The sequence below is a fragment of the Amphiura filiformis genome, chromosome 19 (assembly GCF_039555335.1).
Source record: "Amphiura filiformis chromosome 19, Afil_fr2py, whole genome shotgun sequence".
NCBI lineage: Eukaryota > Metazoa > Echinodermata > Ophiuroidea > Amphilepidida > Amphiuridae > Amphiura > Amphiura filiformis.
Genome location: NC_092646.1, coordinates 21,906,416 through 21,978,504, shown reverse-complemented (window position 1 = coordinate 21,978,504; position 72,089 = coordinate 21,906,416). Strand labels below are relative to the sequence as shown.

Here is a 72,089-nt window from a genome sequence, read left to right as displayed (position 1 = left end):
CCTCGCACCATGTTATGGTTTTCTTACTGCAGCACATATCAGTTTACCTCAACCTTCTTCCCGCGCTCAAGCCGAGACTGGAACAAACTAGAAAAGGATTCTATTGACCTCAGATATCTTGATGCTTTTAAGTTGCATTAAAGCCATAATGTATGTTTGTATAATATGAAATTGGTTGATTTTTTTAAAACCTGATTTTATGGCATATTTGTTATGTTTACACATGTCTAAACTTGTGATTGAATGGAATCTGTCAAATTTATTGTGTTTGTAGGTTAACAGAGTTAAGTTCGACATAAAGTCATAATTTATGAATTATGATTTTATGTCCTCCTATAGAAATTGCATGTTTAAATAACCAGCAGGGTTTCTTTCACTTCACTTTACCCTGTTATTTCAACTAAATATGGATAGAAACCCTTTCCGACAATTATTACTAGTATTATTTCAGCATTTTGAGTAGAAAATAAAAAATTAGAAATTTGAAGGAAATCATACATTATGGTTTTAAGGGACATCGCCAAGTATCCAACATTCTATAACTTGTTATTGCTCATCACTGTGTACGCTCTGAATACAGCATTGACGTGGTCACGTAATTATCTTGGTTACGGATCACGCTGTGTGGTGATTGTTTCGATTACTCAAGTGCGTGATCATTTTGACATAGTAACATTACGTAACTTTGATACTAAATTGCACCCAACGCACTGCAGGGTCTATTGTTCTATAGTGTCCGATTTGAGCGCTGACATATTGGAAAATGTTGCCAATCAATATTCATGGGAGTGTACATTCAACGTCCAATTTACGAAATTGGGTGACTGGTGCTTGGCAGGTATGAAGTACATCTGACTGGGCGTTTTAATTACGTAACACATAAAGGCATTGACATCATCGAATGGCTGTTAGTGTTAGGCTTATGTGGGGGGGGGCTGTGTTTAGTTTCTATAATAATTATTATTAGGCCTACATTTACTCATCATTCCTTTCTTTTCATTTATATGTATTTATTCTTTCCTTTCTAAAGTATCACTCCCTCTTCTTATCTCCCTTCCATTCTCCATCTCCTCTTACTTTTTGTCCCTTCTCATTCCTGTCATTTTCCTTATCTTTCTATTTATTTACTTCTATTTATTTATTTCTCTTCATTTCTTCCTCTTTCTCTCTTCCTCCAGTCCCCATCTCATTCTCCATATCCACTCCTCCACCTCTTCCTTCCTCATCCCCTCCCAAGACCTCTCACAGACGAGCTGCCCCCCTTGGGTACGCCACTGTTTATACCAATCTCCTTCTTATAATTTTATATAGGGCTATATCGGTACTTATTATATATCATATGTTACATGCATACGTAGCGGAAGCCCTTTGTCCCGAACAAAAGGTACCTCTCGATGAATAGCTTGTCGGTAAATCAAAATCTATTGCCCCTCTATGTTCATTAAAAGCTCTTTGATGGCACCTGATTGTGTACACTTTTATTAATCGCGTTAACAATAATCAGTAACCTGAAGTTGGTACTAATAAGGACAGAGAAGAAGCCGTGAAATTAATTTACTAATATTTGGCAGTAGTACGTGTGGCCGACTCTAAATTATGCTGACCTATTCACCAACTATAAATAAAATGTTTATTTTCCATTACTTAAGTACACAATTTTGTACACAATCTTTTAATTGGTTGCTGGAAACCATGGTGACTAACAGTGTAGTAAAAATGAGACATATTTAAACGCAAACCCGTATATAGTTCTGTGAGGATATTTGAATTTTTGCTTTGATTTGACTCGAGTTGCAGACTTAGGAAGGGCGCTGATCATTTTATAATGACACTTTGTATGAAGTAGTTGTTGTACTTCAACTCTTATTAGCATCGTTTCAAGAAGTGGACGATACAACAGGTACAATTTTACATGATTTTATATGTTAGCATTTTGTCTAATCCAATTTGTACTAACAAAGCCATATATATTTTACATAATGCTAAAATAATGAGTGGTCTCTCTTTAAGCTTGAGCGTATAAAGTAAATTATACTGAGTTTTAAGCGCATCGTTTACGACAGTTCTTATATACATATATACCACAATGAGTGTTTTTTATAGTGAAATAAATTTACCGCACCTCATATGGTGAATGATAATTTTCCTAATATTTTGTCTATTTTAGGTTTTGAAGTGCACACAAACAAACAACTGTTAAGGTGGAAGAGGAAAGTGTTTATAACTTCACTGATACTATGTTAATAAGGGACGTGACATGGACGTCGAATTCATCAGATTCGGCAAAATCAGACGAATCATTACTAGATTCAGAAATGCCGATTTTATACACGTACATAGCACTGATGATATGTATGTCTTTGGTTGGTACTGCGGGAAACATTGTTGTTATTTTAGCCGTTGTAACCTCAAAGAAACTTCGCGTCTTGCAAAATGTCTTCATAGTCAATCTAGCCGTGGCGGATCTTTTGGTCACTGCACTGGTGAATCCCTTCGCCGTTGTGGGTGCTTTAGATATGGGGAAGCTTTTCTACCGTCTGCCAGCATTATGCGAATTTATTGCAACACTGGTTGTAATCAGCTGCGGTTGTTCCATCTGGAGTATAAGTGCAGTTGCCCTAAATCGGTATTTCTACATATGCCATCGACCTATTTATACAAAGATATACAACCGACCTACCCTTCCCTTTATGGTAATTGGGTTGTGGCTCATTGCCTTTCTTCTAGATTTACCAAACTACCTAGGATGGGGTGATCATATATTTGATACTCGTAATTTTATTTGTAACTATGATTACTCATACAATTTCTCGTACACTCGTTATTATTTAATCGCTTTAGGAGTCATGGTGCCAGTTTGCATTCTTTGCTATTCGTATTTTAGTATTTTTATGAAATTTCGCGCTTCAAGCCGCCGAATGCGACAACACGCCACGAACCCATCGTCAAGTCAAAATCAAGATAAATCTCAAGCAGCTGACAGACGTGTACTAAAAACTGTCGCCATAATTTGTATTGTGTTCTTGGTAATGTGGGCACCGTACACTATAAATGTCGTTTTTGATTTACACTATCAATTTTGGTGGTTTCTGCTAGCTACCTTCATGGCATTCACCAATAGTTCTGTTAATTTTCTGATATACGCAGTAGACAGGAACTTCCGACAAGCCTATTCGGAGGTATGGAAGCGAGTTCTATCCAAATGCGATTGTTTGGTAACGAAAAATGAACCAATTATAACAACTGGATCGAAGAAAACAGGACCTGATACAAATATTGAGCTAACTGAATCGTCAGGAAAAAACAATATAGCATTTGAGTCATCAGTGACCTCAAATGTCACATCAAATTACTTATAAAACGCTTTTCAGGAATTCACTAGCCACTGTAACCCTTGACACACCATAAACCATTATAAACACCCATAGACTTGCAGAAGAAGCGCACACCTAATACAATATACAAAGTGTGCTCTGATCATGGCTGCGATGGTTTATCGTGATTTGGTTATCGAGTTCTCGTACGGTTAACTGAGACTATTAGCATTTAGCATTAGCATGTCCAGGGGATGTCAAGCTTGCTCAACTACAATCCACGAAAAAATGGTTGGCACACTTTGCCTGTCTTTTGGTATATCTCTGCCCCGCTCCCCCAATTCAATGTTGGACCAAGCCATGTTGTCAACAGGTCCGTGAGACCCTCCAACATTGAAAGATGGGGAGTGGGGAAGGGTGAGATATAGGGGGGAGTCTGTACTTCACATATATCGCATGTATGTTTCCCTCGCCTCCCCAATTTTAATAGGACACGCATTTCCATTGTTTAGTGCAAGTGTGCCAACTATTAATTTCGCGGATTGTAGCTGTGAGAACAGAAATATGACACTTCGGGATCTCAAACTCGTATCATTACGCGTCAAGCACCATGCACCCCGAATAGAACTCGCCCATCTGTATTGAATTTCTAATGGATTAGTATGGATTATTGTTAGTTAATGTATATTATATATAGTTTAAAATATATTAATTTCACATGTAATCATACTGGATTATAATCATGTTATGTAGAACATTATATGTTTGCTGATATTATATAACATGTGTTGTATCATTGTGCTCATCACAATTTTGTATTTAATAAAAATGTGATTCGACAATTTATGTTATATTATACGTACTATTATTATGTTATATTGTGTATGTGTTCATTCTTGCATGGTAAACATAAAAGGTGTCCAAAGGAGTGGGTTCATGAGCTGGTCATCCCTATTAATAACACCACTAATACCATGGTAGCAGGGGAAGTGACATCGATTTTTTGGTCTACGCCATAGACAGGAACTTCCGACAAGCCTATTCGGAGATATGGAAGCGAATTGTCCTGGGGGGGGCACTCCCTATCTGAAATGGCAGGGATGTGCCTCGGCCATGTTAAAAGTAGGGGGCATTCAGGTCAAATGTACAATTACAAAAATATGGGGTCATTCAGTACACAACCTGAATACAAATGGGGTCATTCGGTATGAAACTTTGGAAAAAGGATGGGTAACAAAAAGTAAAATGGGAGTCATTGAGTACAGGAATAGTGCCAAACTGCGTAAAAACAACTTGGCCACCTTGGAAATGTGAAAAATCTCATTATTTCTGGAGGAGAACACAAATACCACCTAAATTTGGGAATTAAAAGGGGGGTCATTGGGTATAGCAAGAAATAGAAAAAGGGGGTCATTGAGTACATGGATTTTTTTAAAGGGGGTCATTTGGTAATAGGTAGGACCATAACACAAAAAAGGGGGTCATTGGGTACAAGCCGGTTTGAAAAAGGGGGTCATTCCCGAGGCACATGATGCGTATCCACTATGGAAGTGCCCCCCCGGGCGAATTGTATCCAGATGCTGTTGTTTGGTGACGAACAGTGAAACAATTATGACAACTGGGAGGAAGAAGACGGAGCCTGATATAACTGTTAAAATGACTGAATCGTCGGGAAAAATCAATGTAGCATTCGAGTCATCGGTGACCTTCAATGTCATCTGAAATTACTGACCACAGTATACATGCCACAATACACCATCGTAGCCAGGATCAGATACCCGAGTTCTCTTGCGGGTAAACGAGACTACTTTTAGAAGTTCACTCCTTGTCCAGAAGAATTTCTAATTAGCTCAATGATACCAAGGAATAGAAATATGATACTTCGAGGGCTCGACCCGAATCGTGCAAGAACCATCAGAGCTGTCGCTTAACATCCGCCAGCACGTCAGTGGTGGGGAATATTTCTATTGGACTAGAAGAACAGGCCCGGCCGGCGGTGACTATTCAAGCTCAAACACAAGCATCAAGTGCCAGCCCGCCTGGCTCAACTCAGTGTGGACTATCGCTTGACAAGCAGAGCTATTCCGATCACATCAGAATAAAATGAAATGAAACAGAAATAGCCTCATAATAATAATCATAATAATAATAAAAACATATTTTTGAGCGCCTGACAGTAAAAGCAAGTTCACCAAGCACTTTACAAAGCAGAAATACATGAAAGCAAGAACACACAATTTATTTTAAAAGTACAAGTCTTACAAGGTTACAATACCTTAAAATAAGTACAACAATTAAAATACAACTTAAACGGCAATTCGAAAAGGAGAGTCTTTAAGTATGTTTTAAAGTTCTGCAGAGAAGTGATACTGACTGCGAATGTCTGCCGACAGAGTATTCCAGATGGTAGGTGCAGCTACACTGAACAATTTGCTGCCATATGTGACGGTTCTGTGAATTTCCAGGCGCTTAAGGAGATGTGCAGATGAAGAGCGAAGTGTGCGAGAAGGATAATGGCGAAAAACGAGTTCAGTGATATAACCAGGAGACATTCTATGGAGACGCTTGAAAGTTTTGAGTCTCTTAAAAGTTGTGAATTCTTGATTGGTTGCGCCCTTGTTGGCAGCACTGAATTTTTTTCGCTCAGCAAAAATTGACTGTAAATTCATCATTTTTCTGGTTTCAAACTTAGTTTGTGACATGTTTGATTTATTAAAGACTGTAAGTTATGATGCTATGGATTGTATTATTAGACTCAACGTAATGTTTTTAAACAGTTTTTATGACATTGAGGTTTTGAGGTTTCATATAGGAATTATTAGTACAGAGAGCATAATGAATGCCTATTTACATTTTTATTGAAATTATACAAACTAAAGACTCTGCGAACACAAGGGGCTGATAAATAAATCCGCAAAGGCTCCGTATTTGACATGGATTTTCGACAATTTGGTGGAACGTTATAGATTTCTTTCGTACATGTATTATTTTAATGCACAAATAGTAAATTTGTAAGTTTCCTCGACCAAAAACTATAATTATACCTTTTCATGACTACTTACTGAAGATTTGAAACATTGCAGCAACAATGCAACGGTGCCGAATTTGGAACGAAACATCAGGCCAGTGTTGTTTGACTCGTATAGCACTCCTAGGTGGAAGAATGTACACAATGTAAATAGCATTAACTGCAAGCCTAAAAGGATACATTTATTTTGAAAATCCAGAAAAGTATATTTGCAAGTAAAATATTAACAACATTTTTTCGTGATTGTTTTTCTGCGACAGCGCTGTTCGAATTAATATCGGTAAATCTTTTGAAAATCAACCTATAATTTTCCCAAGACTTATCATTTTCATATCCAATGCACTGATTTAATGATCAATATTTGTGGTTTGAGGCACATGTTACCCGAAACACAAATCTAAAAAAGAAAGAATAAAGAAACAAATAGAAACTCATTTCGCATTTTGGACTTCAGACCATCTACAGGAAACAATACATATGATTGGCAAAAACGAAATGATAAGCAAATTAAGGCTATTAAATAAAGATATTACAAATTGCTTTTGTCCGGTTCGTTGAAAAAAAAACCAGGAAATGAAGCGGTTATTTTCACACATTCGTGATTGATAAGATTGTGTCAGTTGCTCTGACCCTTTCTAAAATCGCTATCAATTAGTATTTATGCATTTAAAGGGAAAGTACTGTTTATAAACGAGCTTCAATTTTTGAAGCGCACCGATTATTCATACAATTTATCTACCTATGGGGTGACCATATATTTGACACTCGTAATTTTATTTGTAACTATGATTATTCATACAATTTCTCGTACACTCGCACAAGATATCGGTGAAGGCTTTGAACAGAAAATTTAATAATTTTTGTATATAGTTTTACATTCGACAATATAAAATACCTAGCTCAGATTATCAGAGGCCGATTTAAGGGAAAGGGCCCTGGCAGCAAACTAGCATATGGCTCTTCCAGAGAGGCAGATCCAGGGTTTCAAACAATTATCGGGGAAATGTAAAGTTGTAGGTTGTAATACTCCGACCTTTTCCCAGAAGTTTGTTAAGGAGAATACACAAGAAACGGTTGATTCATGACTATTAATCTACGAGGTTCTAGCCGAGTGGATTAATGTCAAGAATCTACAGTTTTAACTGTCCAGACTTAGAAAGTGTTTCATTTAATTTTCCAATCGTTACCCGTCTGGACTTGGTTCATTTTCATTGATTATGTCGTTCAATATGGTATGCAACCTATCATCACTATCACTTTTCTATGTTCAGACTTTTAATTCAATGCTTTATGGTATTTTGTGAGTATTATATTATAAACAATATCCCAGATAACATGCATATATTGGCCCAACGTTGGTTTTCGAACGCCAATCTTGGCATGGCATTATTTTGCTGCCCACATTGGGTCAATCTTGGCTTACCATCGGTAATCTTCATATTGGCATCACAGTGGCAGCCTCAATTATTCCAATATAGGCCCAATCTTGGGCCCATGAGCAAATGATATTGGGCCATTATTGGGCCACCATCGGACCAATATCGTTATGTTATCTGGGATTATGTCATATTGTGAGTATTATATTATAAACAATTTTATGTCATATTATGTGATACGATTATGTAAACTGAGCTCAAAAAGAAACTTATAATTTTTCACAAGGTCATATCTTGAAATCCTGTCCATCAAATTGAACCAAAATTACACACAGGTTTACTTCAATACTCTACTCTTAACACATGTCAGTAACCAAGCAGTTATCCAACTGACACAACAGCAAAATGCTATGACATGGAACAGCTTCCTGGACCACATTCACAGCCCAGCCCTGTTTCAAGAAAAAAGTGTATGAAAAGCAGAAAGCAGCACCGTTTTATCATCTGTGCAAGGATCTTGTGTGCATTCTCACAGATTTTTTGTCCTGGGTGCCAAATGTTGGGCTGTGAAAGCGAAGGAAGCTGTCCCATGACAGTGCATTTTGCTGTTGTGTCAGTTGGACAACTGCTTGGTTACTGACATGTGTTTTGAGTAGAGTATTAAGGTAATCATGTGTGTAATTTTGGTTCATTTTGATTGACAGTATTTTAAGATATGACCTTGTGATTCACAAGTTGTAAAAAATTATAAGTTTCTTTTTGAGCTCAGTTTATGTAATTTGTGAACATGGATGCCCAAATTCTTTATTAAGTAACAGAGGACAAACTTTTTCAGCAAAGTGGTACTTGAAGTATGTCGCATTATGCCAGTTCATATCACCCACAATGCATTCACGAAAGGTATAATGCAGTGATATTAGATACTATTTCACGTTATATCAATTTCATAATGTTTGAGATAGATACTTATCAGCGATACAATTTGCATATCGCACTTCAGTCCCTTCTACCTATTTTGTAGCAGTGAAGCAAGACCTGCTATTGAAGTCACTTTACTGAAAGAATGTCAATATCCTGACAAGACATAAAGATATCATACATGTTCGCATTAGCCTATTGGGGTATTCAGAGCAGTTTCCAAATCTCATGCCGAAGAGCATCAAGAAAATATGAAAGATTGGTATGATGAACGTTCACAAGAAGTTAAATATCAGATAGGGGATACTGTTTGGATATATATCCCAGCTTTGCAAAAAAGTCTATCCCACACATTGAAGAAATTTTGGTCTGGTCCTTACTTGTTAGTTGAGAAAACGGGTCTCGTTAATTTTCGAGTAAGAAACTTGGAAAACAACAAGTTAATCAGTACAGATGCGATATCGCCATTTTTGACGTCGCCATTGGATTAACACATAATCATGAAATCTTCACAAACAATTCAAAATTTGTTATGTGGTGTCAAAGAAAAATTATGTTATTCTAAAACCGTTGGGGTTCGACAAAGTACCCCACTCTAAGTATATTGTTTTTCAATTGGTAACTGCTAACCGTCTATTTTGAATGGGGCTGTCAGCCTTGTATCTACGTCAGCCTCGTACGTCACGTGTCGGGTGACCTATGCCGCCTGAATCAGTTCGCCGATTTACGTGAATCGAATGAAATATGCGTACGATAGGTATGTTAGGCCAAGCATCAAAAATATTCCCTTAGACTAAAATCAAAGAGATGAAATACCAGGTCCTGAGGATTCATTTGAACCGCTCTTAGCAACTCATGAAGCACAGAAGACAGTCATTCCCATTATTCCAGGTCTTGAAGTTGAGCAAACTGTGAGAGGACGTTACAGAAATAAACGTCTAGAACAAGTTGAAGTGGTGGTTGAAGTGCTGTGTTAGTTCAACAATTTGAATTGAAAAATGTAAATTGACTTCACATAAAGTCAATCAAAATTATTATGTTTAACATGTCTGTTAAATTGTTATTGATATTGTAATATAGTCATAAAATGTATAATACTGGAACTAAATGTATTTTCTAGCAGTATCGTGGTTAAACAGAATAGTTCATGTATCTCTTTAAATTGCCAACATGTATGTAATCTCGTAACTTATAAAAAATATTCCATATTGCCAATTGTCACAAAATATTGAATATAATAATAATTCAACACGTGTAATTTATGTAAATGAGAGCTCTTGAACATAATTTTTAGAAGTGGCTCTATACCTCACAAAATAGACTTTTCTGATATTTTGTGCAATGATGCATGTTAGGGTATTGACTATACTAATTGAGAATTCTGGCAACACTGATTTGGAGTTTAAGTGTTTAAATATTTACAAAGACGAAAAAGAGTGTTGTTTGTATGCATCTTGAAGGAAACTATTTGTCAAAATGCACAAAATTGTGACAAAAAAGCGTAATTTGACAAAATGTCCAATTGCAGAAATAGCGGTTTTTCTGGCAACACTGTATTTAGAATTAATGTAAAGTACCTACAATCTTGGAAATAAGTCTTGGAACGCTTGCGTGTAAATAAGGGAAACTGTCAACCCTTTCCCCCGTGCAATATTGAGAAATGCCAATGTCTTCAGTGGTTTCCCAATGTGTTCCGACAATGATTGATGGGGAGGGGGAAGGGTAAATCATTGTTGTAGATGTCATGTTTGTTCCCAAACACAATATACGTCATTTTCATGATCATACGAAATTCTGCACGGAATTTACGGCAGAGTGTGCCAAGGATTCCAAGTACTTTTTTTCCCAAGACTTTCATGATGAGATTTTAGGTGCTAAAATGAAATGTTTTGAAGAAGTGAAAATATACCTGACAGAAGGTCTCTGCATAACTTATTGACCTCTAAATATACTGACCATCAGATGTCCTTTTACAAGAACTTAATGTAATGTTCCAGCATTATATGGCTTAGATGCAGAGAACACTTGATATAACATGTTTTATATAAAATATCAGAAAAAATCTATCTTTTTAAGGTATAGAGCCACTTCTCGAAAATTATGTTCAAGAGCTCTTTTAAGGGTAGACGAGGTATTGTTGGTCGAAGCAACCTAAAAATCGATTTTCATTATCTAGATCAATATATTACTGAAAATTAACACCTTGATGTTTTGCAAAAGTTCATTCTACAAATCGTATACTTTGCAAATTTGCTTAATTTATTGTTGTTTATGAGTTATGTACGTTTTACAAAAGTGTTGTTGTTTCAGCCCTCTTTACAACGTAACTCGAGAACCGCAGCACCTATAAAAGTATATCTGTGATATTTTAATTCTTCTACACGCTCGCTATGAATTGAGCAATGTAGTTTTTGCCAAAGCTCACTACCATTCGTAAGATGTTGTGAACTACCAAATCACAACAGTTTAAAATAATTAATAACCTTAAAAGCGTATGTTGTGTATTTTCTTTTAGTTTTGCTAGTTAGGCAATTAGGCCATTTTAACGCCGATATTTGGTGTGTGCACGTGCTGTATTTCAGGCTGGGACATCGCGCTGTCCTTGTTGAAACGTTAACGCTATTCCAAAATTATTTCTGGATGGAACGCAGAAATACCGAGTTATTGGTGCTACATAAATCTTCCAGCGCGAAATCTACTTCAAGCTCAACTTCAAAATCATTGTCTTCAAGTTCCACGTGGCTTTATTAACAAATAACAAATAGTTGAAAATAGAAAAGGTTAAAAATAGTAATTGAAAGATATAATATAGTGAATTGGAAAATCTAGCTATACGCATATGCAAATGTCAAGACTTATCTCATGTATCAGCCATTGACAAAATGACATTGACTTTCCTTAAGGAATCCGAAGAAATCATCGTTTGGTGTTTGCAACCTCCTGTCAATATCATGGTAATCGATCTGACACTTGCACTAAAGAAGAATGCAGCCGTTGAAAATTTTTCAATGGGATGTGTGGATTTTGTCGCTTGGATGAATTTACAATCAGATAGGGTTTACTTAAAGTGTTCAGGGCACTCTTAATCGGCACGATCAGTCACGTAGCAATCACCGAGAAAGCGTAAAATATTTGAAACGTCAAGAAACAATTAAATTGAAATAACATGCAAAATATCAAGTATATAATAACTTATTAAGCCGATTATTAAGCCGATTTGTTGACTTGAAAAAACAAGCCACTTTAAAAACTGTTGTTATACAACAGGTCGCTATTTTATATATTTGCTTGATTACTTGCATTCGCCGGACAATGACACTGGATAACCCAAGAAAGCATCCAACGGGTGGCTTATTCAAACAGCAGAATAACATTATCTGGTTTTGTCTTGTACGGTGGAAATTAATAAAGTCTGCACAAAAAGTAACGCAGCTGTTTCAGAACTATATATTATTGTTTCCACAATATTTCTGCATAGAAAGAAGGATGATTTATTTACGCGCATTTTGATACCCTATTTGTCAAATGTTGTTCAATATTAACAACACTGTAGTGCCTTGGAAGAAATATACCCGAATTTAAAAGTTGCAGTTCACAGCGATCAATGGTTATTACGCAAGCATTGTGGCACGTAAAACCCTCCATTATCTTCGCGCTGACTTCAAATCAATACAAATAGCTGCAACTTTTAAATTCGGGTATTTCTCTTTAAAAACACTGCTGTTAATATTGAACGAAATTGGACAAATGGGGTATCAAAATGCGCGTAAATAAATCATCCTTCTTTCTTTGTTAAAATATTGTAAACACATTTATTAGTTCTTACGCTATAGGCGTATTTATAACAGCTGCGTTACTTTTTGTGCAGTCTTTATTTTGTAAAAGTGTGCGCAGTCGGTAAGTCGCTGGTCTAGTGATCTAGAGACCCCTGGTTCGAATCACACGTTCAAAATTGTGAACATTTTTTTCATCTATATATTTTCAATTTTATTTGAATTGGTCATTATTATTAAGTGTGGTTAAAGTAATTTCATGTTGTTTTAAAAAAATTTTGAATGTTTTCTTACTCTATTCTCGAGATTTTTAAAATGATGTACACTGTACATCATTTTAAAAATCTCGAGAATAGAGAGGCGGGTCATAAATAGGGAAGGTTTTTATTTCAAATCGGCCATGGCCAAAAGGTGTTCCACTTGACCCCACTTGAACAAATATGCACTTTAAAAATAATTGAAGTGGGTCTTCAGACCCCACCACCACCCTTATTCCCTATATACTGAAATATGCACATTTTGACAGATATTCAAGAACAGATACATAATGAGAGGACATGTTGCTTCAAAACGTACATTTTATCCACCCAGAAGCACTTTTCAAACGCACATTAATCATCTACTATAGAAAATAGTCTATATACAATACTTTTCTCTGAATTTCATAACACTCTGTTTGCTAAGATGTCCAATATTCACCATTATTGTGTTTTCAGGGTTATTAGGAGTTAAGAAAACCTAATAATGATAATATTGGATGGCTTATTTCGCATGATACCATAACATATCGGATTCGTCATACAAATATCGAACTCGCCGTTGGCTCGTCCGATATTTTTATGACTCATCCGATATGTTATGGTATCATGCTCAGCCATCAATATTATATCAATATCGCATAAATATTACACATACAAAACTGGGCAACTTTTCAACCATTTTTGTGTATTATACTGGACCTTATAAAGCATCCTTGTATATTTACCTTTCAACACGTTTACTGTCACTGGTGATGCAAATTATTGTCACCTGACACTACACTGGAAAGTCTTTCTTTGATTCAAATACTGGCATTAAGGCATGTGATCGGCAGATTTGACGAATGTAACCATCCCCTGCCGCCCATTCTCACTGGCTTCAGACACCAACTTTATCGCTCTTTCCACTGATTGTGTGTGGCATGGATATTTGAGTACATTTAGTGGGACGTTTATTATTATTAGTAAGATTATTATTATTATAACACATTTATAAAGCGCATAAACGTAAAAAACATCTCAATGCGCTAACAAGCAAAATGACAAAAGCAACAAACAAAGAGTACTCAATACATTGCAAAATAAATAATGTGGGACAAACATGACATAAGTTAAACAAGGAAAGCAATTCTGTACAGGTGGGTGTTTAGCTGCGATTTAAATTGAGCAAGAGTGGGTGATTTGCGGATCTGTTCCGGGAGGACGTTCCACAGTATTGGGGCGGCAACAGCAAAAGCCCGTTCACCATAGGTCTTTGTTCGGGAACGGACAATTTGCAGATGGTCATTGGGACGCACATTACCTGACCTAAGGCCACGAGGTGGAATATAAAGGGTGATCAATTCAGACAAGTATGGAGGAGCAATACCGTGGAACGCCTTGTATGTGAGGAGGAGGATTTTGAATTGGATTCTTTCCTCAATTGGGAGCCAGTGAAGTTGGTCGCGAAGAATTGGAGTTATGTGATCCCGCTTTTTGGTAAGAGAAATTAGGCGAGCGGCGAGTGGATTTACTATATCTTTAACCTGCTCATCAGTTAGGTGCTTTGTCAGAGGTGGCTCAGTGACAGGCTCTTTGCGCCAATTTTGCTGTAAGCCGATGCTCCAAACTTGATCTGAGGGACTTTGAAAAAGCTTACAGTCTCATCTGTTGGGTAGTCTTCATCAAGAAACGTGCCTCCTTCTGCTTCATCATCAATATATCCCTCTACTTCTACATTGGCAAGCTCGTCTTGTACATCTTCACCTGTGCCGTCAAAATGCTCTGCAACATTGACCGCGTGTTTCCGTGCAGAAAGTATCCATCTAACAGCCTCTTCACGAATGATTTGAGTGCTGTCAGCTGCCATTGCAAGGAGCAGGTTTTCTGGGTGAGCAGAAAAGGCATTTCTTTGCATTGCCCTCTTGGCTATGTTCTTCTCGGTGGTTGTCAAGTGTCGCAAAAGTTTAAATCATCTGGAAGAAGTTTCTAGGTGCATCTGTGATAGAAGGATTGCTTTTGATTGTGAACCACATAGCGGCGTAGAATTTAACAACAATATTTGCCAATCTTGTCAGTCCAACAGAAGGCTCAGGTGTTCTGATATACAAGCACAGAATTCGTTCTGCAGTTGTTAGCCAACGTGAATGATTGAGACCACCTGATTCATCTTCTGGCCAGTTACCTGAGATCACAGCCATACAAAATTTGTACAAGAGTTTTTGATCCCAACTTAGATCTTCAACTACTTCATCAGAAAGAATGGGGGAAGTCTGGATTGCGGATTGGTAAAAAATCAACAATGTCCCTTGAAGATAGGTGCTCTTTGAGTTGACTACCGATTTTTCCACCAAATGAGGTTGGGCCTCTGTTAGGCCCATCATAGTGAGTAAACAAAGCTCTGAATGGTAACTCATTGTCATGCAAAAGACAAATTTGCCATTGGAGTGGTCTACCAAGGAACATTTCTAGGTAGCGGATTGCACCTGCTCGCCAACATTGACGTTTGTCCCATCAGCTCCAACAACCTTGATTTGCTCACTTGAAGTCATGTTCTTTTATGAACTTGTAAATGGCTTTGGCAACATTTATCCCATGGCCTGACAAGGGAGCAACTGCTTACAGCAAAATGATAAATTGGCGCAAAGAGCTTGTCACTGAGCCACCTCTGACAAACCACCTAACTGATGATCAGGTTAAAGATATAGTAAATGTCCCACTAAATGTACCCAAATATCCATGCCACACACAATCAGTGGAAAGAGTGATAAAGTTGGTGTCTGAAGCCAGTGAGAAGGTATATGGGCAGAAGGCAAGGGATGGTTACATTCGTCAAATCTGCCGATCACATGCCTTAATGCCAGTATTTGAATCAAAGAAAGACTTTCAAGTGTAGTGTCAGGTGACAATAATTTGCATCACCAGTGACATTAAACATGGATGATTTATAAGGTCCAGTATTATATAGGCCTACACAAAAATGGTTGAAAAGAATTTTGTAAACAGTAAACCGCTAATATGATTGGAATATCATTTGTCATATTTGCTAAATTTTTTGTACATGAAAATACATAATTTTCCCGTCAAAATTCCTTTTTTTAATGTAATGTTTATTAGGATGTATCTTCAAAAGTGGCGACGTATAACGGGTTTTGTCATGATGGGTCACATATAAACAGCTACAGATTCATTTAATTCCTTTTTAAGCAAGTCCGGTAATAATACATCAACCTAATTTTGTCATGGCTATGTTATTAGAAGTTACCCAGTTTTGTATGTGTAATATTTATGCGATATTGATATAAAATTGGATCGGTTGAGTCCATATTTATTGGTCGAGCTATGAGTTTTACAACTCATAGCGAGACCAATAAATATTGAGCGTAAAGCATCCAATTTTATCATTATTATGTTTTGGATCCAATATTATTACAACTTGGATCCATCAAAACATAATAATGGTGAATATTGGACATCTTAGAATACAGAGTGTTATGAAATTCAGAGACAAGTATTGTATATAGACTATTTTCTATAGTAGATGATTAATTTGTGTTTGAAAAGTGCTTCTGGGTGGATAAAATGTACGTTTTGAAGCAACACGTCCTCTCATTATGTATCTGTTCTTTGAATATCTGACAAAATGTGCATATTTCAGTATATAGGGGAATAAGGGTGGTGGTGGGGTCTGAAGACCCACTTCAATTATTTTTAAAGTGCATATTTGTTCAAGTGGGGTCAAGTGGAACACCTTTTGGCCATGGCCGATTTGAAATAAAAACCTTCCCTATTTATGACCCGCATTGTACACCGTTGAGTGATCTTCATTCCTTCCACACCCCACCCAATCAATAGTATTCAGTGGCCGAAAAAATAAATGAAATCATTTAGTTCAACATTGTTGGAGCAACCGAGGCACAGTGTCGACTTCCTATTCGATAAATATAAATTTAATACTCCGTTGGTGAGCGACGGGCGACTGGTATTTCACCGAACGCAAGAAAAGGAGTTCTATCTGATTGGCTAGCAATCGATCGCTTAGGTCGCTTAGTAGTCAACTATAAACTCAAAACTGAGCATCGTATTCAATTCGATTGAAATCGATATTCTATTATTGCCGTAGATAAAGAGAGTGATAGTGTGTCAATAATGTACATTGTATTGCAGCTGGATTTTACATGCATTCTTTTATATAAAATTTTTTCTCAAAGAGTTGAATATGATCAAAATTTTTACTCAGGATTTCAATTTTTTACCCGCAAATTGCAGTTAAACATATCCACAGCAAAATACCGGTCCTCACTAATTAGTGTATTTAATTTCCAGTTAGTGTATTTAAGATAAAACCTGACAACAAATAAAATTTTCTTGAAATAGAAATATCATATGGGATACTGATATGGTAGGCCGCAACCGCCACAACGTGGAGCTGGATATACGCGTAGCTGACTTTTTGCTCCGTGGAGCCAAATTGACCAATCATGATCATGTTAGAGTTTTTCATTACTCGGAGGTAAAACTTACTAATTAAGTACGACTTACTCATTACGTGAAGCGAATTTATTCATTAAGAATTTGCCAGACGAGCGTCACGTTGTTGCAAGATATCCTCGGTCACGAAAGTTATGATTCAAAAAGTAGTTTATGAAAAGTACGAACTGACTTATTATTAAGATGGACATGCACTCATAAGAAATTCATACAGTATTGTACATAACTATATAGCTAGGCAGAGTGGTGGTAAACTATGCACACAGTTCTGCGATCTGCAGTGTATCGCCGGGAGCTAATTTGTATAACTTGCGCGGTGTCCCTGCGGAATTCGACCTTCAGCAAACTGCAAACCAGTTCGGATTTACTTTATATACTAGTAGTAGGCCATACATACTGTAGTTACTGTCCGTTTTCCTATACACAATACTCAGTGCGCTCACCATTGACGCGTGACCTCTACAAATAGTGTATGTTAGAAGTATAGGCCATTGCCTAGTTGACGTCACTACTGTGTAAAAAAATAACCGGCCAATATTTAAAGTATTCTCTGAAATTCTAGAAAATATAGTTTTGTAACATGTCCTAAATTTTTAGCTAATTTAGGTGTTTGGAAATATTGGTACTTTTGTACCAAAAATATGAAGAAATTATTTCTAAACCGTGTTAAGTCATTAAGCTTCTCATTTTCAAGAACGCTGGTTAACAATAAGCAGACTATTGTCTCATTTCGTAAACAAAAGCCCACAGTATTGTTACCTTGCGTTCGCTTTATAATCGTTCACCCAACTGAAACTATAATACCAGCTCATTGCTCATTGCACAGGTAAAACAGACACAAGTGCAGTATGTATTTAACCAGAGAAGATCTGATGTAACATAGTTGAGCCGTTTTCATTGAGTGTTATCTTGGTTTAATAGCTTTTAATAGGGTTTAAGTCCTTCAAAGGTCGTGGTGAGTTCTACTGTAGACATGACTGCATCATGATTATTTTTAAGTCAACAACATTCAACAATATGATCACCGTGATAGTATGAGAGTATCAGTACCGTGGGTGTCAGTGATCCTGGCCTGACACAGTAGACAAACAAACAAACAAACACGCCACACACATGACACATGCATGCAAGGTAACATTGACTATACACTAATCAAATTGTATTGATCCTGTACAACTGGTCGTGGTTTATTTACAATCGATTCATTTAAAATCCCCATAGTAAACATTAATTTTGGCAAGAGTTTTCTCTATCTGGAACGAGGATGCATCCACTGGCTCTGCGTAATGAAAAGATCTAACATGATTGGTCAATTTAGCTCCGCGAAGCGAAAAGTAAGCTACGCGTAGCAGCTCCACGTTGTGGCGGTTACGGCCAGCCATATATTGATCATGCGAAAATCGTAAAACATAGAATAGAAACAGTGTGGCAGGCGCTCAAAATCTCAAATTGTATGCTTAGCCTGAGTTGCACGGCCTATCTCGAATAAAATCACCATGCGTAGTTGTTGAAAAACGTGAGGATTCATCGTACTATCACGGCAATTTTTAACACGGAGATATAGGGATGATGACGGTGTGCGAGGCGTTTGGTAAACAAAATATAATAGAGGGAGAGGGGATGGTCATTGAACTGTGGAAGTTCCCAGCAAATTTGCACTTGATTAGTAGCTATATAGAGCACATCAAAATGACGGTTGAAACTTAAATTTCCTCATTTAAAACAATGTAACAGGTAGTTGACAAGTTAATTAGCATTTCTCATTCATTTGGATGAGAAAGTATCATAGAAATGAGAAAATTTTCAATTCTCTTGGCTCATACACACTTGGGATTCGCAATGCCAGTTTGCATACTATGCTATACATACTTTCGAATTTTCATGGTGTTTCGCGGTTCAAATCGACGAATGCGCCAACACGCTACGAATCCATTGTCAGCTCAAAATCAAGAATAACTTAAATCAGCCGATAAACGTCTGCTGAAAACAATTGGTAAAATTTTTATTGTGTTCATGGTAATGTGGGCACCGTATTTTATATCAGTGATCTTCGATTTATATTATTATTGGTGGTTTTTCACGGCAGGGTTTATGGCACTTAATAATAGTTCTGTAAATTTTATGATATATGCCACGGACAGGAATTTCATGCAAGCTTATGCGGAGATATGGAAGCGATAGGTATGCAGATGCCATTGTTTGGTGCCAAACATGAGGAAATTCAGCAACTGGGTATCCGAAGACAGGAATTAATACGAATGTTGAAATAAGGGATTCAACGGTCATGTCACCCATATGGGTCATCACTGACCTCAAATGCAACCCCGTCAAATAACACTACTATATACTCCTCTGATTGTGTATTAAACCTTAATTGAAATTGAAGACCTTTGAACTAAAAGAGTGTTATTTCATAAAATCATTAAAAAAATAGTTAGTGTCAGTTTCTGCTACAAGGGGGCTATCTACATCCTCTGTGCAAATTTCATTACGTGGTAGAATATATAAGCTGAATGGATAAAACCACCTCGTAACTACATTGACATACTACAACCTTTTTTTACCATTTATCTCGAAATGCACTCAATGTTTTAGTCTTTAATTATCAATAGCCAAGTTCTAATGAACGATTTTCGTTACAGGAAAGAGTGAACAGTTTAAAAGTGTTTTATAATTAAACTACACACAGCGATGTTTTTACTTCACATTATATAAGTATAGATTTTAATTAATTTGATTAAAACTTTTGCATAATTCTTGGTAAATATTACATAGCTCTGAGGTAAATTGTACTTAATTATAACGTTATACAATGTATAAAAATATCTCTGTGTATAGACAACATACCGTACATTTTTGTGCAACTTTGTAGTATTATCGTGGTGGAAGCTCTATAGTCCGACGGTTCTTTATTCCGACGGTTCTTTAGTCCGAAGGTTCTTTATAACGAAGGTTCTTTATTCCGACGGTTCTTTATTTCGAAGGTTCTATAGTCCGAATTTTAAAAAAGGTTCCCTAATCCGAATATTAAAAGAGGTTCTTTAATCCGAATTTTAAAAACGGTTCTCTAGTCCGAATATTAAAATAGGCTCTATAGACCGAATTTAAAAAAAGGTTTTCTAGTCCGAAATTGCAAAGCGGTTCTATAGTCCGAAACGGATACCGTGTTCTTTAGTCCGAATTGGTAAACGGGTTCTATAGTCCGAATTTTATTTTTATCATTTGTTTCAGTGTCAAATCATCAATTGTTAAATACAAATCCGCTGAAGTTCAACATGATTGGTTTCTCTGGATGTTTTCCGTAGCGTACATTCATGACGTTCACCTTTATTCTGGTGATATTTTCTTCATTTTCCATTATAATAATTATTATATACTAGTAATACTCTACGATGTATTCGAGCATTATCGAGTTCAAATTTTCATAGCGATGTAAATGCTGCGGCTTTAGTCATTTAAACAAATTAGTTTACAGAATAGTTAAAGTATAGTTTTATCTTGCAATTGGAGAGGGGGTGTAAAATGTTTCAATGTACGGGTAGTCTTGTGATTAAATCATCATCATTTTCGACCCGTTCTCTACCCTGAAAACCCGTTTTTTTTTCAATCCGAGAGCCTACTTTATTAAAAAATTGTGTTATGCAACTTTGTGGGCGATCCAAGTTCATGTGTGGGTCTCAAATATTTATTTAAGCTATAACATGCCCCGGGAACATGCCTCTCTTTTTTCCACAGAAAGGCCAAAATATTTCCTCTTTTTACCGGAATCCATCTACATTGCATCGTGGTTTGGCGGTGTGTGCCCTTAGTTTTAGCAGTATAGCGTCATCCCGTTTACCATAAACTCTGCTTTAGTATTATCTAGTTATAGGGCGCAGTATATGTTAATGTTTTAAAAATTCGGACTATAGAACCTTTTTACTGATTCGGACTAAAGAACACGGTATCCGTTTCGGACTATAGAACCGTTTTGCAATTTCGGACTAGAGAACCCTTTTTTGTATTCGGATTATAGAGCCTATTTTTATATTCGGACTATAGAACCCTTTTTAAAATTCGGACTATAGAGCCTATTTCTATATTCGGACTATATAACCCTTTTTTAAATTCGGACTATAGAACCTTCGAAATAAAGAACCGTCGGAATAAAGAACCGCTTTTCAAATTTTTTTCGGACTAGAGAAGCTCTTTTAAAATTCGGACTAGCGAATGCTATGAACACGTGATCGGACTAGCGAACCTTCGGACTAAAGAACCTTCGGATTATAGAACCTTCGGATTATAGAGCAGTCCCCATTATTGTAAGAGTTTCCGTTAATAATTTTTTTCCGTCAGTAAAAACTTCCAAAGTTTAGTTCTTGAAAACATACTAAAAAGCAGATTCCCCCAATTTGTAATTGAGTTGCCTTATACATTTTCAGCTGTTTTGATGATATTTGTCTGAAAAGTTCCTATCTCTTACCATTATAGCACATCTACTGATCACTTGGTGGTTTTGGTATGGCGGCGCCCATGGGCATTAAATTTAGTGTCTTTTATTAAATAGCATATGGAGACTGTTGACATAGCCCGAAGCAACCGCTAGATGTATTATATTTGCGTTTAAATTAACAATTGAATAAAGCGCGCACTTGATATAGTCGACAGGGGCCCATCATGAGCAAGAAAGTTGCTTAATTGCCACGCTAAGCAATTTCGACCGCGTGCATCGTTTTGATTTGCTACTTTCGAAAATGCACCAAATTTCAGGTTTTGGTGTATGCTGGGTGACATAAGTGCGGACTTTCTTTGTTTGAGTAGTTTATTTATATTCTTAATTGAGATATTTGCGCACACGGCCAATATTTCTAAAGGCGAGCGAAGCGAAGTGGCAAGTGTTATTAACATATGAGATCATGGAGAGATTTTCATCAATGAGAACGCCAACACCTTTGGCTTGTTTGACAGTTTCAACAACAGTATTACCCACTTAGTATAACTACAATGAAAAAACTACTAAAGACACTGTACAGAAATTTGACAACAAGCTCATTCAATTTTGAGGGTGCAGTTTCAATATTAGGCCCATGTGACTGAAAATTGGCTGGTAATAATCCTAGCAGACACGATGATGTATTGTTATATCCTGTGATAGAATTTTGATTAACCTCTGTAAACATCAGATGTATCAGCTTGGCTGCTAGGATCAGCTTGCTCCTTTATTAAATTTAGTCATCAGACAGTACATTCTTCATCCTTGTCAAGCACACTTCATTTTCCACATCTAGATCTAAATCCTCTGTTGCATGTATCATCTTCTATTCTCTTGGTACTAAGCGGAGATGGATGCCTTTTGTTGGATAAATGGATGATCCACTTCCGAAAACGGAAAGATCATCAAGATCCTGCAAGTGCAATGAGGAAAGGAATACATAAATGTGACCATCCATCTTTGGCCAAATCCTGTTTCAAGTGGTGGGTTAACTAACAATCAACAATGAGAGGACATTCCTGAACCTCGTTGACTTGGGGGATGATTTCAGTGAAGTGACCGCCAATTATGACAATTTGATATGTAATACCAATGATGTGGAAAAAATTAATAATATATCACCAACATAATGTACCCTTTTACTGAAGGAGCAAAGTTTAACAAGCCATAACTCCGCTTCTGGATATTGTTTGAAGTCAAATGATATATCATTGTAAAGCTTAAGTAGTAGGAAAAGGGGTATACGAGCTCATTTCTGTTATTTTTCTGTGTAACCTTAGTACCAATTTTTTCAGGGCAAAATGCAGGGGAAAGTGTAACAAAAAAAATTACGCACACATTACACAGAACAAACAAACAACACAGGATTACACAGAAAAAACAACAGCACAGGATTACACAGAACAAACAACAACACAAGATTACACAGAAAAACATCCTTGCATTTTTAATTCACTCCAATCCAAATTACACGGAAAAATTCTCCTGCATTTCAACTTATCAAAAAAAAATGCAGGGAAAAATTTCCCCTGCATTTTTTTTAACCTCTTCATCAAAATCAAAAATTTTTGATTTAAAAAAAAAATTTTATTAAAAAATCTTATAATAAAAAAAATGGAATCGTTTAAAAATTATCGCAACATCGAAAAAGAAATTACTCTTGAGTCAAAAGTTGAAAACAAGCATTTGTTTGTATTTTACAAGGATCAGTGGATTCAGCTTAGTCATAAGAAAAATCCAGACAAATTTTTGGTTATCATACGATGATTAATCGATATGATGGAATTTTGTGTACTGAACTTGGGCTGTGTAATCCGCTTAAATATTCGAAAGAGCTATATTTGAGACACAAAGAATCATATAAAAAGGCTTCTAAAAAATATTATGCTAAAAAGAAAGCGGAAAAAATCAATTTAGAAAAATAAATATTTTGGTTTAAAAAGAATATAATAAAGAATAAAGCTAGAATGATTATTCGTAAAATTTCAACCGCGAAAGAATTTCGCGAATACGCTAGAAAAAACGGATATCGAGGATACTCTAAACTGAAAAAGGAAGAGTTGAGAAAATTAATCAGCAAGCCTCCTCCGGATTACAAGACGATCGAGGAAGCAAAAAATGAAGAAAGACGACAAAGAGGAGAGTACACCAAAAAGGAATTAAACACGCTTGCAAAAATGCAGGCCTTCGAGGATACTCAATACTGAACAAAGATGCACTCAATGAAAAACTCAAGGAAAATTACATCCTTTCTTCGAACATTTTTGACATTCAGGAACCTTCCAAAGAACCTCGTCATTCATTCAAGACTAAAAAGACCAATTCGGCTCTTAACAACTTTGTCGAACAGTACACGATTGGTGGACGTGATGGTTATGACCCCAGCATCTTCTTTGTAACTGTCAAACAAAGCATTATTAGCCTTTTTTCAAACAACAGACAGAAAAAAGTTCATTTGGTTTTTTAAGTGCCTGTTTGAAAAAACAAATTTACAAACTGGTGAAACTGATGTTATAGAAAGCACATTTCGTTCTACCACGAAGGAAATTCTAGCGGGTACGGAACTTGATGATTTTTATGAAACTACGACGAGTCAAATTCTAGAAAATATCGCTACATTCCAAAACAGTGGGAGTGGTTGGATATTCAAGGAGATCGTATCTCTAGAGATTCACACGGCCAAGTACCAACCGATGCAAGGAGGTTCATACATTCCACTTCCAGAATTTTTAGCCAAAAAGGAAGCGATCATCAATCTTAAGAATGATGACCAACAGTGTTCTAAATGGTCTGTTGCTAGAGCCCTACATCCAGTTGCTAAAAATGCTGAAAGAATAGACAAAAGTTGAAAGCAAAAGCGGATTTACTTAACTGGAAAGACATTCCTTTCCCAACTACTCTCAAAGACTGGGACAAATTTGAAAAAACAATCCATCGATTTCTGTCAATGTCTCGGGATACGCCGAAAAAAAATCATCCGAGAGGTTGTACAAAAATGAAGTCTACCCGCTTAGAACAAGTCCTTACTCTAATAGTCGAGAACACGAAGTTGATCTTCTTTTATTTTTGGGTAAAAATAAGGATGGCTATGACACCCAGCACTATTGTGTGATTAAGAGCATGAGCAGATTGCAATATGGACAAAAGTATAAAAAGAAAGGAAAGCGTTACTATTGTCGAAATTGTTACTCTTCCTTTACTTCCCAAGAGCGTCTTGGCGTTCATAAAGATCTATGCAATCTGCATGAAACCGTGAAAATTGAAATGCCGGATCCAGAGAAGGATTCATTTCAGTATTTTAAACATCATTTTAAGTCTCAGAACATTCCCTTTGTCGTGTACACCGATTTTGAATCTTTTACAAAACCGATTCACACATGTCAACCAAGCCCCAAAGACTCCTACACTAATAAGTATCAGAAGCATGAACCATCAGGCTTTTGTTATTACATCAAGTGTTTTGATGACTCTGTATACACACAAGAACCGGCATTTTTACCAAGGAATCCGAGGATGATGATGTGGCTAAGATTTTTGTGGAAACTCTAGAGGAAAACATCAAAGAGATCTATCAACAATTCAAGTTCCAAAAGGAGATGATCTTTGGATCCAAGGAAAAAAAGATCTTCGAAAAGTCTACCCACTGCCACATTTGTAAGGATCCACTGACTCCTAATGATAAAGATAATTACAATGTCAGAGACCACTGTCACTATAAGGGAACCTTTAGAGGAGCTGCCCACAATATCTGCAATATAAAATATAGGAAACCAAAGTTCTTTCCTGTGATTTTTCATAATCTAGCTGGATATGACGCTCATCTGTTTATTAAGAATCTTGGCAAAACAGAGGGAGAGATTGACTGTATTCCTTCTAATGAAGAGAAGTACATCTCATTCACTAAGAAGATATTGGTTGATACTTTTACCAATAAGGAAGGAAAAGAAATGGAAGTTAAGCGCGATCTTAGATTTATCGATAGTTTTAAATTCATGGCTGCTGGGTTGGGTAAACTCGTCAAAAATTTGGACTCATTTTCTGAAATATCAAAATTTTTCCAAGAAGATCGGCTTAAGCTTTTATTGAGAAAAGGTGCATACCCCTATGATCACGTTAACTCTCTCGAGAAACTTCAGGAAACTAGTCTCCCTTCCAAGCAAGCTTTCTATTCCAAGCTCAACGAATCGGAAATTTCCGACGAGGACTATCAGCACGCACAGAATGTTTGGAATACCTTCGAGATGAAAACCATGAGGGAGTACCACGATCTGTATCTCAAGTCGGACGTTCTTCTTCTAGCGGATGTTTTGAGAGTTTTAGGAAAGTATGCTTGAAAAATTACAAATTAGATCCTTGTTGGTACTACACAGCTCCTGGACTTTCCTACGACGCCATGCTGAAAACGACGGGTGTAAAATTGGAACTCCTCGTGGATTATGACATGGCTATGATGATCGAAAAAGGGATCAGAGGTGGGGTTTCCATGATATCAACCAGATATTCAGAAGCAAATAACAAATACATGGGATCTGATTACGATCCGAGCAAGCCCTCCAAGTATATCCAATACCTCGACGCTAATAACCTCTATGGCTGGGCGATGAGTCAACCATTGCCAACCGGAGATTTTGAGTGGATGACTCCGAAACAGCTAGACTCCTGGAATACACACTCTTGTATTTTGGAAGTGGACTTGAAGTATCCACAAGAACTTCATGATCTTCATGATGACTACCCCCTAGCACCTGAAAGAGTCACCATAAACAGGGTGGAAAACCTCATTCCAAATCTTGGAGATAAGGAAAAATACATCATTCATCACACAGCTTTAAAACAGTACCTAGACCTTGGACTTAAATTAACTAAGATCCACAGAGGAATCAAATTTAATGAGAGCCCCTTTATGAAAAAGTACATCGATCTGAATACCAAGCTTCGTACTCAAGCCAAATCGGAGTTTGAGAAGGATTTCTTCAAATTGATGAATAACAGCGTTTTTGGGAAAACGATGGAAAACATTCGAAACAGAGTGAACGTTCATCTTGTAACCAACGAAGCCAAAGCTCGGAAGTTAATCTCAAGACCCAACTTCGACCGATACACCATCTTTGATGAAAATCTTGTGGCTGTTCACATGAAGAAAATCAAACTGTACTTCAACAAGCCGATCTATCTTGGAATGAGTATCCTGGATATCTCAAAGACAAAGATGTATGACTTCCACTACAATTACATCAAGAGGAAGTATGGTGGAAGGGCAAAGCTTTGTATGACTGATACCGACTCGCTGACCTATGAAATTCAGACTGAGGATTTTACATCCAACTACCCAGTCGATCATTTGTCGAAAATTCCGACCGGAAAGAACAAAAAAGTTCCCGGCATGTTCAAAGACGAAGCCGGAGGAAAGCAAATCACCGAATTTGTTGGTCTTAGAGCAAAGTTGTACTCTTACAAAATGCATGAGGGAAAAGAGGAAAAGAGATGTAAGGGTGTCAAAAAAGCAGTTGTTGAAAGAAAAATTACCTTTGACGACTACGAGCGTTGTCTCTTCGATGAGAAACCTCTAATGAGAAAGATGAATGTGATTAGGAGTTACAAGCACGAGGTGTACACTGAAACCGTCAACAAAGTTGCCCTAGATCCGCACGATGACAAACGAATCATACTTGAGGACAAAATTCACACACATGCACACGGTTACTGTGTTGAAAAACTTGAATAAGAAATTTTACTTCAAAACTCTGTCGGTGGCAACTGTGTACCCTCGGGTACTATCATAAGCTCCTGTCTAACAAACGCTCTCTTTGGTGCTCCCTTCGACAAATAGTACAAAATTGGATCACCCGGTGTTCTCACGATACTATCAACCGTGTAAGTTTCCAGAGACCAAATGGGATTGGTTGCGCGTCTTCTCTCACCTCCCTCCAACTCTCCGGGAGCGTAAAGATATCTCAATCTCACGTTACCTGGAATTTTAATCTCATTTTTCAACTTCTGTGGAGCTGAAGACATCGTTTCAATCTTTCTATTCTTGATAGCATCAACCGGTTTCATTCCTATCAGCCGAGTCTCTTCGCTGTTCAAAGCTCTGATCACATCCGGAAGCCTACCCACCCACTCACATTTTTCTGACCACGAGCTTCCATCAGTATTTCCTGCGAGTACTGATGACCAAACAGTCTTTCAGCCAAAGTTCTGTTGAATCTTTCAACAATTGCCTGAGCTCTATGTTGACCAGGCAACCCTCTTCTGATATCGACCTTGTGCTTTTTCATCACTTCGTTCACTTTGCCCATGAATTCTCTTCCAGGATCGACCTGCAGAAGCTTCGGCCACTTTAAAACTCGAGAGTAAATTTTCTCAAATGGCTTAGCCACCTCCCCAGATTCCTTCGAGCTCAGAGGCTCAGCTTCCTTGTATCTGCTCGCGACATCCACCACAGTCAACGCGTACTTGTAAAGCTTTTTTCCTTTACTCGGTCTGTCGTGAGGGAGAAACAACAAATCGGCTTGATGAACTTCATTAGGTACACTTACGTTAAATTTTGCTCTGGGAATGTACTTCGGAGGTGATAGGTAAATTTGCCACTGAGTCTGCTTTTCAAAATTTTTTAGCTTTTTCTTTCGTCACTCCAGCCTCTTTTGCCAGCTTGTCTATCGCAGAAACACCCTTCCAATACCCTCTCGGACTGTAGTAAACCTTAGACATTTTAGTTTCAGCCATCTTTTATTTTTAACCCCGATTTGAAAATAAAAACAGTTTAAGAAAATCCTAATTAATAAAAAAGCGAACAAAATGGCAAAACAATCAAGCATAACGAAGCAAGAATTTGAAAAATTGTATGAAGAGCAAAAATTGCCAGATATTTTGAAATGGGTTGAACTAGAAGAAGGTGGAATTTATGAAGTTACCAACTTTGAGTTTATAGAGACTAGAATCGGAAAATCCGGTGTCATCACCCTTAGTGATAACAACCGGGTTTGGAGTCCTTCACTTCTAACCAAAACGCTAGAAAACTTGGTCCTAGATAAATTCTCCACTCTTCATGTTAAACCTACGGGTCTAAAAATGAGTAAAACGTCGGAGAACATGTACCACAGTTTTGAACATGTTGTAAAGCCTGCCATTCATGACGAAGACTCAGACTAGTCGTACAGTCTACCATAACCAACAAAAAAATCTCCTTTAGACATTCAGTCTAAAGGAGATTTTTTATTGTTACAAAAATGAAGTGTACGAGTAAATATAAGCGTTGTTTTTGCAAATTGTGTAAAAAGAAAACTCGTCTCCGAAAACAGAACAAAAAACCGATCTGTCTATACGGTACTGAATTTAATCAGTTGTTTAAAGAACCCACGCGAGTGCAAAGCATACCAAAATGTGAAAATTGTAACTCAAAATACATGGTGGGTGACGTGTGCTATGATTGTGGTTTTGAAAACGACACACCTCTTAACGTGAACTCACCACGAGTTGACATTGATCAAATTCGACAACCAATAAAATACTGCGAAACCAAGATCAACCAGTTTGAAGAATACATCGAAGTCTACAGTGGAAATGTTACGAGTACTTCTGAGATTTTGATCGACGAGTTTGTTACAAAAATGAAGTGTACGAGTAAATATAAGCGTTGTTTTTGCAAATTGTGTAAAAAGAAAACTCGTCTCCGAAAAAAAAAAAAAAACCGATCTGTCTATACGGTACTGAATTTAATCAGTTGTTTAAAGAACCCGCGCGAGTGCAAAGCATACCAAAATGTGAAAATTGTAACTCAAAATACAGTGAAAATGTTACGAGTACTTCTGAGATTTTGATCGACGAGTTTGTTAAAAAAATTTAAAAAAATAAAAAATTGTTCGAGTCCCTGAGTAAAAAAGACTTGTTAAAAGTCTTGAGATCAGACCCAGTTTTTTCAAACGCCGTTCACAAGATTTACTACAAAGTTACGGGTAATTTCCCCGTTGATTTTTGTCATGATCGCATTAATTTGTTATGCGATCTTGATAATATACTGAAAATTTATCTACAAAATAAACCCAAGAGAAATAATTTTAACATCCACTACACTCTTTTTACCTACTCAAACGAAGAAATTATCTCGTAACTCTCGATGATTTTCCAGAGATTAGAGGCTCAGCTCCCACCCAAATACTTTTATCCAAAGTATTTGATAGCGACCACACCGGTTCCGAGCAATCCCAGTCCGATCAAAGCTAACTCCCCATTTTGGATCGATTTTGTTTGATCTTCGTCGAGATACTCTCCATCATAAAGTTGTGGTTCGGGTGGAAAAGAATCCATCAAAATTCCCGTTAAATTATAATACTGTCTCATCGCGTCATCGACGTCCGAAAAGGTTCTCTCCGCGTGACCCTGTTTTTTTAATTGATCGTTAATGTAATCTATTCTTGAAAGACGCGCTAGATTCCAAGAATCTCGGTCGTGCTGAAGTTTTTCGAGAGCGAGATCGTGTCTTTTGCGTTCTTCCGAACTACTAAGAGAGTTGAACAGATAATTGCTTCCTGAAAATGCCAAAGCGTTAACCATGGCTCCACCAACCATGAATGCGATCGACGCCATTTTTCTCTTTATTTTTACAAAAAAAAACCCTCTTAGCACTATCTGTGTGCTAAGAGGGTTTTTTTAATACACCTAACTACTATAAACGGCATGACTAAGTTATAATTTCATCCGGAAGAATTCCCCGATTTATGATATAATCTCTGAGCATCGTAGCCGAATAGACGCTCAAAGTCAACTTTCCAATATCCTTTACATCAAGCTGCGAGAGATTAGCTGGCTTTATTTTCATGAAATTGTTCATAACGAATGAGTTAGCCCATACACCGAGACTTATCATTACAGCGTGATACGCGCCGTTTACGATCATTTTACGTTTGGATTGGTTTCTGCCATCTTCTTTATTGTAACTAAAAATTAAAAGGATCACCTTTTGGTTGACGGTTGTCCGCTGTGGTCATTGTGGGTGGGTTTTTAGTCGTAGACATTTTGTTCGTGGTAGAATATTTATATGTTACTACCCCCCAACGAAGCTAACCGCTCCGACAAGAACTGGAATTAACAACCAGTTTGATGTGGTTACTTTTTCTAGAGGTGTGCCTAACGTTTCGTCTACGGTAGGCGAGTTTTCTTGTGTTATTTCCTCTGCTTCATAGGCTTTTAATTTTGCTAATTTTTCTTTGTTTTTAGGGCTAATGCCTTTCCAGCAGCAACCCTCTTCGGATCTTTGACTTTTGCTTGACTCACTTTTGCTATAACTTTTGTCGGCTTTGCAGATGTTGTTGTTACTGTTGACATTTCCACCTTGGATAGTGGTTTGGTTTCTTGATCACTCATCTTTTATTAAAAAAAAAAATCTAAGCACTATCTGAGCACCATCTAAGCACTATCTGAGCACTATCTAGGCAATTTTGCTCAGATATCTAAGCACTATCTAAGCACTATCTAAGCACCATCTAAGCAAATTTGCTCAGATATCTGAGCACCATCTGAGCAAGTGCTATAAATAAAAAAATCAAGAGAACCTCTTGATTTTTTTAGTTTTTAGGAGTTGGGGAGTCGTCCGTCGTACACTCCGTTTCTGGAGGAGGATCAACTTTTTTAATACTGTTGCTAGTTAACAGAATAGCCTCCAACGGAGCTAGCATATGTTCAAAACTATGATACAATCCACTGGTCCATTTGTTTAAAGCTAAATCGATAAAGGGTCCTTCGTTCAGAGACTCTCCCAAAGCATCGCGATCGGTAATTACAAAATTTTTTGGAAGAAACAGTCCAATCAAATTTATATAAGTGGTGACAAGGTACTTTTTCATCGATTTGGTCACTATCCCACCCATGTGAGCCTCGTATCTGCCGTAGAGTCTCGTCAGACTCTTTTGATCAAGCCTATCAATCTCAGCGGAGGTTATATTTTTCCCAAATACTCTTTGCTTTTTTCCTGTCTCTACTACACCGATCAACTGTTCCCGTAGTTGTTCCGTTTTGGTAAAGTCCGTGTTTACAGGTTCCTCCTGTGTAGTTGTACAGTCTACCTTAGGCAGAATATCTACCGTAGACATCGTTTTGTTCAAAGTAGACAAAACACCCATATTCATCGCCTCGTTAACTATATCTTCAACTTCAGTCATGATTTTCTTTATTTGATTATAAAATTCATGTTAACGAGCTTTTTTAATCTGTACTCAAATCCTCTGGGTGGACATAAAAAAGATTTAATTTTGAATATTGATTTTTTCTAGTTTTTTATTTAATGCCTCCCTCTTTTCTTTGGGAACTACTTTGTTCTCTTTCATGATGGTGGTAAAATCATCTTCATCTTTACAATAGAAGGTGGACAGCCATTTGATCTGTCTTCTAATAGTTTTGGGAACTGCCACGTAAGCTTGAGTGAGCATCCAAAGAGAGCAGTTGTCGTGTCTGCCAGAACAAGCGAGTTTTGTTAAAACGCTTTTTTTTGTCGATTCCTTCTTCGGTTATGCTATCGTCGATCAAAAACAGAACCTGGGAGTCATCCATTTTTCCGACAATTTCCCAAAATACCTTGATCGATAATTGAAATTGATCGTCTTTGTCAGGAAACCATTCTTGTGGATCGATCATAAATACTTGGTAAGGATTATCAAAAATCCACCGCCTACCTCGGGAAGTCGAATTATTAACCCAGTTCGGACAGATAATCACTATGTAAGCAAAAAATCCACGATATTCGTTTTCTAATAGATTTAAAACATGCTCGGTTTTGCCGGACATGGTTTCGCCCGAGATTATCGCCGAGTGCGCGTGTTTTGGAAACATCTTTTATTTTTTAGTATTTTACGCTCTGCAATCTTCCGGCTTCGATATTTACTTGCGCATCCTGTATGAAGTACACGTAAGCGTTCAACGCTCCTGCAGCCTCGGCTTCTTTTTCGATTTCGATTTGAATACTCTGACTAGCTCCCTCAATTCTCCTGCCAGATCCATGCAACGTGTCATCATCCGTGGTTCTCATGTCCAACCAGAGTCCATACTTGGTCGTGAGATAATCTCGCCTCCTCACATCAGCCAATCCCGCTTCCTTGATTACGTGTGGAACAGTTCTGAATTTTCCATCCGCGAAGTGCTTTTGAATTTCTTTGAAGTGATGGTGAGGCAGCATCCCAGAGGAGTGCAGCTGATTTGGAATACCGTCGAGCGTTGTTGAAACTTTCTTGATCTGTGGGTTGTAGAACTTTTCGGTATCTCGAGCGTAATTGGCTCCTCCTCCATCCGCAGCTGGGTCTACGAAGAGAATCAGAATACCTTTCATGGACTTTGCTCGCGGTGCTAGAGCGATATTCAAGACGGTGTCTGACTTGTTAAGCGACTCCTTGCTGTGTCTGATGACTCTGTCGTACATGACGACGCTTTTTCCATTCACCCTGTTCCTAAGAGTCATCGCTAGCTCAGGATCATTGACTACATCAAACTCAAGGGTAATATCTGAGATGGAATAGCTGGCTGCTGTATCCGTGGACACCACGACTTTTCCGTAATTGTTGAACGTCAGCTCGTAACTCAGCCTGTCCTTCATCTCGTACTGGAAATATGGATTATGAGAATTCAGCATCTCAAAGTCCAGAGGATGCAGAACATGTTGTCGCCGAAGGACTTTCCTTCGGCGACATCCTTGGCATCTGTACCTTTGTCACCAGCGTCGATTCTTATTTTTCGACCTGCCGCAGACTGGATGCCCTGATCAGCGGCGTTCTCTCTTTCCTCGCTCGTCTTCCAGAGATCTTGGTAGCATCGGGATATATCAGCATCGTTCAGAGTAAAGATGCTCTGTCCTTCCAATTTAACCTCAATTTTTTTTCTTTTTCTCTTCCGAGATTATTTACGATAGTCCTGTTAAGATCTTGATTTCCACCAGAGGCGGAATTTAGAGCAATCTTGAACCAAAGAAAACTCGTTCCAGGGTATATTACGTCATCTTTTCCAAGACCAGGAAATTTCACCGTGAGAATTCCGGTTTGGTCGATGGTACTCGGAACGTGCGTATTCCGAATGCTACGTCTTTCACCTTTAACTCCTCGCGCTTTGCGAAGTTGTCGGTATGGGTCCAATTTGTATCCGTATTCAGTTGCCATCTTTCTTTTTATTATTACAAAGTTCATTCAAAAAAAGTGTAAAATAAAAAACAAAATGGCAGCAGATGGACTTAATGATATATCGATGGATACCATTGGTGGTGATGATAAGTTTGACTCAACTGTCGGTGAAACAACTGGTGCAGTTGGTGGGCTTTCCATCCAGGGTCAGGCAGAGACTGATTTTGGAGGTGGACAAATTGAAACAACAGACCAAGGACGTAGAGGAAGCGTTGAATGGGAAAGTGATGATGTGGCTCAAGAGAATATCGAGGATGTGGAAAGTTTAACTCAACGACTTAATGCTCTTAGAGGTGATAGAATTCGCTCTGGAATTCCAGAACCTCCAAAAGAGTTTCTAAAAATACAAAAAGATATTAATGTAAAACTTTCCATACCTTGGAAAGAGTATGTAAAACAAAAATTAAAACTAAGATTTGAACTCGATACAGATAATGTTGAGGAAATAGGAGACACATTTCGGAAGGATACAAAATGGTCAATTGAGGACGATACTATTTTTATTGAATATAAGGGTAAAAAAACCAGATTGACTCATGAAGGAAAGCCGCGAAAATTTCTAAGTATTGATTATATTAAACAAAAATATGGTGTAGGAGGTAGTACATTTGTAAGAGAAACCCTAGGTGTAAAGGATTTCATTAGCACTACTAAAAAAACGCAACAACAAGCTAAAAGGACATCGGTTAGTATTAGAGATGTCCCCACGCTATCCACCACTCCAACAGGTAGACCAGATGCGGCTAGAGCATTACAAGGTCTTCAAAGAACAAACGATGATATAAGCAAATTGGGAGTAAACCTTATAAATGATCCCATTGCGAACCAAGATGAAGTCAGGAATTTTTCGAATAAACAAGGACAACTAAAAAAGATGTCCGATAATTACGAGCATCTTGCCGAAAGAAGGGATGAAAAAGACACCGAACTAAAAAACTTGAAATCCAAAGGCGATCGTTCAGTTAGTTTTGGTAATCCAACATACAAAGATGATCTGGAAGGAGAACCTCTATTACCCGTAAGCGAAGAAGACGCTGAAAGAGCTAGAGAACTGGAAACAGAAATTGAGGATTTTAACAAATCTATTGTAGACCAAGACGCCAAGGTCAGAAATTTGCTTCAAAGTTTGCGAAATTCTATCGAAAATTTCATACATAGCGATGGCCTTTTGCGTGATAAAATTAGCACATTATTTCGACGAAATGGGGTTACTATTGTATCGATTATAACCGCAGTTAGTATGACAATATCAACAATTATTACATCGATAATTGTGGCAACCAAATCAGCAATTTCAGCCGTCACTCCTGCACCTAAGCCTGTGCCTCCAAAACCAAAGCCTCCAGGACCAGACCCGGGTCCAGGACCAAAGCCACCAGAGCATCCAAAGCCAAAAACGTGGACGGATTGGTTCAAGGATCAACTGCAAAAGATTACAAACCTCCTATTAAAATTAGGAGACAAAGCCTTGATAGCTCTTCCAGGGATCATCGGAGCCGTTATAAATTTTGTGATGAAAACAGCCGGATCCGTGGTTGGATTTTTAGCAGAACACCTATGGATCTTTGCTCTCGCGGTCGGAGGAATTTTGTACAAAAATGTAACAGAGGCATACGAGAAAAGAAAAAGTAATACGACGAGCAAAAAAAATAACCCTTAGCATTTATTTTTGCTAAGGATTATTTTTTACTTAAGCCACCAAATTTTTGCCGCGAGACAAGTCATCCACACAAACGTGAATGCTAGTTCAACTCTCATATTGTGAGCGGCTTTCTCTCTCTCTTCTATCAGTTTCTCCCTTGCACTTGCTTCTTCGGCTGGTGGGACATCCATCTTTTATTTTAACGAAAATATACGATGGCTGATCCAATAACGGCTGCTCCCAAAATTAAAGAAAGTTTTTCTCATCATGCATTAGTGGGAAGTCTTCAGTTAAGAGCGGATTTTCAACCTCCTCTACCATAAGTGAACTTTCAACCCCTTCAGCCAAAGATGGGCTTTTAACCGTTTCAAACAACTGACTCTCCTCAGGAGCACTGTCTTCAACATTCGGTCGAAAGTCGGTGTTTACGCTTGAGTTTAGCCCTATCTGCATGTCATCCGTGGCGATTTGAATAAAATTGTTGTATCCGTTCACGGATCCCACGAGGATTTCCATATTGCTCGGAAGCAAGTAAAGTCCATGACCCACGACAAAATCCAATTTGCTTTGAGCGTACTGAAGAGTTTTTTGGTATCTGTCGATCGAGTCCGGAAGATCCACGACCGAGTTGATCGCATCCTCGACGTTTGCTAGAAATTGTTTCTGAGCGTCGAACGCCTTGCCGGAACGCAGGATGCCGGATCTGGCTTGAGCTTGGGATCCGAGAATTGCCCACGTGTACGTCCTGATGGAGTCGTTGATTCTCGAAACTCCCGCACGTGTGAAACCCTCGTTCCAAGTGTCTGCTACGAAACTTCCGATAGCAGCCATGGCATCTCCTTTTCTGATACTTTTGTCGGTTATATCCGGATCGTGATCGAACAGCTGTTCAATGTATAGAATTTTGTCAGTCTGCTTGTCCACGCCTCCGAAGCTGTCCGCATCAAAGTGAACTTTCCAGTCCATCGACTGACTGTAGTTTCCTCCGTTGATAAGCTTCGACCATTTTTGGTGGTCACGAATTTCCAGTCGTAAAATTGTTTGTTGAAGAAGTAACTGCCCATTCCGTTGGAAAGATCGAACTTTTGTCTCCAGTTAGCTCTCGTGGACACTCCAAATTCGTTGCAAATTCTTTCGTAAGCGTGGGTGTCGATCCCGTTGTTCAGAGGATTGAAGGATTCCTCCGAGGGTAGTGGACAGGACATTTCCGACAGGATTCTTCTGATCTGATAATATGCGTGAAATCTGAACACGGATCGAATCATCGGATCTTTGTGACTGAGAAGTTCTTTGGACACCCCGCATCCTGATGTGGCGCACCAGACCGCGAAGTTCAGCTGGTTTTGCCAAAATTGCATCTGGTTGGAGAGCCAGTCATCGTACACCTCTTTTTCCGTGACTCTCGGAAGTTTGTACTTTTGCCACAAACTGGGAAATCTTACGTAAAATTTTCCTTTTTTGTTGACTTGAATTTCTTGATTCACAAGACTGAAACCGTGCGTCGGTTCGAATACTCCTCCAGTTCTCATTTTATTGAAAGATAAAAGAAAAATGTTTGTCACAATTACTGGTGAAGGTCCCTACAGACTGAGTCAACCTATAGAAAACACAAACGGAAATCTGAAAATCGGAATCAAAAGTATCAGCGGACGAGTTGGTTGGTACAACATCAAAAAAGAACTGGATTGGAGGTACACACTTGAAGGAGGATCTCCCTCAGAACCTATAATTATCCCTCCAGGATTGTGGAATTTTGAATCCCTGACCAAATGGTTCACCGACGAAATTGTCGGACTGGAATTTGCACTCAACGAAGAAACGGGAAAGATCGTTATGACTATTCCAGAGAACTATGAAATCTGGTTTCCCAAGCAAGTGCTGAATCTATTGGGAATTGATAACTCTGATTGGCTAAGAGCTGGAGAACACGAAGGAGATCGCGCGATCGAGTTCTTACCCCGAAGGATCGAGATTTACCTTCGACAGCTAAATATTTCGAAAAATCTTTATTGTAACGACAAAGATGGTATTTTAAGGGGTTCACAATTACTCGGGTTTATCCCTCTCTTAAACAATCCTTTCGGTGAATATTTTTCCTTAAATTATAACAAACCTGATTTGATAGCATTGACACAGTCGAGCATTCATGAGCTGGATTTTGACTTCAGAGTAGTTTGGAGATGGGGCGCGAAAAAACTGGATAACCATGAGCAGCCTATGGATTTACGATTATTGATAAAATAAAAGAAAAAAAATGAGTATTCGTGGACCACGATTTAAAACTAAGCCACCCTCGGACAACACCGTCCAGGATCTTTCAACCTACGTCAGAAAGACTGGGGCAAGAATGACTGGAAGGATTAATATGGGAGGAAAAAAAATAACAAATTTAGGTGAAGCAACAGATCCTGAAGACGCTGTCACAAAGGCGGAAGTCGGAAGACTTACGAGTTATCTAAACGGCATAAAGTTGAACACAGCCGGAGGATTCATGACGGGTCCTCTAGACATGGGTGAGGAAAAAATAACCAACGTGGGAACAGCGACGGATGATAAGGACGTTGTAACCAAAAAATACGTGGACAATTTAGTTCGACATGAGCACGACACAAGTTTGCACGTTCTAGGCAGATTCATGGTGTGGATGAACGAAGACGGGACGCACTACGTTTCGATTAGAGCTAAGAAGAATATAGATCTGGATGAGAACAAGCTAATAGAGATCAAAGATGGACAAAACACCACGTTCAACGCAAAACCGATGCAAATAGGAATCACCGGGGCTAATTTTACAATGCTACCCAATCCTGGCAAGGATCTGAGAATTATGCGACTAAGTAGACCGCTGCAATTTTATTTCAATGAACCACATTCCATCAATCAACCCTGGAACCTTTCCTTTTCGGCAAAACAAGATCATGCTATGTCCACAGTCCTTATGGAATTTCAAACCGGCAGGAATATCAAGCGGATAACCATCTTATGGAATGCTAACTCCGTGAGTTTCAGGATAACGAACGGTGTCTCAGAAAATATCTTTTCTACGTCAGTTACCATCGACTCGAATGTCCTCAATCATTTTTCGATAGAGTACGTCTCTAATAATTTATGTTTTTGGGTTAATGGCGAACGTAGGAGATGTACAATATATCCCTCTAGCAAATTTGATCGGAATCACCATGGACATTGATCAGCTGGGAATTCTCAGTTTTTACGAAAAGAACCTCAGCAAACAGGAGATCATCCAGCACTTCGTGCAACACCACGTTTTAAACTTTACGGATGATGAAGTTCTAATTGACTAATTAAATAAAAGGATGAAGAAACCTACAGCACCGCAAATGTACCCTGATCTTCCACAGGGAGAGGACCGACAGGACCAGGGAGTCCAATTTCGACTAAGTAAGATATCCGAAATCCGCAACTCCCTCGAAAAGGAAGTTGACCAAAGAGATCAACTAAGGAGAAAATACAAAACAGTATGGAATGTGTTTTACAACACGGCTCAAGTAGCAGGACTCGTCGCAGTTGGAAGCGGAACGGGAGCTGTCGGGACTCTGGCCACAGGTGTTGGAGCTTTCGTAAGCATTCCTCTCGGAGGAATAGCAATTTTTGGAGGTGTCCTTAGTGGAGCATGCGTGGCTCTCGGAAAAGCAACCATGAAGAAGGTCGAGAAGCACGAAAGCGTCAAAAGAACCGCAGAGTCCAGTTTGAACACCGTGAACGATCTGGTGTCTAGAGCTCTTGAAGATGGGGTTGTGAGCAATGAGGATTTCCATCACATTCTGCGGGAAATGGAGAACTATAGGGGACATAAAGCTGGGATCAAACACAGAACCAGAGCATCTTTGATAGAGTTGAATGCTGAAAGAGTGAAAGAGATCAGAGAGGAAGCTGAGAAGGTTGGAGAGGAGCGGGGAAAAAAAGAAACGATGGAAGTCCTCCGAGATACTCTGAAGCCGTAAACAACATTCTGCCTAAAATAGAATTTAAGTTTGTTTTGTATAAATAAAAAAGAAATGGATATTCCATATTTAACGGATGACAACTTGGTTGAGAACCTAAAAGCGTATGGAGAGTATCGAAAAGAAATGTGGAATGATAAAGGAAAACCACACGGCGTTTGGAGATGGTATCATAACAAAGAAAAAACAAAAATGAAAGCTGAGATAGTGTTTGATAACAACATTCCCACGTATTTAACAAGTTGGCACAAAGACGGATTAGTAGAAGCAGAAGGTAAATACCATGAAGATGGTGTACCAGGTTTTACTCTTTTCGCTCATAAAGAATGGTGGAAATCTTGGACTGAGTGTGACCCCTTGATTGTTGTATTAACTGCATTTGTAATACCCTACTGGACTACAACCATTTTGAAATGGGTGTGGTAAACTACGACAAAAAAACCTCTTGTGATTAATAATCACAAGAGGTTTTTTATTTCTGTACTCATTCTGCTTCTTTAGCATCGTTGTAGGCTTTCAAAATTTCTGTCATACGCTTGGCTTCCATCCTGATTCTTCTCTCGGGAGAATCCAAAAGAGCGCTCGTAAGAATCCAAAATGCTACGATCATCTTTATTTTAATAAAAAATGGCTGATTCGGTTTATTTTGAGCTCGCTGATGATGAAATATTCCAACAACTGGAAGACTCTTCCAAAGGAGATTTTTATATGTGGAATGGTACTAGTCTCGGAAACCTGTTTGTTGCTGCTAGCGGTTACAACGGAAACAAAGTAAGAATCCAGGCAATCAACCTTTTGATGTGTTACATTGGGTGGTATAAGGATAGATACAGGATGAGATTGTGTTTAAGACCACCTTGGATTTTTCCTGAAAGGACAGAGGAGTTCGAGGTTTTGAAAAAGACTCTTGAGTTTGTTACGAATGAACAAAAAAAAAAAAAAAAAGATATGACTATGTTAAAAAATTATCAAGACAAATTTGGTCTTGTGAATAACTTTTGTGAAATAATATATTAAAAGTAAAAATCAAAATTTTTGATTTTGATGAAGAGGTTAAAAAAAAATGCAGGGAAAATTTCCCCTGCATTTTTTTTTGGATAAGTTGAAATGCAGGGGAATTTTTCCGTGTAATTTGGATTGGGGTGAATTGAAAAAATGCAAGGATGTTTTTCTGTGTAATCCTGTGTTGTTGTTTGTTCTGTGTAATTTTTTTTGTTACACTTTCCCCTGCATTTTGCCCTGAAAAAATTGGTACTAAGGTTACACAGAAAAATAACAGAAATGAGCTCGTATACCCCTTTTCCTACTACTGCTTATGATATATATTTTCAAAACACGGAAGAAAACTAAATTGACCAGGGGCCAACTTTACGAGCGTTTCGACCTGGACGGTCACATATATCAGTTTTTATAATCGGTTGTGACTGCAAAATGATTACATTTATAAGGGCTATTCCTGTAGGCCGCATTGTGTTACCTTATAACACAGTGTCATGATACATTGATAAATGTGACCCCTCGGCACAACTGAGCCCTGAAGTCGCCAATCATTATTTTTGAGATATTCAACCAAAATATTCTGCTTGAAATTAACTTTAAAATGATGTATATCATGACATTTAAGTAGTGAAAAATCAATAAAACAGTCAATAAATCCTTTGTTTCCTATTGTTTATTGTTAAGTTCGATGGAGCATATCTCAATAGTGGCACTGGCGACATCCGGGCTCAGTTGTGCCGAGGAGTCACAAATGATATCAATACAGGCTGCAGTGTAGACTGGGAGAAAATTATAATATATTCACTGAATATGTATATGAAGACCTGGGCGCAAGAAGACCGTAAGTCCACTTGGGCCCTCAACATGTATACACTAAAGTTGCGTATAATTTCGTATAGTTTGGTAATGTTTTATACATGTTCAGGGGCCAAAACAAATCTTTCACAACCTTTCATGTTTTCACCCTAGAACATGTACCAAACATTATAAAACCCTAAGAAACTATACGTAACTTTATTTGTGATTCTCACTAATTTTCTTTGGCATATAATAGACAAATAAGACACAATATTGAGAGACAGAATTATTCTATAATTACCGGTGTTTTAGGGTCCAATTCAAAGCTGTACTTCTGCATCATATGTATCAGACCAATCTTGGCTTCCAAGATGGCAAACCGCATTGCCACGCATTGCCTGGGTCCAGCACCAAATGGGATAAAGGCACATGGATGACGTGATTCTTTGGCTTCTTTACTGAAACTATAGATGGGGTATAACAATAATTTAAAAAAGAATGAAATTAAAGAAAGAAACACCAGGGTCTACTCCAAAAAACTACTTGATGTGGGGCCTAGCATCGTTTAGAGGGCAAACCTTGATGATAATGGTCAAAAATGGTAAATAAAGTACACAAAAAAACATCCCACAGGGAGGCAAGACTTCTCATAAGGCTCACTGGTTACGCCACTGATGTGGACTTGACTTTCTTCTTGGTGAAAATAACTCAGACCACTCAAACTGAACTGATAGTACTAATCTGCATAATAAAATATTGGTGTGGCGATCGCCCCCGCACGGCCTTCTGGCTACGCCAATGCTTTGAGTCCTTAAACATCACCCCCCCCATTTGGCAGGAATCATACAGAAATTGACAATTCCCAGTCATCAATCATCTGTATTCCTATTCCATTTGCTTAGATTTTGTTGTTGGTTCTGACTGTTCTCTTTTAAATGTATAAGTATCCTTGTCCCAATTTTGGTAAGCAAGTTGTTTCAGTTTTTAACTGTGTTCTTGTAATTTTATACCAAAATAAACCAATAAAAATAATATTGAACTTACTTTTCAGGGTTAAATGTTTGTGGGTCAGACCAATACTCAGGATTATGGTGGATATCCCAGACATTGATGTTGAGGTACTGCCTATTAGGTATCGTTATCCCATTGTATGTGAATTCTTGGTTGCAGACTCTTTCCAAACTATATGAAGAAAATGAACAAATTATTCTTTGTAGATAATAATTCACTTTCTATCAAGTTTTCTACCAAACTTTCATAGACAAGGGGTAGTGTACAGGTCTTTAAAGGGCCACTAAATAAAGGAGAAATGTTACAGCTCTTTTCAGAGCCAATGACCTTCATTATACAAAGGGCACATTATATAAACAACTCTTTTCAGAGCCACCAACCTGGGGATTCCACTTGAATGACTTGTTAAAGATCAGTCCTCTGCAGGGAAAGGGCACCTTATACTTTATAAAACCAAACTACTTCAGAAAGCCATTCGAGCTATTTAAACTACATTAGGAAATGGAGAAATTATGTCCCCAGGTGACAACCAGGAATTCGGCATACTAATGCATGCAGCCAATAGTATATAGTAGGAGGCCTACATAGTATTCCTAATATTCCCAGTCAATTCATCAAGATGTAGCAAAAATGTCTCTTACATAAATCCAATTGGCCACAATCGCTGCGATTCACACCAGACTTTGTCCAAGTACTCCATCTTGAAAACTGCATCATAGCTTACAGGTTCATCCACTTATTCCTGTAGTCTTTTCTGTACATCTGGATACTTAGCGTACAAGAGGTCCCATTCTTTGGAATTCTTTAGATAAAAATCTAAAAAGCTTCAAAATCTGTTAAACATTTCCGTAATCAATTCAAAACAAAACTGATCTCTAAATATAATTAATCTTTTCCATGAGCACCCCTCCCCTTACCTTGTCTTTTGGCTATGTTATGTTATGTGATGTTGATTTATTTTGTTAATTTCATTTGATTTCAGGGAAAGGCTAACTTTCAGACCTTTTTGGTCTTCCAGCCTTTTTCTCCATATGTACCGTGTTTATATATATATGTTTTATGTAATGTCTTTGATTTTTTATGGAAATAAAATATGAATGAATAAAATATGAATGAATTAGCTAGGGCATATGATGCAAAGGACATGGTAGTAGACACTGTATCATAGCCAGCAAAGAAGAATAACAAGCTCTGAAAGACATAAAGATCAAAAGAAGTGTAAAGAACATCTGATCAAGAAAGGAAGTTCAGCTGCTACAGTTTAACTACACAGAAGGTGGGTGGAAAATACTTCCATCAACAGGTCAAATCATCTCAACTGATGAATGCCACTTGTCTCCCTTGAAACTCAGTACTCCCTCTGTGTGGAGAGCCAGCAGTGTAACTACGCATGTCATGATACATACTTGTGCTTAAAAGTGTAAGTACGCATGACATGATACGTACTTGTGCTTTAAATACAAGTATCGTGTCTGCTTTATCTTACCTGTCCCATGTGTTCCCTTTTTGTGAGAGGTATCTTCTTCTTTGGGCATCTTTATCACCAGACATATACTTATGTTTTATCCCACCTGTCCTATAAGGTACCTTTGTGTGAGAGGTATTTTCTTCTTTGGGCCATCTTTATCACCAGACATGATACTTGTGTTTTATCTTACCAATCCTATGAGTTCCCTTTGTGTGAGAGGTATTTCTTCTTTTGGCCATCTTTATAACCAGACATGATATTTATGTTTTATTTTACCTGCCCTATGAGTTCAGCTTGTGTGAGAGGTATCTTCTTCTTTGGGGCCATCTTTAACACCATCCATCATTAACTGAAGAAAATCCTTCTTCTGCAAAATTTCATGTTTCGAGTAAGCTTAAATACACTCCTCAAAAGAATTAAAGGATCAGTTGAATATAATCAACATTTTTGAAAACATTGGATATGATGATAATATTATTGATAATTGCGCTTGATCTTTTATTACATCACTTGTTCCCTAAGCTGCAGACAAAATTCACTCATTACAAATATCCGCCATCACCCACATCGTGAGGGGAGGGAGGAAAATGGAGGCCAAAATTTCAATTTTGAAGCCGTTTTTCAAACGTCACCATGGTCAAGATCAAGTCACATATTGGGGTGGGTTTGTGTATGTGACATTAATGGGTATAAGATGCCCTCAATGTATCCCTGGGGGTGGGGAAAGTCATTAATGTAACCGTACAAAAGATGACCACCCGGCCCCCTCCTCGTTTCTCTGAGGGTAGAGGTCTTAATCGTGATCATGAAATGGTACAGAACGACAGAACATATAGAGTATTCATTTACGCATTACGTGGCACCATTAAGAGAGCTCAATTATGACCCCTACCCTCAGATATGTGAGGAGGGAGCCGGGAGATCATCTTTTGTGCGGATACATTTAATGACTTTCCCCACCCCAGGGATACATTGAGGGCATCTTCTACCCACTAATATGACGTATAGACCCAATCACACATCACATACACAAACCCATCTCAATATCAAAAACTTTTACCCAACGTTTTCACTGAATTGATGTTCATCCCAGCCAATCAGAAAAGACGTACTATGCCAGACGGTTTGTTTAGTGCATTCTAAAAATTATTTTACTTAATCTGAGTAAAATCTTACACCTTTCTATGGTAAAAAAGGTCACAGCTCATTTGTTGAGTAAACTTGTCTCAACAAAGGTTGAGTAGCAACATTACTCTACCTTTGAGTAAACAGTTTGCTCAGTAAAAGAGTAAATACATGACTCAACATTTGTTGAGTTAACTTTTCCTCAACATAACTCAACAGTTGAGCTGTGGGCTTTTTTACTCAACAGAGTGGTAAAACCTTACTCAATCCACAAGGAGTAACATTTTGCTCTGTATTTGAGTAAACATTTTGCTCAACTGTTGAGCAACATGTATTTGACTCAACTGATATTAGGCAACATGAAGTTGCTTCAACTGATTTAGTCAAAATGTTTATTCATCATATAGCTGCAGGATACTCCTTCCTTGTTGAGTAAAATGTCGTTCTTAAACCTCTGCTCCGGATATTTTGACTTTATATTCATCAAGCTGCAAATGTGTGGGCACTGGGCAATTCGCATGATAATACAATAAAACAGATGATAGGTATGAATAGTTGTAGAATCCTCTGTCCTCTGTCATCTTAAGCTATCTTAGAACTGTCACTTCAATTGTTATACCTTTCCTGTTGGTTTATTACATACACTCTATATTATAATATCAGCATGATCGTATACATACCGGACCAAGTAAGCTTAAATTCATTTGCCCTACGTTCACCAACTTCAGCATGCCAAACATGAGAAGTTCATTGCATCACACAATGACACAATAATTGCATAACCTACGGGTCAAAATATAATCATAGGCTTTCAATAAAAATCAGCTCTTACCTTCAAGAATGGGGGAAATATCCGCTAAGGCCAAAAAAAAAGAAGATGTTTGCTTGCCCTCAACCGACCGACCCTAATTTTGGAAATCAGAAAAAAGTTTTTTTCTATTTACTGTACAAAAGAATACCGACCCTATTTTTGGAAATTCCTGAAAAAGGTTTTTTTCCCAATTTTTTGCATTCTGAAGATGTAAAAAAAGAAAAGTATTTTAGAGCTTTTGTTCAACATTTTAGTTGTTTTGTAATGTTAGTTGATTCATTTTGACACCAAAATTGTCTGATTTTTCATATTTTGAGCCTTAATTAATACAAACAGTAGAGTTTGCTAGTAATTAAAAAAAAAAAAAGAAAAAAAATCCCAGACCGACCGACCCAATTTTAAAAATTCATTTGAGGGCAAGCAAACATTTTTTTCTTGGCCTAAACTCCAGCTAGATATACAGATCATAATACAAATCTGCTATGCTTTCAACTCGGCTGGACGCATGTGGGTCGACAACGCAGCGTTGCAGCTAGACTAGCAGCGTTGAGCTAGACTTCCAATCTGCTTTACTCAACAGGGGTTATACGGAAATTTATGGTGCAAATTAAAGTATGGATTTCATGTGTACATGTATGTGGCGTAAGGGGGGGGGGTGAAGAAAATTCAATTTTGCCGCCCCTTCCTCAACAGCCCGAAAAGGTTGACCCACTTTTTCAAAAAAATTTATGCTTTATCAATTTTTTCGCCCTTTTTTATTTACTAATTCTTTTTGCCGCCCCTTCGTTTTTGCCGCCCCTGTTTTTGCCGCCCCTTCTTCTGCCGCCGCCGCCCCTTCATTTTGGCCGCCCCCTGCTTTTACCCCGGGGGGCTGGCGCCCCCAAAGCCCCCAAAAATACGCACATGATATAGATGATTTCGTTTTTAATCCATGTTAGGTGTATATATGTACAAATTAGAGGATCATGTGTAGTGAAGTTGCTGGTTGATCTACAGGGTGGGCCAAAAACAACTTTACCCAATTAAAAGGGTTCATATCTCAAAATTGAACTGTCTGCTTCAAATTGTTTTCACATATTCGTAAAGAACATCTTCTTAAGAGTATTTGGTGAAAAAACTATCCAAAAATGTATTAAATTAAAAATGTGACGCTAGTTTTAAATCAAAGGGTCTAAATTAACTTTGTCCACGCGAAGGCCTACTAGCTGTCGCGTCGCATCACTTGCAATACCGAGTTCGATAGAGAATGAGAACCATTCAGTATACGCACAAATTTGTCAAGCAATTTTATATAACACAACCAAATAGATTTAAATAGATTTAAATAGACCAAATAATTTAAATTTCAAGCTACGATATTTCGTCATGATATGCAGCTTTCATGCTGAAAAGATTCTCTTCAAATATGCGCAAAAGCAATTGTAACCTCAGACCTAATTTTTTGTCATTTTTTGTCAAATGTTATCTACAAGAAAGTTTGCACATTTTGCGTTAGTGGTATGTTCGGTAGGCAAATTGTTGCGTCGACTCTGGGGTTAGTTGCAAGTTCCCTTTGAACCGCTGCAATATTTGCAGCTGAACGGTCGGTTCTTGGACGTCCGCTCCGTGCTTTGCATCTATTCATCACACTTCCGAGGTTGTGAAAGTTGTTCATGTGTAGAGTTATGGTAGGTTTTGGCGTGACTCTTACGTTTGGGAAACGAATCCGAAATTGACGCTGCACTTCCTTTCTGTTCTTAAGTATACCTCTGCCATAAAAGTCCTCTCTTGTGTTGTGAATTGCCTTATCTTGAGACCTAGCACCTTGCAAACCTATTTAGAAATAAGCCACGCAGTCTCAAAATGCAGGAAGACCTATTTAAAATTCAAAACTTGCGCCAGATGAAACCTTTGCAATTGTGTAATTTTTATGTTAATTGTTGGTCAATGACAGGAGTGAAGTTCGAGTACATGACAAGTAAATGGGGATTAAAATTAATTGTATTTCTTTCATGCATATAAAACAATCATCACTTTTCAAAGACAAGCCAAACGTGTTTACTAATTACATGTATGCCTAACGCATATGTATGCCTTACTCTTAGCAATCGGACAAATCCCATTGAATTACGTGTGGACAAAGTGATTTTTGACCCTCGGACGTAAAACTAGCACCAATTTGTTAATTTAGCTTCTTTTGATTTCATTATTCATCACATATTCTTAGAAAGATATACATTTAGAATATGTAACATCATCATGAATAGCTCTTCTACAATTCGAGCAACCACCCTCTGAAATTGGGTAAAGTTGTTTTTGGCCCACACTGTATCATAGGGGAATGGTCGGTTAAACGAACACAGTATATTTAAGAATTCTTACTAATATTTAGTGTTTGCAACGGTTGTTTGAACTAAAAATACAGTTATACAGAATACTAAAATTTTATATATTTACAGAATTATGGTTATAAAGGGCAACTATGAACGGAAATGTTGTACTTCATTACATAATAAAATCTGCAGATTGTTTAGGAACATGTAATATTGGATTTTGGTCAATGTCTGAAAATGGGTTAAGTTTACGGTTATAGCGACTTGTTTGATTCTAAAGATTAAGGATTTTAGCATAAGTTATTACTTGCCCTTTTCTTTTTGCTTTACCTTCTTTCCTTAAATTTTTTTTTGTCAGGGCCACTGCCCCCGGGTACGCTACTGGTTGCAACTCATTTCAATCAACCTGGACACATACCTAATCACTTAAAATGTTACCGGAATTAAATAATGTTTTGAAAAACCAAACTCACACAGATTAATATTTAGCAGTTTCTCAGGTGGCGTAAGCGGAGGGGGCGGGTGGAGGGGATACGCCTCCATCAATTCAGGCCTGCATCAATTTATACCGGGGAGGACTCCCCCCTAAAAATCTCAATAGACGAAAAAATAAAGCACTTATTGCCCTGTGCATTTTCCTTTTTTAACACGAAAAATACCGTGTTTTGGGCCAAAATATGGTAAAATTGCACAAATGATACAATTTACCACAAACTGCCACTGTTTCGCACGTTTTGCGTGCAAAATATCCTACTGAAGTGGCACAAAATATACTCGTACATCCCTGAATTGCAATGCTTCCGCCGCCACTGGACAGTATTATGGCCGAGCCTTAATTATGTTGACCTATTACCGAACTATTAAAATGTTTATTTTCCGTTACTTAAGTACAATTTTGCACAAAATTATAAATAATGGGCTGCCCGAACTGAGGGTAACCATGGTGACTGACAGTGTAGTAAATGGGACATATTTAAACACGGATAGTTATGTGATGAACTTTGCTTTGGCTTGACTGGAGCTCCAGACTTAGGAAGGCTGCTAATTATTCTAGTGATACATATGTATAGTGGTTGTTGTACATCTAGCCTATACAGGATATAACAGGTACGATTTTACATGATTAATGTTGATAACAACTTTTGTTGTCCAATTTATACTTCCAAAGCCATCTCTCTGAACGTGTTTTTAGTAAATACTGAGTTTTGAGCACATCATTTATATAACAAAACGAGTGCTGTTTATAGTATATGAAATTGACAGTAACCTCAATTGTCGAATGATTGGTTTACCAATATTTTGATATTCTAGGTTTTATATATTTTCTAATATCACCACAAATACCATGGTAACAATGGAGGTGACATGGACATCAGATTCAGAAACATTATACGAATCTTTACTCGATTCAGAGTTGCCGATTTTATACACTTACATCACACTAATGATATTTATATCTTTGGTTGGAACTGCTGGAAACATTGTTGTTATTTTAGCAGTTGTAACTTCACAAAAACTACGAGTCGTGCAAAATGTCTTCATAGTCAATTTAGCGGCAGCGGATCTCTTGGTTACTGCACTGGTGATACCCTTCGCCGTTATGGGCGCTTTAGATATGGGAAAGCTCTTCTACCGTCTGCCAGCCTTATGTGAATTTATTGCAACACTGATTGTCACGAGCTGCGGTTGTTCCATCTGGAGTATAAGCGCAGTTTCCGTAAATCGGTATTTTTACATATGCCATGGTGTGATTTATACAAATATATACAACCAACGCACCGTTCCCTTTATGGTAATTGGGTTGTGGCTCATTGCCTTTCTTCTGGATTTACCAAACTACCTAGGATGGGGTGACCATATATTTGAAACTCGTCAATTTGTTTGTAACTATGATTACTCATACAATTTCTTGTACACTCGTTATTATTTAATCGCTTTAGGAGTCATAGTGCCAGTTTCCATACTATGCTATTCGTACTTTCGTATTTTCATGACATTTCGCGGTTCAAGTCGCCGAATGCGACAACACGCCACGAATCCATCGTCAAGTCAAAATCAAGAGAAACCTCAATCAGCTGATAGACGTGTACTAAAAACTGTTGTCATAATTTGTATCGTGTTCTTGGTAATGTGGGCACCGTACTCTATAACCGTCATCTTTGACTTACATTATCAATGGTGGTGGTTTCTTCTAGTTTCCTTCATGGCATGCACCAATAGTTCTGTTAATTTTCTGGTATACGCCATAGATAGGAACTTCCGGCAAGCCTATATGGAGATATGGAAGCGATTTGTATCCAGATGCGGTTGTTTGGTGACGAGAAGTGAAACAATTATGACAACTGGGAAGAAGAAGACGGGTTCTGATATAAATGACGAAATAACTGATCCAACCACCAACGTACTACACACATCCAGCAGACGGTATTCATTATAGCCACGGGAAGGCCATGTGTGCTATATTATAGCAGTTATAAGTGTAATACCTGTACTTTTATACGCATTATATACCGAAAACAAATAGCTTATATTAAACACCAATATCAATATTTTCTAAACGTTACCGTGTATCTAAAGACTCACTCTACAGTTAGTCTACTCTGCAGTACAAAGTACCGACGCGGACGCACACATTGTGCCGACTTTGAAGGCACGCAAACTGTTTATGCGCAGATTTGGCAAACTGTATCTACTGAACCTTGCTGAATATTTGGTTGTCCTATTGAAAGTATGTTTTCATGATTTTAGAACATTTGCAATACCATACTGTTTTATTTATAATGGGAATTGTAAAATTTGTTTTTACATCAGATCGCCCAAGATTTATGGTAGGTGTTTATGTATATAAAATATTTTATTGCATTGGCATAAGAAATAATACTTTTCAATAGTGTATTGTCCCTAATCACTGTTAAACCATTTTGTATGACCCGCACTATCGGCACATTTTGAGCAGCACAGTTCTCCTTGGACAAGCATTGATTTAGTCCTTGAATAAATTCATCAGGTCTGTAGATTATCCATAACATAAAGAATTTCATCAGATCAAGACCAGTTTAAACCTATGTTTTTCTGAACGTTTCATTCGGTTGACTTCATCAGCAATGTTGCAAGTGTTGTGTGATACTGTAAACCAGGCATTGAAATGAAGCTTATGAATAATTAAACATGACGGAGCGTGTACGCTGTTAGATGAATAAATGCTCTTAATAAGTAGATGTTAAAGTAAGCATTTTGTTAATTTTCTGCTGACAGTAAAATAAGGTGATGTTAAAACAGACCAATTATGTTTTTCCCAAAATGTCAGTCCAAAAAATGAATAAGTAAAAATATGGTTTGAACCCAATACAGTTTTATCTTGGCGTAGATTATTCCTCCAGTTGGTAAATCAAGAGTACAGAAATAAATCAAATACTGGAACTTACGTTTCGTTAAAGGTGAACCTCATTGAAAATAAAGTTATATGTCAATGGAAAGCTTATGATGTCAGGATACTAAAAATTATTTTTTCCGATTTTTTTGATGGCCAATAAAGCTGAAAAATTAAACAAATGATTGAATTTTTGGTCTTTTTCAAGGCGCCCAAAAAGCACCCAAATCAATCGTCTATGACCTTGGGAATGCTCGTGACGTAAGCTCAGGGTTCGCAGTCACGTGATCCTACTCGGAAACATGTAAACAAGACTTGCTTCCTGTACTTTGCAAGCTGCCCGGCAAGTCTGATCTTCACAATAAAGCTTGAAATTAGAGGAATCTTCAAGTTGCTGGTTCCTTCTATATATATTAGAAATAATAGAATTATTGTCAATACATACATTTTCCGTAAATTTTTCACAAAATCAGTCATAACTGGCTGGGTATAACTGGGTAATTGAGTTTGAATTTCGCGCTGTGATCAATCCCATGCGCAAATGCTTGCTGCTACCGTTCATGTCATGGACTGAATAAACATGATCGAATAACAAATTAAATACTTGTTTGTGACATTCCCTATTCTTGATTCATTTTAAAATATCTGATTAAAAAAAATATCGTCTTGCAGTAATCAAAAAATTAACAAAAAACCGCCGATTTCATCAAATCCAGCCCATAATGGTTTTCATATTTAGCGCATTGCGGTAATACATTCTTTCCACACAATCGCGATTGAAAGAAACAGATACTCGGCCAGATACTTTATTATAAAATAAATACAATTTAGGCTTAGTAGACCGTTATTTGACGGAATTCTGAAATCTGAATAAAATTGAAATATTGTCACTTGTGTCACGATTATTTAATGATAGTACAATCAGTGTACGGTACTGAAAAAGTGAAACATTCACGTTTTATGGATTACCGAACACGATGCGTAAATTGCTGCTGAAGAAATTGAAGGGACGGATATGCACAAACACAGCGACTCGCTTCGGGGCTTCGTCCTCAGCACTTGCGCTGTCTGTTTCATGGGGTGTTTCAGCAGATTTGATCAATCGTTCCCTTATATTTGGAACATTTACAGGAATAAATTTTGCTGATGAAGTAGCAATAAGTTGGAAATATCAGAATGTCAATATCAAATCGGTCATTTTGTCTGCAAGTACAGTACAGTCGCGGATACTGAACACTCGGCGTAGTGAGACTCAGTCAGTCACTGAGCTCATCCCGTATCGTATGTATCATATACGAGTTCGCCTATCATACATGACCGGCCATGACCGGTTGTAAAGCTAAGAAATAATTAAAAAATCCTGTACATATAGGGGCCTACCTTATTCTATTCCTTCATTTTCTCATTGTGAAAAGTTCATCTCAACTTGGTGTGACGATCTGAACTGGTAGCACTAGCAGTTATTTTTTGCAATCTGTTTTCATTCCGGTTCTTCGGCGATTCTTCACTCTTCGTGCTTTACTGTAATATTCCCTATGCATATCGTGGATGGCTTGGCCTATCCCAAATCACCCCGGCCAGCACTTTTCCCATTTTTAAATCCGCACACTTTATTCAGGAACTTCATTCTTGATTTGATCATGATATTTCCTTCATGTTATTCTTATTTTATTGAAGATATTTTTCATGTAAAGTAAGTTGACAATGACTGAATTCGTACATTGGCCCGTTGCATGCCACAGTAATACACGGACATTGTGTTTACAATCAAACCCGGAAGTAACTGTGTGTCCCTGAGCTGACGTCATCAACGAAAGCGCCCAATTTGAACGATTTCGTTTTGTAATTTAGGGGGGGTGCCAATATCCAATCTTTGCATGGAGATTATGTCTAGCCTGGTACGCTATGCAAATAAAAAATATTCTTTTCTGCTTCCTGACATCATAAGCTTTCCATTGACATATAAGTTTATTTTCAATGAGGTTCACCTTTAACACGACGTTTCGTCCGAAACCATCGGACATCATCAGGTGACTGAATTAGGTCGATTGGTCACGTGAATTAGATCGCCGTCTCTCACGTGACCAATCGACCTAATTCAGTCACCTGATGATGTCCGATGGTTTCGGACGAAACGGCGTGTTAACGAAACGTAAGTTCCAGTATTTGATTGATTTCTGTACTCCCAATACAGTTTTATTGCTTCTTTTGCCTGGGTTACTCATTCAGTGGATGTTTTAAGGTGTGTGGATACAAGGTATTTGCCAAGACTAGCTTACTGTTTACAAACAGGAGAAGACGCTTTCTTTGGTCTTTTCCCAAAAAAGGTTGCCAACGGGACTTTTCCAATCTTTCTGAGCCTCTTGATCAACTAGCATTGCAGGCTCTTTGAATGATGGCGACGCCTTCCTCCGGCATTTTAGTTATTAGTGCATCCTGTTTCGATAGAAACCATCTATTTCCAAATCTGAATACTGTAGTTGGAGGTTGGTGCAAACACTTTGATTATTTAGATGACTTGCAACTATTCGGATATATGTAAATCTGCTGCATATTGGCATGCACTCTGTCACAGAAGATGTTGAATTGTTGTGCACTAGGAATGCCACGCCTCTTATGCTTAAGATCTTCTCCACTGTACAACATTGTGTGTACCTCTTCTGTTGTTAATTCACCTATTGATACCCGTTTCATCTAACTTCTGCAAGACTCATGAAGTTCCAACTCGCAGCTGAAACTCGCCGTCGACATTGCAGGTTCTTATTGTAAAGGATTGCTTTGGAAGTCGCAATTTGGTAGTTTGGTATCCAGTAACATACTTTGCACACTCAACCTGTGAAGTTTCATTAAGCTGCGCGGACGTTCATACCTGAGCCCAGTCCGATCCTGTTTCCTTAGATTCAAATTTGTGTTCAATCATGGCGTTTCAGTGGTAACTATTGCCCAGTGGGCACACCCGACGTTGAAATCACGTTGAAATCAGGTTGACGTTTCGACGTTGAAATCACGTTGTATTTGCAAATCGACTCTAACCTGATTTCAACCCGATTTCAACGTTGATTCAACGTCGAAATTTCAACCTAATTTCAACCTGAATTTCACGTTGTATTAACGTCGAAATTTCAACCTAATTTCAACCTGAATTCAATCCGATTTTAACCTGATAATTATTTAAATATAATTATTATATAGTAATAAATTTATACGTACCCACGTGTAGAACCTCACCGCTGTGGTCCGTCTGGGAGAATATTATCATGAATTCATGATTATAGGCTAGGCCTGGTATCGCCCCTGGGTAACTGGTATCGCCGTCGTTGTCGGTGCAAAGGGCCGGTGCAGTCGGCACCCATACGCGGGATGCAACCGGGTGTGGAGTCGTGGTGAGCCGCGCGCAGTGGTCGGTGCAGAGCTAGAGGACGGTGCAGTCGGCATCCATACGCGGGAGTCTACCGGGTGTGTTGTCGGTTGGCCATATGCAGTGGAGCATGCGTCGGAGGGCCGGTGCAGTCGGCACCGCAACGCGGGAGGCAAACGGGCGTGGAGTCGGTGGGCCCGTGCGCGGCGGTCATGTTTTTGACCAAAATCACATTTTGACCAAAAATCACATTTTGACCAAAAATCACATTTTGACCAAAAATCACAATTTTGACAAAAAAATCACATTTTTGACCAAAAATCACATTTTTCACCAAAAATCACATTTTTGAACAAATATCGCATTTTGACCAAAAATCCTATTTTGACCGAAAATCACATTTTGACCAAATATCACATTTTGACCAAAAATCACATTTTTGAACAAATATCACATTTTTGACTGACAATCACATTTTTGACCAAAATCACATTTTTGACCGAAAATCATATTTTTCACCAAAAATCACATTTTTGACTAAAAATCATATTTTTCACCAAAAATCACATTTTTGACTAAAAATCACATTTTAACCAAACATCACATTTTTGACCGAAAATCATATTTTTGACCCAAAATCACATTTTTGACTAAAAATCACATTTTAGACCAAAAATCACATTTTTGACCAAGAGTACATTTTTGACTAAAAATCACATTTTGACCATAAACACATTTTGACCCCTGACCAAAAATCCCATGTTTTGAAAAAAACCCCATATTTTTGACCAAAAATCACATATAAAGATAAATTTTATGACCAAAAATAACATTTTACCAAAAACACATTTTGTCAAAAATCAAACATGCAACTTTGGGCAATCTTCTTAGTATTCGATTTTGCTAATTTCTCACCTTTTTATATCAGTTTATCGTAAAAGCCTCAATTTGATGATTTTACCTATTTTTAACCTTCAAATCCTAAATAGCTTTCCATATATTTTACGTGCAAAGTAAGCGTCGCGTTTTAGGCCATAAGTCGAGTTACCTTGAACTTTGAAATTTATTTTGATATCATCATCATATCAATTTTTCAACGTCGTCGCAGAGCCTGCAAGTTGAGTTGCCCAGTAAACACAAAACATTTTACATATAACGTTTTATTGTTGGTTTATATAAAGGGTATAAAAACGTTTTAATAACGTTCTAAAAACACTTTTGAAAAATAGATGCACGATATTTTAACATGTTATTATAGAGTTGACAACATGTACATACAGGACACTTCTTTCACCTATTATTGGTATGAAATCAACCAGGAATATTATAGTGCTCTAGCTGCAGAACAATTTTGGATATGAGGTAATTTTTCAAGATGGTATAGCCACTTTCATAGTGGCTGCCGCCTTAACTGGAAAACACCAAAACACTTGAAACATTGAACATTTTGATCTTTCATATTGAAGATATAGATTTTTTTCCCAAACACCAAAAAAATTAGGTCTTTTTGGGAAAAAATCTATATCTTCAATACGAAAGGTCAAAATTTTCAATTGATCGTCGGTTTTTCATCCCACTACATACGTATAAATCATCAGATTTATGAAGTTTACTTCGAGTACTGTAATATATCAAAAATATCAATTTTTAATGATTTGCTATAAAATGTGTATTACATTGCGAATTTCAACAAATCAAAATTCCAACAAATCAAAAGTCCCACAATAAATACTGTCCAAACGTTCATACTCCATCCCTAAATAGAGTTTGAATTCAGGGTAAGTTATGGTTTCATATTTTGAAACATATTCTCCTACACATCGCAAATCCAAAATAAAATCAGCTCCGTCCTTTTGATTTTCAAGTTACGTTACCATGGTTACATGTATCATACTTTGATACAATTTGTATCTAAACGCATCCTGAACACTTATACCCCGTCTTCAACACTGCTAACGTTTAGCTATACATGTTTAGATATGTAACAAGTAACAACATCACAGGACTTCCTACCATGAAGATGTGTGTCACACATCGAAAATTCAAGGTTGCTTGGAATTTTGTGCTGAAAGTCATTTTAAACTTTTAGAAATTAGATCTCGTAAGCTTTTTATTTGTGATTTGTGATGTTTAGGAGTTGGAGTTGCCAAAAATACCTATCGTTTCGTGAAAATGTGGAAAACAATATTTTCTTTTATTCCTAAGCACTTTAAGGAGTCTCCGGCAATCATAACATCATGCCTTATAAATTTATGTTAGAAAAATAATAATCAAGCACGAATCACATGGTCGCCATGAGTTTGTTTTAGATAAAACCACGTGATTCGTGCATGATAATTATTTTTCTTACATAATTATAATAGGGAATAATGTTGTGATAGGCGGAGCCTTCCTTTAAAACGTGTGTATTTGTTTAAAAAGTGTTAGAGCTGGACATTTAGAGCCTATAAGCACATTAGATTTGTGATGGTTCTCAAAAGAACTCGTGAATTTTCAGAAAGCTGTTTGTGTTGCGAGGGTTATCCATAGGCCTATATATGTACTAGGAGGACACTTTAGAACTTGACCCTTTTGGAACCTTTTAAGAATGTACTGGATGCAATGTGCCCATTATACTTAATGTTAATATAGGGTTTCCCCTGGCTTGCGTAAAAATCTTGAGTAAAAATCTCAAGTTTTTCTTCTTTACACGTTACAACTTACTTAAAACTTCTGATACCATGTAAGATATCTTTAACATAATTATGGTTTCTAAGTCCTGACTGTTACACGTATAACTAAACTGGAAATTGTTGACAGATTATACAACCGAATACTTCTATTTTTCTCATCGAAGAACTTCACAGAGCTTTCTTAGACTGATGATCAGATCATATACAGATAGTGTGATCAATAGCTGTTCTGCGTTTGCAATCCACCCTTCAACGTATTCAAAGGATCCTTGTCGTGCTCAGTTTTAGCTGAAGGAGATAAGCATCGAAAACGTCAACCCTATCAGTAGGCTTATATCGCATTGATGATGTCATCAATACCAATATTAAGAAAATCTAGACCAGAATCTGTATTTGCTTGCTTAGTTCTTTCTATGTCAAGACACATATCAAGGCAAGAACAGCTGTTATCATTAAGCTGATGGGTTTGCACATTTTTGACCAAAAATCACATTTTGACCAAAACACTTTTTGAAGCTGGTCCATTTCACAGTTCCTGGAATGTGAGGCGTGAGTTCATTCCATCAGCGGGCTATATGGAATGAATGATGACTAACAACAAGTTAGATCTTGAACGGATGAGTAGTATGTGGCAGCAACTGCTCAACGATGGACTTTATTCAGTGTAGGAGTTGCCCGGGAGGAGTTGGTCCATGCCATGCCGTGCCAATTTACTCCATCTTTGATTTGACCATGCTCTTGTATTACAATTATGGCTCTCTCAAGTTGTTAGTTCATCCGAAATCTTTGGCTGCATCTAAACTTTCTAAGTTAAGTCAATTTTCTTGATGCTTTATACATTGTACATTGTCATGGATTAGTCTGTCTATTGCATGGCCAATCTTGTTTTGATTCCATTGTCACGTGGCACAACAACACGTCAGCTGTAACGACAAAAATAACAATTTAGGGATTTAAAAAATACACATACAAAAACATTATATTTGACATAGACTTGCAGTACGATTAATATGCTTAATGTAAAATAGGCATAGGCCTACTGAAGGTAGACCTGTTACTCCTGACTGTTTAGGGTCATTCTGCTGAACAATTCTTAGGGCCATTCTTGGGACCAAAAAGAGGGAAATTATAACTTATTTTTGCTCCTTTATACACATGCTTTAGACTAGAGACATTATTTGGGGATGTGAAATCTTCTGCCTAAAAAATCTGCCTAAAAAGTGTTCAACACTAATTGGCTCATGCTTGCACATGTTTAAAGTAGGCATACTCAGAGAACATGATATTTTTGACATAGAGCAGTGATAAGTTTAATGAAAAATTAAAAATAGCCTCACTTTCTTTCTAATACTGAATAAAGTTCATAATTCATTTAGCCTATTAAAAACGAAGATAAGTAGATTATTAATATATGGGTCCTATGATGTATATCTTTGTAATTGAACCTTTAAGTCTCTCAGAAAAGATTAGATATAGGCCTACCCGTTATGTTTACTAAGCGGTTGCAACTAGGCCTACCAAGGAAGCACAAGCGAACATTAACATGGTTAAAGCAGAAGATACGTAAATGTAGGCCAGTACTCATGTAGTAGTTACCTATTATTCATTGCATAGATATTTTATGTCAAGCTAGCCTAAAGTTATGTTAAGAAGTCGGTCACCCATCTTTGCACATTTTTTGTGGGACCTTAGAGCAGAGCTCATCAGACATATCGATAATTTTGAATAGGGGGATGGATGTCCTTCTGATATATTTAATAATTTAAATTTATTGAAATTCGCGATGCAATAAAGATTTTGAGGCAAATTATTAAAAATGGCAATTTTTGACATTTAACAGAATTTTCTCAAAGTAAACTTAATAAATCGAATGATATCTACTTGAAGTGTAGGCCTATGTAAGCCAACTATCAATTGACAATTTTGACCTTTAATATATAGATTTTTCCCCAAAAGACCTAAATTTTGTCGGGGAACAATCTATATCTTCGTCCCAGCTACATACACTTTAAGTATATCATTAGATTTATAGAATTTACTTCGAGGACTGTTTCAAAAATATCAATTTTTAATCTCGAATTTCAAAAAATAAAAATTATTTGATACCGTACTAGAAGGACATTCCTCGTATTCAAATCAAAATGCAATTAGATATGTCTGAGGTGCTCTCAGGTCCCACACGGCCACACAAAATACGTGAAAACGTTGCTATCCGAGCTCTTAAGCTCTATTTATTTGAAAAAAGCTTTATTCCACAAATTCCACTAGCCTAGTCCTAAGATTACTAACTAAATGTACTATACTATTTACGCCTAGCCATATTTATAGGCCCCTGGGCCGTGTATTCTTCATAATTCTGCGCTTATTAAAATATCATTTTGTCAGTGGGATGTGGTGTTCCACAAACTTGGTATCACTATCACTCAGTATATTATTTTTAAAATCATTGTCATTTTGACATTGAAATTCATGTCAAATCATCAAAGACACATCTAGTCTGCCCTACCAGTAACTTAATGTCTAAAAAAAATACACCAGTAGAGATAATGATTTGCGCTCACAGAGCGCAGACAATCGCAAGGCATGTAACTCTTTAATGACCATTTGACCTGACCTTTGACCTTAATGTTTCCCGGGTCACGAGGTTTGTTGTCACCGAAATTGAGCCCTCATATCCATTACAAAAAATGAAATTACGGTATAAGATTTGACCCCAGTTAACCTTTGACCTGACCCTGCAAAGTGTTCCAACATATCCCCCCTGGTCATTAATTTTGTTGTCACCGAGTTTGAGCCTCGTACCCCTTACAGATGTCCAAAAAATGCATTTCTAAAACTCGACCTCTGCATGACCTTTGAACTCACTGACCCCTGCAAAATGTTCCCTGGTCATGAGATTTGCTGTCACTGAGTTTGAGTCCAGAAGAAGAAATTATAAGATTTGACCCAAGATAACCTTTGACCTGACCCCTGCAAAGTGTTCAATATATTCCCCTGGTCATTAAGTTTGTTGTCAGAGTTTGAGTCCCGTACCCCTTACAGATGTACAGAAAATGCATTTCTAAAATTTGACCTTTGACCTGACCCTGTAAAATGTTCCCCTGGTCATGAGATTTGTTGTCACCGAGTTTGAGCCCCATTACGGATGTCGAGATAATGCAATTGTGAGATTTTACCCCCTTAATGACCTTTGACCCCAATTCTTTGTACAACTTTTAGACACTGGCTAAGGCGATGCAGGTATGCAAGTGACGTCATTGTATTATGTAATTTGTGGAAGATGAAGCATTTTTAGTGAAAATCACATTTAGGCCATAAATGACCTATAACCTTTGACCCCGAGTTGGACACTGGCCTAGAGCATATGGCTACGATGGCTCGTTATAGGTTTGACAGAAGAAAGAATGAAAGAAGAAAAACTGACCAAACACAGTACAATCGCAAATTAAAAATTTGCGATTGTAATGACCTAGAACATGAGCATTGCTGCAAGATATGACTAGGCTAGGGCTAGGCCTAGGGGCATAGTTGCTTAATTATACAATAAACATTTGCATTTCCCCCAGGCCCGTAGCCAGCACCACCTTTTTTATGCCTTCTTGGTCCATCCAAAATTGTCCAAATCCGCCCAGTCCAAAAAGTTTCAAATTTTGAAAAAAGTCCACTTTTTCAAAATCAATAACCCCCCCCCCTTCCAAACAATCCAGACTACGGGCCTGATTGCCCGCAGCAAATATTCCAAACTGGCATGACTGGGTCTTGTACAAAGTACAAGTCCTTAAGCATGTCAACTTCAAGCAGGGCCTTGACACTCGTATTCAATCCCTGTATAAAAAGTGAAGTCACTTCGCCGGCAGTTTGAGTGACAGTGATTGACGGTTGCTATGCCGGTTGCTATGCATTTGAGTGCGCAGCCTAAATCTTACGTACTTGTGAACGGCTATGATGCGCAAGACTGCTTTATTGTTCAAAAGGACTTATCCTGTATTTGATTGACAGTTGCTAGGTCATTTGAGTGCGCAAGATTTGATTGGTTAACTTAGTTCCAGATCTCAGTTCTAATCTTGAACGACTGTCGAGGAAGTCTATTTCGAGCTATTTTCCAAGATGGCGCCCATCGACTGCCAATTATTCGGACCCTTTCCGGCAAAAATACAGCTTATTTAGCCAGTCTCGTCATGGGGTCCTCGGTTATAATATTTTCTTACCATATTGAGCTAACTCCTCAGCTATTTGGTTTTTCACGATATGATAGTAATGGAAAGATTCGACCAAATGTTCGCCGTTTTTCGCCATTTAATTTTTTTTGAAACGATGACGTAAACATTGCATCATCTCTTCCACAGGTAATACACTCCTACACGTACATGCGTACATGATACTATGCCATCACATTATGCATTATCGCGCATAGGCCGAATGACTGACTTCATTTGCGCAAACGAGTGGCTTATCCTATAGTATATTAGTACTCGAGAATCCTTGCTTCAAGGCACTGTTTCGTGTCTGTCGAATGGTGCATTCATGATTGTACAGCATGCATGTCATGTGCAGCAGGCATGTATTAACTGCTTAGTAAGCTTAACTATTTTAACATATCCTGATGATACATAATGGAAAACCAAGTTGAAATATCATCCAGCAATGTGTCCAAAAGTCAAGTAGACCTTTAAAGAAAATTTAAATGTTTACTAACCGGTTTTATTTGCAAATTTAGGCCTCAAGTTCATGTTCGTCACAACGTCGCGTAATACTGATGATGTACATTGGCATGTTGGGCAATATCCGTTCTGGAAAAGTGTTGGGCGAAAGCGATACTACTACAATTTTAATCCAAATTTTTTAAACTTTTGAATGTCCAAACATGGTGATCTAGGATTAGAAACATGTTTTTAGGTCAAAATGCGACCAGAACTAACGAATATCCAAAAATTTGAAATTGTTTTTCAACATGTTTCAGATATAGGCCTAGGCCGACTAGCCTACAACCCCGCCTACAACTCTAGCGTGATGCAGAATTAATTCACTGCTTGCCTATAAATGATCTCCATAGATCCAGATCCAAATCCAGATCCTACATCAAGTTCAAACAAACGGACACATTCAAGGCATTATGTCATTGATTGATGCGCCATCCCGCTCGTGGCAGTGGCATCAGTTTTGCACTCGCGTGTGCGTAGGCCTACCCATAAACACTTGTGAAGGCACGTGCGTACTCACAAACACTTGTGCACGCGCGTACGTACCTTCAATAATTTGCAAATGTGCGTGCGTACATATAAACACTTGTAAACGCGAGTGTGCACTTGCAAACACTTGCGAACTCGCATGCGTACCCGTAATAACTTTCGCGCACCCATAAACACTTGCGAACGGGCATGCGTACTCGAAAACACTTGCAAATTCGATTGCGTAACGTACTCGCGTGCGTACCCGCAATAACTTTCGAACACAAGGGCGTACCCATAAACACTTGCGCATGCGTGTGCGTACCCATAAACACTTGCGCATACGCTTGCGTACCCATAAACACTTGCGCATACGCTTGCGTACTTGCAAACACTTGCGAACGTGCATGCGTACGCATAAACACTTGAGAACTAGTGTATTCACGCAAACACTTGCGAACGTGCGTGCGTATAGGCCCCTACTCCCAAACACTTGGGAACGGGCATGCGTACCCGCAACGTGCGTTTGTACTTGCAAACACTTGTGTATGCATAATATGTGTACTTGCAAACACTTGCGAACATAACTTGCAAACGCATGTGCGTACCTACAAAGACTTGAACATGTGCATGCGTACCCATAAACAATTGCATACGCGCGTGCGTATTCGCAAACACTTGCGAACATGTGTGCGTACCGGCAATGTACGCAAGCGTACCCATGAACACTTGTAAACACGAGTGCGTACTCGCAAACATTTGCGAACGCTTGTTAACACAATTGTGCACGCGTGTACGTACCCACCCACAATATCTTGCAAACGTGCGGTATAGGCCTACCTATAAACACTTGCCGTCCCCATGAAAAAAATTAGAGAGGGCGTGCCCCCCCCCCTCCCTAACTCTCGCCTGCTTTCTCCGACTATGATCGACAACATAGGCCTGTGATGCGGCCGGCCCACCCACTCCCGCACCCGGTTGCCTCCCGCGTATGGGTGCCGACCTCGATCTGCCGATCTCGTAGCTACTGACGCCGGCTATGCCGCCGCGGTGATACCCGGGCAATACCCCGGGGCGCTATGATCGGGTTAGTAAAATAGTTAGAAGATATGCGAATAGGCATAGTAGGGACCGATCACAAACACTTGTTAGGGGGCTGATGCAAAAATAAAATCATCGCGAAAGTTTTTCGCCCCTTTCAGATCTCTAAAAATTCAGCCTCCCCCCACTTTGACATGAAAATTATGGGTCAATCCCAGAGAAAATCATATAAACTCAATTTTCCTGGGAGAATTTTTGGTCATTTTTTCAAGGCCCCTCCTCTACCCCTAGGAGGGTCAAAACTAAAGCCCCTCTCACCCTTTTGTATCAGCCCCCCCCCCTAACAAGTGTTTGTGAACGTCTTTTGCACCAACTTCACCATGTTGTAGGAATTCCCATATCAACATCAGCCCGCCAATTGAGCGGCGACGGGGCATACCCGTACCACCCGGTGTTTTCGCGTAAGTATTTGAGGTAGTGCACGCCGCGCGCGCCACTTGAAGAAGGGAACGGAAGTTCGGTTTAAATCGTTAGATCATGCGGCCTGGATATATAGAAAAACTTGGGTAAAATTTCAATGCTATCGACCTTTAAACATGTTTTATACTAGGCATATGCATATTTCGTCCTAATAATATTTTATGTAAGGTCATTAAGTTGTGCATTGAAACATTGGTTGAAATCAGGTTGAAATTTCAACGTTGTATCAACGTTGAAGTTTCAACCTGATTTCAACCTCCTTAATTTTTGCATTGAAAGTTGGTTGAAACATGGTTGAAATCAGGTTGAAATCTCAACGTTGTATCGACGTTGAAATTTCAACCTGATTTCAACCAATCTCTAGGTTGAAATCGGGTTGAAATCAGGTTAGGTTAGATTTCGACGTTGTATCAACGTTGATACAACGTCGAAATCCTAACCTGTGCCCACTGGGTTGCCTTGTGGCGCCATCTCCTCTCCAGACGAGTCTATGGATGCCATTGACTAATAAGAGAATTAGGTCATCCGCCTTTTGATGGTACTACCTCCGATCAAGGGGTCCCCTCCCCTTCCCCAGGCGCTCGTCCACCCGGAGCCGTTGGCACTTCCGAAGGTAGTCGGTCGCCGCTTTACATTTGGTAGCGAGTCTAGCTAAGCTAGTCAGTCGCCGCTTTAAATTTGGTAGCGAGTCTGCCATTACGGTAGAAAAATTGGCGATGTTTACAAAAAATCAAGAACTAGAGCAAACGAAACACACACATACCCACCCCCCACCCCCCCCCCCACACAAAAAAAACACAACAGGTACCAGCACTTTACGTCCTTCTAATCATGCTCGATTAAGCTCAGTATAAACATTGTCGATGTTTATGCTGCGGTTTAATACGTTTTATTAGTCACGATTTGGCAACCCATTAGATTTATGTATAGAATAGTAATTATAGTATGTGATTCCTCATGCAGTATCCATGTTTTCGCTCGGTTCAGGCATACACTACATGTATACAGTAAATGGTTCGAGCATACACAGGAACATACCCCGATGTACACAAAGATGAACTATGATGTGCATATAGAGCTATGGCAGCCCAGAGGATGATTTAAGGAAGCCCCATCATGCACTGTAAAAGTGTTATCACTAGAGTTTCAACTGCCGCTTTACTTTCCAAATCCCATTGAACTCTGTGCAAAAGATCTTGTTTTAGAATTGCCCGTGTGTCATTATTACTTGGTCGATTTCAGAACATAAGTGATGTATCTTCTGTAGACTTTTTGAAGCTGTTTTTATTGTAAATATATCTGTCCAAATTCAAATTTAACCATGCACGTGTGTATGCAGTGGGCGGACAGTGGTGTCATGTTCACTCACACAGCTGTGCTAACCGCAAGATTGGCTGGGAAGTGCTTAAATCATCCTCTGATGGCAGCCGTTGCATTTCATGTTTGACTTTCTTTTCGGGTAAGTTATCTTGATCATAAAATATATAGTTCGTCATTTTTTAAATATTTAAACATCCACTACATGTTGTATGTTTGTGTTAACAGTAGTGACCGTATAGTAAATGCAATGATATGATTTTATAGGTAGGGGATATACAGGATTTATTTATTATTTTGTTGGCATCCTATTTTGACCACGTTATAGGTAATTAGTACAAATATGGACACGATTTAAAATACAAAATGTCAAGATCACAAGGTCATCTCAGATGAGATGACACGTGACAGTGTGTATCATAATAAAGTAAAGTTGGAAAAATGCTACTAGATTGAAAAGTATGAGGTATTTGGTTAAAATGGTTTAGAAAGTAGCTGAATCAATATCTTTTCCCATCACAACTGTACAATCATTAGCGCGTGACCGTTAATAACTCAGTGGCTATTTAAAGGCCCTTTCAGTGATTTGCTCATCCGGACGATTGTAAAAATCATAAACAATCATGGTACCTTTGTCATTCTCATATATGTGCTGATATATAGCCTGCTAGTGGTTCAGCCGAAAGCCGTGTATTTAAAAGAAAATAAGGCATTTACATGAATCAGTAATTTATATACTGACAGTATATAAATTAGCTACATATATATTCAAATGGGGCTTCAACTTCGTCAATACTGCTGTTTTCTGCGTTTTTTGCCAAATTTTTCATTTCAAAAACACCAAATGACAATTAAGATGACTTATCCTTCACTTTTAAGTAACAATTTTGATTTTTTTTTGCGCTGTGATCACAGAATGGTACTTTAAGTGTGCCGGCTAAAAATGCAGTTGCGCACAGTCAATTAAAATAATCACAGTTTCACCACTTTCTTTACAGTAATTGTCAGCACGCCTTGTATAATTGTTTGGCAATCATGTGATTGCTTCAAAGTACCAAGTGGATTGGCCTCTAAGATCTCCTGATCTGACACCTCTGGAGTTCTTTTTGTGGGGCTATCTGAAATCAAAAGTATTCACAAGTCCTGCTTCACACCTTGATGAGCTCCAGAGACACATAATTGCACAAGTTAACATCCAGGCAGGTCAGACGTCTCATAAGAGGTGGTGTAAATGCCATGCTGAGGTGAGCTGATATCTGGATACAGAAGAATAGTGAACATGCCTTGGTGGTCATGTTGAAGACTAAGAATGTCAATTACTGTAAAGAAAGTGGTCAAACATATGATTCTCATGTTGCTTTGATTTTAATTGACTTTGAGGCAACTAAAATAGCAACTGAGTCCTTATTAAAGGTCACACGCAAGTGATTTGACTGTTGAGGACATGATGTTGATTCAAATATAGCATTTTGACCAAATGCATCGTACTTTTGTTAATCTAGTGGTATTTTTCAAACTGTATACTTGATTTTGATACACCCTGTATTTTGAATCGTGCTTATATTTGTACTCGACTCATTACCTGAAATTGGGTCATATATGATATAAAATAACAATAAAATATTCTCTACCCTCCCCTTACCTGTACATTATTCACGTAAATCGAATTAATTGCCATGGCAAGAGCGAAAAAATAATTCATGATAATGAAAATTGCAATAATTATTACATTAAAAAAAAACCTTTCTCAATTATTACATTGCTAAAATAATTTTTCTTTCTGATATTTATACCTAGGTTTTGATGAGCACACAAACAACGACTGATACCATGGAAGCGGAGAGTGGTAATAACACAATCGACTCCATTGTAAAAAGGAAAGGGTCAAATATGACAGTCTCGTACGAACCTTTACCGGATTCACAGCTGCCGATTTTATACACTTACATCTCACTAACGATTTTTCTGTCTTTGGTTGGTACTGCAGGAAATATTTTGGTCATTTTAGCCGTTTTAACCTCACAGAAACTTCGTGTCTTGCATAATGTCTTCATAGTCAATCTAGCCGTAGCGGATCTTCTGGTCACTGCACTGGTGAATCCATTCGCAATTGTAGGTGCTTTAGACATAAACCTTTTCTACACTTTGCCGGCATTCTGTGAATTCCTTGCTACATTGGTCATCACCAGTTGTGGCTGTTCCATCTGGAGTATAAGCTCAGTTTCCCTAAATCGGTATTTCTACATATGCCATCGAATGATTTATACAAAGATATACAACCAACACACCGTTCCTTTTATGGTTATTGGGTTGTGGTTCATTGCCTTTCTTATAGATCTACCAAACTACCTTGGATGGGGCGATCATATATTTGATACACGTAATTTTCTTTGTACCTATGATTATGCGCACAATTTCTTTTACACTCGTGGTTATGTGACCGTTTTAGCATTTGCAATGCCAGTTTGCATACTGTGCTTTACGTACTTTCGAATTTTCATGGTGTTTCGCGGTTCAAATCGACGAATGCAACAATACGCTACGAATCCGTTGTCAAATCAAAATCAAGAGAAACTTAAAGCAGCTGATAAACGTCTACTTAAAACAGTTGGTATAATTTGTATTGTGTTCATGCTAATGTGGACACCGTACTTTATCACAGTGATCTTTGATTTAGATTATCATTTTTGGTGGTTTTTTACGGCTACGTTTATGGCACTCAACAATAGTTCTGTTAATTTTCTGATATACGCCACGGACAGGAATTTCCTGCAAGCTTATTCGGATATATGGAAGCGATATGTGGGCAGATGCCCTTGTTTGGTAACAAAACGTGGGGAAAGACAACTTGGTGGCCGAAGTCAGGAATTGATACAAATGTTGAAATGAGTGAATCAACGGGAAAGGCATATGTAACGGTTGGGTCATCAATGACCTCAAATGCCACCACATGTCAAATAACACTATCATAGTACTCTAAGTGTGTATTAAACCTAACTTGCAATTGAAGACCTCGGAATTAAAAGAGGGTCATTTCACAAAATCATAAAAGTTCTGCTATAAGGGGCTATCTACATCCTCTGTACCAATTTCATAATGAAACAATATTTTAGAATATTGAAACTTCATGGACAAAACCACCACCATGCATTGAAACTACATTGACATATTACAACCTTCTTTGCCATTTATCTCGAAATGCACTCAATGTTTTAGTCTTCAGTTATCAATAGCCAAGTTCTAATGAATGATATTCGTTACGGAAAAGAGTGAACAGTTTACAAATCAACCCAAAGTAGTGTTATAAGTAAACTACACAGAGATAGTTTTATATGACGTTATGCAATCATAGATTTTAATCTAATTTGATTAAAATTGTACATATTTGTTGGTAAATATTACAAGTTCTGAGGTAAATTTTACTTAAGGGGACTCGATCTTTTGTGCGTAATTATAGAGTGCCAGGGGATTCACTCTATCATTAAAAAAATTATTTGAAGAAGTCAAAGAGCCCTAGGAATAAAAACTGTAGTGTAATTCACGCCAGATACAATTTCTTTATACGACAAAAATTTATTTTTGTAATCGATCAAAAAACAAACGTTTTTATATCAATTTTAAATTTAGCCTGAATCCGTAAATATGGTACCTCTCGCCCTTTTTTAGGGCAAGGCCATTTTTACCATTATGTAGCGAACCATTGTTGAAGCTATTTCACATACATGTACAAAACATTCTAGAGAAAGAATGAGGACATAATTATAGTGTTGAAATATCTTTTGTTGATTTCGAATGATAATGTCATGAAGTCGTAAATTTTAAGGTCAAATTCCTAAAACCAAAACAAAACATTGCAACGCAGATAATTCCCGACTTACGCAATTTCATCATCACATCAGTGTCTTTATTATTTGTTTGAAACCTTTCCCAAACGTTCGTGCTATTTATGCATAAAACAGCTAATCTATCTTTACAAAACGCGTCTTTTTTAGTAAACAAAAGGCTAAAGATGGCATTATGAGATTTATCTTTTATCATTACACTCATACGCTCAACTGCCACGGTGGCCCAGCGGGAAAGCGCTAGACGCGTAATCGAAGAAGCTTTAGAATCGCTGGTTCGAGTCCCAACGAAGCCTGTGGAAACTTCGTTTTCTTCAAAATTCATAATCGCAATCCGAAATGAGTCACTTGTCAGTAAATCACGTATCGTATCCTTAATTATAACGTTATGTAAAAATACCTCTGTGTAAAGACAACATACCGTACATAAACGATAGACACAACGGATAAAGAGCTGGAGCATAAAGAGTTTAATGTAAAATTGAAAACTTCGGATGTGCTTACTAACTTAGACCAAAAGCTAGGTCATCTTTCTCAAGACGAACAAATCAAATTTTAATTTGATTCACAAATTTGACAATATATTATCATTCCTGATATGCCAAGTAGAACAAATCGTCGGTCGCAACACAATGTGGCGTTGAGTAATTTTTCCAAATTTTCCGTTTCACATGGTGATGTATACGTTTCGAGCTAGGCATATCCTATAATAGGTATTCCTTTTTAATTACTATTAAGATACAGTTGAATAGTTTGAAGTCTGTTTTGTCCTTCAGGTACGCCACTATGTGTTGCAACCGACGAAATGATGCATTTGATGATGTAGAAACAATCAAGCAGCATCCTTACAGAGTCAATCTATTGTAAATGGAACATCTCAAAAATGAGATCAATCATATGCTAGACAATGATATCATAGAACCAAGTAGTAACGTGAATGGAGTTCACCATGTATTGTTGTTCCTAAGCCTGATGGTTCATACAGATTAGTCGCAGACATGAGAGCTGCAAATGTTCTTTCAAAGACAGACTTGTATCCTGGGGAATGTAAAGTTTGTAAGCAATTTTTTTTTTAAAGGGAACTTTCTGCCTTTTGTACGCCATTTGGTCTTTGCCAGTACAAAGTTATGCCATTCGGCTTCAAAAACGCGCCTGCAACTTTTCAGAAAGTGATAAACCCAATTTTGGCAGATATAGAGTTATATTTGAGATCAGCAACAAGAAGAAGGCCACTGGCTAAGTAACATTAGTATAAAAATAATGTATTTAATTGATTCTAACTGATTGTATGGCTCACAAAATTGTTGTTAAATCATACTTTACTTTTGATTAAAGACTTAGATATTGTTAACTTAATCTAACAGTGTGTTTTGTTGTGCATTCTGAAGTAAATTTCGGAAAAGGTTGTTTTTGGCCTTGGCCTTAAGCGACTCGTAACAAGACCAACTCATAGAGCGTCTATTCCCCCCATCTATTTCAGAATTATGACATCCCAGGTTCCTGTTGTAAAGGATTTTCTGGGACGTCGCAATTTGGTAGTTTAGTCCCGAGTAGTATAGACCTTTTTCTCAGACGTCACCAATCAATCGATATTAGGTCCAGCATTCGAGTCATCAGCACCCAAACGCAAATACCGCGCCAGCGTGCGCGATCAACTTTGCGCCACGCTAGGCGTCCTGTGCGGGATGCTTAATTTCTTTCTGCAACCATAATGGGCCGCAATATATCACTAACCGCATAGTCCGAGGCAAGGTTCATTATTGTCAGGGTTAGGGTCTTATGGTTAGGGTCTTATGGTTAGGGTTAGGGTTAGGGTTAGGGTTAGGGTTAGGGTTAGGGTTAGGGTTAGGGTTAGGATTAGGGTTAGGGTTAGGGTTTAGGGTTTAGGGTTAGGGTTAGGGTTAGGGTTGGGGTTGGGGTTAGGGTTTAGGGTTAGGGTTTAGGGTTAGGGAAAGGGTTAGGGTTAGGGTTAGGGATTAGGGTTAGGATTAGGGTTAGGGTTAGGGTTAGGACTATATTCGTATTTATTAGTACTAATATACTAGTAATAGTATATTGTGTGTATGCACTTTATTCCGTAATCAATAAGTATCATAAACAAACACCTTGCTGGCACAACGAATCATGGCACAGTCGTGTGGGCATTAGACTATGGATACATAGATTGTGGGTTCGAACCCCGGGTAAACCGTTGTAGAATTTTAATTCTATCGATTTCTTTTTTTTTTATTAAGTAAGAGGATATAATAATAACAAACTCGTGTTATATTGCCTCATAGGCCTATAATTACATGTATGTACTATGTGTTATCGCATTGCGGCCCCATTATGGTTGCAGAAAGAAATAACGCGTGCGGGATTGCCACCACGCAGTACGCGTTAGTTCGTCACGGTGTAAAAAGTAAATAAAAATGTGAAACAAAACAAAGATTGATTTTCAAATAGCATCGCGGGTTTTCCGTATCTTTTGTATTTTATAGTATCAAAACAAGCTGAAATAAAGGTGACCAGTGCACAGTTCCCGTTTAAAAAATTATTTTATGGAAGCTATCGTGAAAGAAGACTAAACAGAGGAAAAATACGCACGTGGGAAACGCACGCCTTGTTTGTTTACATCTGAGACCCCAATATCGATTAGGTGACGTCTTCAGAAAAAGTCTATACTTTATACTCTCACTCTTTGGTGTTAACTATTAGACTACAATTTCCTGGTGGCACCGTTTTTTCTCCAGACGAATGTGTGAATGCCGCTGATAAATAGGCCTACAATACGTGAATTAAGGTCATCCGCCTTTTGATGGTACTTTCTCCGATCAAATCATCAAGGCGTCTACTACCCTCCCCCAGGTGTTCCGTTATCACCTCCTAAGGGTTAACCGAGCTAGTCAGCTGCCGTATGGCATTTGGTAGCGAATCGCAGGTAATATCGTCTACCATGTCTACCG

The 72,089-nt window shown here is 38.0% G+C and overlaps 2 protein-coding genes across 2 annotated transcripts; one reads left to right on the top strand and one right to left on the bottom strand.

The window, feature by feature from the left end:
• Window positions 1-19,717: 19,717 nt before the first annotated feature.
• On the bottom strand, window positions 19,718-42,904 carry LOC140141048 (cytochrome P450 3A19-like). Its single transcript, XM_072162826.1, has 4 exons — window positions 42,822-42,904; window positions 42,214-42,351; window positions 41,471-41,633; window positions 19,718-22,520 (listed from the first exon to the last, which is right to left on the bottom strand). The coding sequence occupies exons 1-4, from the start codon at window positions 42,878-42,880 to the stop codon at window positions 22,434-22,436; spliced, it is 447 nt and encodes a 148-aa protein (XP_072018927.1). The 5' UTR covers window positions 42,881-42,904; the 3' UTR covers window positions 19,718-22,433.
• A 22,484-nt stretch (window positions 42,905-65,388) lies between these two features.
• Window positions 65,389-70,424, top strand: LOC140141047 (melatonin receptor type 1B-A-like). Its single transcript, XM_072162825.1, has 2 exons — window positions 65,389-65,444; window positions 67,100-70,424. The coding sequence occupies exon 2, from the start codon at window positions 67,106-67,108 to the stop codon at window positions 68,189-68,191; it is 1,086 nt and encodes a 361-aa protein (XP_072018926.1). The 5' UTR covers window positions 65,389-65,444; window positions 67,100-67,105; the 3' UTR covers window positions 68,192-70,424.
• Window positions 70,425-72,089: the final 1,665 nt, after the last annotated feature.

Bases quoted from the DNA above. Each gene is read 5' to 3' on its own strand.
- LOC140141048 (XM_072162826.1), bottom strand. From the start codon at position 42,880: ATGGAGTACTTGGACAAAGTCTGGTGTGAATCGCAGCGATTGTGGCCA. The intron at 41,634-42,213 runs GTAAGTTCAATA...CCCCATCTATAG, and splicing joins CAAACATTTAACCCTGAAAA to TTTCAGTAAAGAAGCCAAAG. The intron at 22,521-41,470 runs GTAATTATAGAA...TTGCACTTGCAG, and splicing joins AATTGGACCCTAAAACACCG to GATCTTGATGATCTTTCCGT.
- LOC140141047 (XM_072162825.1), top strand. From the start codon at position 67,106: ATGAGCACACAAACAACGACTGATACCATGGAAGCGGAGAGTGGTAAT.